Here is a 72,089-nt window from a genome sequence, read left to right as displayed (position 1 = left end):
GAGTGTAGAAATTACCTAGCTCTGCCAGGAAAAAGTGAAATCTGAAAGGTTTTCCGTTTGTGTTGGAAATGAAAGTGTTGGAAGCCTTCTGAGATCCGTGGAGATGATGCTGAAACTCATGGACTCAGTCAAAAGCCATTAGGGCTTCTCATCTTTAATTTCTCCTGTTTGGTTAAGGGATTAGAAATGAGGCCCAGGTGGTTACTTCTCAGCTTAGGTTTTGGGACATTGGTAGTTGGAGGTGTTGGGAGAACATTAGAAATAATTTCCTGAACGATGGCAGTTGAAGACAGAATAGACAGTCCAATGCCAGGTCACAATATTCCGGCAGCCAGACGTGAAATGGCTGAGCCCAAATTGGATGAACGTTTAGCAACCAGCTATCGACAAGACGGAGTTGGGCAGACAAACGGGGCCAGGGAAGGAATAGCTGACTCGGGGATTCTGAAGCAAAGGGAAAATGCACTTTTATGTGTTTCCTGTACACCTTGTAGGTGCACATCAGGTGCCTATAAATTGACTTAAACCGAATAAACATATCTTGACTAGCAGAAAGTAAAATTAATGTCATGCTCCCTGGAATGACAGCCAACACAGACATGTTTCTTGCCACCTTCCCTGGAAAAGCTCCGGGATATTATATTTTAACAGAACCCAAACCTTTTCTTATTCATCATCTCCCTATTTCCTTCTGCTGTGGAATATAAAGTTTCCACTAATAGGCTTGTGAATTCAGACATGTGAGAAAAGAGAGCCTTGCTCTCTTACATCACAGTTATGTATCTGGTATTAGCAATTTTTAGACTAAATGCCAAGAAATCTGCTAATGGGATGTTCCCAAGATGATTTAGGCAATAGGCACCTTAACAGAACCTAAGGAATCTTTGCAAAAAATTAGACTTTTGTGCATAATGCTGTACTTATAGAAAGGCCCTACTAGTTGCTTTTCAGTGGACATTAGGCAAACCAACCTAGAAGTAGCATACGCTGACAGCGGGGCACCACTGGACCCCAGAGAGCATAAAACAGGACTTCCTGAGGAAGCTGGATCATTCTTCATTGGATGATTGAGATCTGTGGTTTTATATGCGGTTCCACCAGTATCTCGTTTTAGGTTACTGACACACAGGATAGGAGAGTTGATACAGTAGTCAAATTCACATTCCTAATGCCTGCAGTATTGTCTTTGCTCTTAGTACTAAGCACCATGCTTCGCAAATGTGTCTACAGACAAGGGATGACTATAGGTTTCTTCTTTAATGCCGGATCAAATGATTTGCAGTCTGAGAGCGCTTAAGCTCGGCACCTTGTGCTGTGATGGATTAGCAATGTTTGCCAAGGGTGTGGGTGGGAAAGTGAGTTTTCAGTAGGCCCTAAAACTAATATCTACAGTTAAAGGACAGTGGCGCCTGGGTGGCTCAGTCGGTTAAGCGTCTGACTTCGGCTCAGGTCATGATCTCGCAGTTCATGAGCTTGAGCCCCACGTCAGGCTCTGTGATGACAGGTCAGAGCCTGAAACCTGCTATGGATTCTGTGTCTCCCTCTCTCTTTGCCCCATCCCCCATTCATGTTCTGTCTTTCTCTCTCTCAGAGATAAATAAACTTTAAAAACTGAAAAAAGAAAAAATGAAAAAAGAAAGTTAAAGCACAGAGCTCACAGGGCCACTCCCACGTCACAGGCTTTATGTTCTACTCCACTCCACTCTGCCACGGCAAAAACATCCAGCCATAAAGAGACGGGTGCATTGAGTCTCTGCTGTTTTTCAGAAGTATGCTAGAGAGAATGATAACAAGTACAAACTCTTCAAGAGCAAATTCTTAACCTTCATGAATCAGAACTGGTTGCATTCACAAAGAGCCAGAAGGATACCAGAAAGTAGACCTTAACTCTGATGGGCAGAAATTAAGAATTTTTTAATCTTATTGGTGGCATGGTCATAGCTTACCATGACTCATTTATGGTATCTATCCATTTCCAGAAGTAAATCTGAGGGGTTCCTGAGCTTGGCCTCCAGGCCTACCCTCTTTCCTTCCAGGCTTATAGTCATCATCTTCCCCTCATGGTCCACACTCACCCTGAGCCTAGCACCCCACTACTCCCAAGCAGGACACTCCTGTTGGTAGCTTAAAGCAGTAGCATTGTTGAAAGTGCATGCACACACACAGATCAAGTAACTATTTTAAGATAATAAAGGGCAGTTGCACAGCACACCCCCTGAACCTTGAACATAACCTTTTTAGGGCCTCTCTTTAATTAAGTTGCAGAACATTTCTTAGAAAAAAAGAAAATGCAAAATTAGAAATTTCTTAGCTATACTTGAACAAAATCTCAGTCATTAATCTTTGGTATGGTTAGTCTATTCAGTATGTAAACTGAATTTTTTTTTTTTAATTTTTTTTTCCAACGTTTTTATTTTATTTTTGGGACAGAGAGAGACAGAGCATGAACGGGGGAGGGGCAGAGAGAGAGGGAGACACAGAATCGGAAACAGGCTCCAGGCTCCGAGCCATCAGCCCAGCGTCTGACGCGGGGCTCGAACTCACAGGCCGCGAGATCGTGACCTGGCTGAAGTCGGACGCTTAACCGACTGCGCCACCCAGGCACCCCTAAAGTGGCTTTTTAAAAAACTCTTGGGAGCCTGGGTGGCTTGGTCGGTTAAGCGTCCTACTTCGGCTCAGGTCATGATCTCACGGTCCGTGAGTTTGAGCCCCGCATCGGGCTTTGTGCTGACAGCTCAGAGCCTGGAGCCTGTTTCAGATTCTGTGTCTCCCTCTCTCTCTGCCCCTCCCCTGTTCATGCTCTGTCTCTCTCTGTCTCAAAAATAAATAAACGTTAAAAAAAATTGTTTTTAAAAAACGTTCTTACTACCTTATGTTGCAGAGTGTCCTGTAAGTTTATTCCCTATTTTAGAAGAAGACTTTTCCTTTGTTGAGTGGAAACTTACTTCCTTAGAGTATCAAAGAGGCACATGCTCATTACTAATGCAATAATACATGGTAACTAAATCCATGTTATCCTTACCCTTTCTCTTCAGAATCATAGAACTATGTCATGTTGCCTCTTGGCCTCACCAGACCAAAGCCTTGGCAGGGGCTAGGACTACAGTGACAAATAGATTTGCTGTACCTACAGGAAAAATATAAAAGTGGCTCCTGGATCCTGTTCCAGAATGCTATCTCTTAGGTCTCAGACCCTCATTCTGTACATTTTAGATTGCTCACCCAAATCATAGATCAGCAAACTGTAGCCTATGAATGAAATCCTGACCATTGCCTTTTTTTGTATGGCCAAGACCTAACAATGACTTCTGCCCTTTAATGTAGGGAATACTAAATTTGGATACAAATGAAGTTATATTGCTTGTTGGTGCATAGAGCTTCAAATATTTACCATCTGGCCCTTTACAAAAAAATAAGTAAACTCATCATTTAAATGCACACGTCATTAAATAGTAATACATTTAAGTAACTTTGAGGCCCACCTGATTACTGGGTTTATTCCCACATATGCTGGCTCCTGAGATTTTCTGAATGTAAAAGTTTTGTTTTGTTTGTGTAAATTAAGTCAAAGGAACTTAAAATCAAAATCAGCCTGGGTAATTAATTGGCAGAGTGGTTCTAAGAACTGAATACACAAAGTCATTTGGTATCGGATTACGTATGTGAGATTAATCCATCAACACAGCTGACATAGTTAAAACGACTTAAGATTCGGGTTGGGAGGGGCTGTTCTCAGAGTCCACCTGAATGGCTTTAAACTGCTGGAACGTATTGCATACTAGAAGGCAATCTTTCTAGCTGACTTTTCAAACACTAAAGTACACCCCAAATCCCAGGAAGTTGCTGAAGTGTTGATTCTGATGTGGCAGGTATGGAGCCCAGCCTGAGATTCTGCATTTCTAGCAGGGGGTCTGAGGCTGCTGCTCTATGATTCATGAGAAGAAAGACTCTGGTACTTCCCATTGGACTCACCAGTTTTCCCTTGAGCTGTGTGGAAGCCTGACTACAAAGGTAGCGCTTTGACCTTGAAAGTCAAAATCATAAAAAATCACAAACACCTGGACCGAGTTTTTGTTTTACTAACAAGATTTTATAGCTCTGGCATTCCATCCATCAGAGGCTGGTATGGAAATTATAAAGAACAATTGCCTCAAACTGCATATGTTTACCTAGAGGCAAAAGTGACAGCCTGATGGCTGTGCCTGTGAAATACAAATGCCATATATTAATCGGTCCCTGTAAACCGCAGACAAATGCTGATGAAGACAAAAAGGCAATCCATGAGAACCATAGATAACTCATATATCCTACGAGAAGCTAATTGTTGGGGTTATACTAAGGTTCAGCCCATCTGTGCCTTGTCAATGCTGCAGTGCACCAACTTCCCATGGTGGCAAATTGTGCAAAATCATAAGATTTGAGCTTTAATATTATCCTGGTTTCTGAATCATGCATTATTGATAATAAAAGTGGTTTGTAAATAAGCTAATAGGTTGAATTAACAACTTTTTCTTGAGAATTGAGTCTTTTGGTATACTTGTTTCTGTAACTTCTTTTTATGTTTAGATTTATTCATATAAAGGGTATTGCTCCCTCTCTCCCCACCTCCATTCCTCCTTTCTTCCCTCCATCCTTTCTTCCTTGTTTCCTGGCTTCAACTTTTTCTCCTTTGCTTTCTTGGAATCAGATTTTTGGAAGAGATTTACTGGTATTTAAGGCAGAAAGACTTTCTATATCTTATATTTATGTAATTCACAGTGACAGAGGAAAAGAATTCAGTCTTCTTCAGTCTTTTCTTTTTAGATCCATAGTCACAAAGAAATGATTTGTGAAACTGAGAAGGATATGTCTATAAAGCAAACCAAAAAAAAAAAAGAATTTGATGTTATTATTAATGAAAAAGGTGGCACATCTTTTCAAAATCCCATTTTAGCTGGGCAGTGATTTGCAATGAAAGCTGACGTGTTCATTTCTGTCAGGCTAAGAAACCCAAGGCCTATTGAAAGTCAGGGCGAAAAAAAAAAATAAAGAGAAAATCCTTTTTAATAGGTCTGAGTTTTTGTTGCAGAATTGTTGTTGCTTTCCCTTTAGAAAGTTAATTCTTAACTCTATTTGTTACCACAGGCTTGCTAGCATGATAAGATCAACCAAACAGAAGCTGTGCAGTTATTTGTAAGAATCATCCCAGAAACCGATGGCAAATGATTATTAATTCAGGAGTGGAAAAGTTTGAGGCACTCTTCTTTCTATGGTTATTATGTAAGAATTTTTTTAGAGCAAAAATGTAATAGGTTGGAGTAATCTGTACTTAAGATTTCTGGGTTAAGCTCTAAAATATTTAGATGTCATAAAATGATGGGCATGTTTAGTCTATTAATTATAAGAGACCCATCTCATGGTCCCTCTCCTTTGATTAAATCATGTGGCAAATCAAGGCGAAACAGGAGATAACTGACCTTTAAAAGTAGTTTCACATTAAATATATCAGGGCTATAATTCTTTCTCTTTTTAACAGAACAGATTTTAGTACTTATGAATATTTTAGAGTTCTACTTAGATTTTTCTCCCTTTACTGAAAGAAAAAGCTATCCTGAAATTAATTTTTTTCTTTCTTTTTTTTTTTTTTTTTTGGTTATAAGCATGGTCTAGGTACCTAGCTAGAGGCGATTTACACAGTAACTAATCCTAATATCCTCATGCACCTAGAGATGGGAACTGTTGATAGCATTAGATTCTTCAAAAGTGAGTAATAAGGATTGTATCTGATTTGGGGCCGAGATGCTAAGACCCTTTGTCTAGTAGGACAGTTGCCTCAAATGGCCCTTGAGGGCAAGGCTGACAGTAGAGCACCCTTCTGATTTCTAGAAGAAATATGTAATTCTGTGGGGAAACTTGATTCATATCCATGTTTTAGAAAAATCAACACTCCAGGCCCTTATTATGTTCTTTTATACTGCAGTTTTAAAAATGAAATGCTGCAAAGTAACAAACACAGGAGTGTTAGCTTCAGCTTACCTTGCAGAATGTGGCTGAATCAAATAAACGTGTGCTACCAAAATGAGCCAGTAAGGTAGTTTTAAGAGATTTCTTCTTGGGGGACAGTTATCATGGGTTGTTCAGGTAGGTCAGCACGTTTGCTTCCAGTTATTTATGTTATTTATCTTTGTGGCTTCGAAGAAGGAAGAACAGAAAACTGAGAATGGCAAGTGGATCTTTGTCCTGTGATAAGTTCCAGTTCGATCTGGAGTGCAGGAGAGAAGTCTACAACAGAGCAGAGGTGGAGGGTTTTCCATTCTTGGCTGTTGGGGAGCTTTGAAGACACGGTCAAGTCCCAGATGGCAAAATGAGGAGATTGGGATGAGTACAAGGTGGTACTGTGGTCAAGCCAGGCAGAACCAGTGTTGGGTTAGGTTAAAATGGAGATAGGCAGCAGGCTACTCAGAAGGGTCCAGGTATACTTAGTTGCCTTTCCCCCAAATACCTATTTAAACAGACACCAAACTATAGTAGTTGGTACAGTCCGACTTCAAAAGGAAAAGTGTAATTAACAATTCATGTGTTAGGATATTTGAGGCCTAATACCCGAGTGGTGCCTGTTTTTTCGGACTGGACTGACAGTCGTTTGCATGAATTGCGAGGTACCTAATTTCACCGCCTGCCAGAGCCCAAACTATAAAGTGAAAGCCAATTTATGAGTTGCATAGTTTCATCCTATGAATCCTGTTAGATGAATTGGCATTTCAAATTAAAGATCTCCTGCATCTGTGAATTTTACTTGATAATAAATGTTACTCTTCATTAATATTTAATGACATTTCTAGGAATTAATGTTGCTGTTCTCTATGGCTTCTCAGAAACAAATATCCTTTGAAAGGCCAGTTATGTTGCTGCTAGAAAATGTGTACATGAGATTCTCATTTAGGACCATTGGATAGTTCTAGAACCTAATTGTTGATTCACAGTGTTCAGGAATATGTGCACATGGACTTCGGCTTGCAGAGCTGTTGTTTCCTGTGAAGCTATAGAGCAAAGTCAAGGCAGGCAGCTCCTAGTGTAGCAAAGATCCCTGCCTTTTCATTCTCTCATCACCTGTTCTCTGTAAGGAGAGATACTATGTTAATGGCCGAAAATAGTAGCCCTTTGCAAAGGTTGTTACTTATGCTCTATAGCTATTTCTAGAAGTTAGCCTTGTCTTTAATAAAATCCTGTATTCCCCAAGGGTCTGACTTGCCTCACGCTCCTCTGTTTTCCTTTTGTTGCCCTGTACTGTTTGTTGGATAATGTTGCATTATATTTTTGTGCACCTTGCCTCCCGCATCACTCTGACTTCTGAATACACTGGCTCCTAAATTAGTTCACAGAATGACAGAAATTCTTTACAGCAGATATAATTGGCTCAAGCTGATTTTTACTGCTCCTTGTCATTTACTCCCTTCTGTGGAGTGAGTTTTCTCACTTTTTTAAATTTCTGGCTTATGATCTGCGAGAGATTTTACCTTCTGAAGATGAGTTCTTGTAGACTTCTAGAGTTTTGGCAGGTGAGTTTCAAGGTAGATGTTGTGAACTGAATTCAATGTTTTGAGAGTTCACCTGATGCTGGAATTGCAGAGAAGGCAAAGTGGTGCCCTCCTGGGTCCTCAGTGGCCTGTTAGTGATCACAGCAAAGTTTTAACTGAAATCTACTCTTTATTAAGACAGTAACACTGATGTAATAGAATTATAATGCCTACGGAAAATTAATTCGCCTGTAGGAGACAGAATTGACCCCTCAGGTCTTTCAGTTATTTAAATTGGGGTGATTGTCAGAGAAATGAAGTAGACAAAACATCCGCTTCTCTGAAGAGCAATATTTTACCATCTTTTATAGCATATTATAATTTCTAATACTGTGTTCAGTATTGTTGATCTAAGAACACTTCGTTTTTGAATTTAAAGATGGCATACTATTTACTATTGAATATCTATACAAATAGCAACAAGAATAGGCGGCCCAACACCCAGATTTTCTCTTTTTTTTTTGGCATTTCATGTGAAATATGATGCTTATGATTAGCTATTCATACTGTGACATGTCGCATTATTTTCTCCCAAAGACGTTTTTTTCCTTCCGCCCTTGGGCGCAGTGTTGCTAGGTGATGAAACAATGTTTACAGCAGTCCATTTTAAGTCTATTACTTCTGTAGTTTTGTACTTATAGAGCTCATAAGTGAAGTTTTCTACTAGTTTATTCTTCTTTAGGTCGACCTCCACACACCTGAAGGAGAAGCCCTCAATCCTGTGGCTCTCTGAGCAAGTTTCTTCCCGACTCGCCTGATGCTCAGAATTATAACAATAACTCCATTAGAATAGCATCGCCAGTATTTAAGATGACAGGCACTTTGTCCGTTGCATCTCAAGATAGCTTCTAACTACAGAACTAACAGTGGAGTGTATAAACAGTATTAACCAAACCCTGGCATGTCAGAAAGAAATAGTTGTTTGAAAAACAAAGTAGTTCGCACACACAAAATGCTTGATACAATGCGAACCATTTTTTAAAAAATAGGCTCTAAACTAGTTAAAATATAAGCCATGATACAGATGCGTATGAAATGTGTCTCTGGACCATTCTCAAAGAAGAAAGGTGAAAGAATAATTTTAAACAGGTAATGAAGTGGATAGGTTGTATTCAATGAACTTGTTTATCCTGTTGAGAAAATACAATTTTCATCTTCATGTTTGGGTAGGAAAACTTTTTTCCCCCAATGAAGCATCTAATGTCTTTCATTTGCATTAGGATTTATGGCAAATTTAATTGCCCACAAGCTGTTCTGAAAATAATGGGTAGTATTTTAGTGGGCTGGTTTTGAGAATGTGTTTTGTTTTTGTTTTTTGTTTTTTTGGCTCCCCATGCAAGGTGGGGCTTGAACTCACAACCCTGAGATTGAAAGTTGCATGCTCTACTGACTGAGCCAGCCAGGCATAGTATGCTGAATATCTCCAGTTTTTGCTACATCAGGAATCACTGTAATGGTGCTTACCAGCTGTGTCTTTCTTTTGACCTGGTGTTCCCTTTTAGATAAATGATTATTTTGTATGTAACCTTGCAGTGCCAGATGTAGCTGTCAGATGAATTCTGGTAAAAGCTCAATATTGCAATGACTTTTTTTTTTTTGACCAGTATCTTAAATCTTTTCCTGTATTTGGAGAAACTACAGTTAAATTAATTATGGTGGGAGGCAGAATTCTACCTCCCATTCCTACCAGAGATACAAAAAGGCCAGATGCCTGCTCTTTCTGACCTCTGGCATCCACACCTCAGCCAAACAGGTGCTCTTGCCTGGAATTTATTGAGGAATGAGAACATAAAAAATAGGGATGGTCTAGAGGAGCAGTTCTTAGAGCGTTGTCCTGGAACCCTATCGGGGGTGTTCACAATGTCAAAACTAATTTCACACTAACAGTAGCATGTTATTTGCCTGTTTCACACTGATTTTATCATGAGCATAGAGTGGAATCTTCTAGAGGCCATATGACATGTGATATTGCAACAGACTGCTGCAGAAGCTAGGAGAATCCAGCTGTCTTTAATGAAGTCAGACATGGAAGAGATATTTCAAAAATGTGTAAGAGTATCATTTCATACTCAGTTTGTTTTGTTTAGAAAATATACTTATTAAAAACATTTAGGGGCACCCGGGGGCTCAGTCCGTTAAGCATCCGACTTCTGCTCAAGTCATGGTCTCACGGTTTGTGAGTTCGAGCCCGGCATCAGGCTCTGTGCTGACAACTCAGAGCCTGCTTCGGATTCTGTGGCTCCCTCTCTTTCTGCCCCTCCCCTACTTGCGCTCTGTGCCTCTCTCTCTTTCTCTCTCTCTCTCTCTCTCTCTCTCAAAAATGAATAAACATAAAAAAAGAAATTTAAAAAAAAACATTGGTGCTACCATGTAATGTGTTTAATTTTAAAAGAAACAATACATAACTATTTTTAAATAGTTTTACTTTCTAATGCGTTGAATATTAATAGATATAAATCATATAAACAAAAACTCTTTGGAGTCCTGAGAAAAAATTAAGAATAGAAGGGGTTCTGTGACAGAATTTTGAGTACCGCTTTTGTGGAATCCCCAGGTCTATTACGTCAGTCAGCATTGTCTGGACATTTGTTAGAAATGCCAAGACTGGGGGCTCCCTCCCAGATGTGTGAATCAGAAGCTCCGGGGGTGTGGCCTAGCAGTCTGTTTCAACAAGTCTTAGGGGTGATATTGGTGCATGCTCACATCTGAGAACTAGCGGTCTCGAGCAATAATTTTCATCTTCAACTTGCTCCAAATTGCGTGGAGAAAACGGCACATACCTGCTGACCACCCTCATCCCCTTCTCCCTTTTGTGATTCAGCAGTCTGGGATGGAGAGATCAAGGATTTGCATATCTCACAAGGCTTAAGGTGGTAACACCACTAGTGTGGAGGACGCTTTTTTGCGTGGCTCTGTCCTAAAAGTCTTGTTGGTGGTGGCAGTGGTGATACTGACCATTGTCCCAGCTATCCAGTGTCTAGTCGATATCCTAATCTCTTCCTCTAGCATGAGTTTGCCTATAAATTTGCCAGCATAAGTTCTCTCGGCTGTTACTTGTTTTGTTTTTCAATACAGTTTTCTATTTTCAGCAGTTATAGATACACAGTTTTTTTTTATTTAAAAAATTTTTTAATGTTTTTTTTTTTTTTTTTTTTTTTTTTTTTCTTGAGAGAGAGAGCACAAGCAGGGGAGGGACAGAGGGAGACAGGGACACAAAATCTGAAGCAGTTCCAGGTTCTGAGCTGTCAGCACAGAGCCCGACACGGGGCTTAAACTCACAAGCCATGAGATCATTACCTGAACCAAAGTCGAGCGCTTTACTGACTGAGCCACTCAGGAACCCCTATATATACACACAGTTTTTAACAAGTCAGAATCAACAAAACTCAAGGGAAACTGGTCTCTTCTTTCTCCATTCACATTTCCTACTTTTTCAGAAACAACCATTGGGAATTCTTTTAGCTTTTTGGTGTTTATCTTCACATCTCTCCAATAAAATACCTATTTTCTAGTTCTTTATTTATGAATTTTAGGTGTATCACCCTCACATTCTGGCAGATGAAAGCTTCACTCTTTTTCACTGCCCTGGCCTGTACCTCAAATGAGTATACTTTGCCCCCAATTTCCAACTATAGTTATAATTGTGTTTAGATTAATAATCTTTATGTTTTTGTAACTAAGTAAATGTTATTCAACTGAGCTGTGCTGTTTGCATTGACTACTCTTCCTTCTGGCTCAACTTTTCCCCTTTGTGAGTAATAATTGCCTAATTTTGTGCTTTGTTTACTTTTGTGAGTACTTAGTCCTTGACTCTTTCTCCTTCGGGTAAAATGTATTTCAGTATTTCAGGTACTTTCATAATTTCATTTTCTTAGTCATCTTTTATTGGAATATTATTGGAATATATTTTATTGGAATATTGGAGTATTGAACCCAGAATGATTGCTTTCTGTAGGAATGCACAGTGTCATCTTGAGGAAGGGAGGCCATCTTCCTGTCTTCATTTCTCTTTTGTGTTAGAGACTTTCTGTTTCCTATTTCTCTCTCTTTTTGGGGTTATCTTTGATCTTGCTGGAATACCTCCAGTTATTTCCTAATAAGGCATGTATGGAATGGACATTTCTTGAAGTTTTGATTTTCTGAAAATTTTAATAGAAGACCTGCACATGTGTGATAGTTTGGTTCAGGTGGAAATTTTTTTTTATTTTTTTTAAAGCGTGTTTATTTTGAGGGAGAGAGAAAGCACAAGCCATGGGTTGTGGGGGGACAGAGAGAAGGGAGAGAGAGAGAGAATCCCAAGTAGGCTCTGCTCGTCAGCACAGCACATCCCAATGTGGAGCTCAGTGCCATCAACTATGAGATCATGACCTGAGCCAAAATTAAGAGTCAGAGGCTCACCTGATTGAGCCACTCAGGTACCCCTGGAAATAACTCTTATTAGAATTTTTAGGTTATTTATCCATTCTTTTTCAGGTTGTAGTGTTGAGCCAATTCTGATTCCCAATTTTCCTATGCAACCTTTTCTTTGTTTTGAGGTTTCTTCATTATTTCTTTGATGCTATCTCTCTCTTAGATTTTCTCTCATCTCTCATTCTAGAACTGCTATCAATTGTGGCGTCTCTTGGTGTATTTCTCTAATTGTGTTTTTTCTCTGTTTTTCAACTCTGTTTTTTCCTATGTTCTGGGAGATTACCTCAAGTATAATATCTTCCACCTTCTCAGTTGAATGTTTAATTTCTTTTGAGTTTTAAATTTCTAAGATCGTATTTTTGCTGGAAGTTTTTTTTTTTTTTTGTCTGTCTTTTCCTTCCCTCCTTCCTTCCTTCCTTCCTTCCTTCCTTCCTTCCTTCCTTCCTTCCTTCCTTCCTTCCTTCCTTCCTTCTTTTTTTCAGGGTTGTCTCAAATGTGTTTTCAACTTACCTGTCTATTTATATTTAAGAGTGGCTGATATGTTACCCGTGATGCAAAACAAACCTTTGGGCTTCCGCTGCTATGAACCAAATCACTTGGCTACATGGAGTGACAGGGGAGCTTAGGTTCAAACTCTTAACCTTTTCATCGTTACCCCCTCTTCTGTGGATAGTGGTTTCGTCAACTTCTTAACCTTTTGGAGACTGTAATGTGAGCTGTGCTGCTTCCTGCTCTCCCATTCTGCTGGTTTAGTAGTCATTTTTGTCAAGTCTTCTAAGTCCATTACCCACTTACTTATCTGAAATGAGGCTGTCCAAGTATGGTTGCATTCATTTATTCCCATCATTTTCTTAGGCCTTGTAGGTTTTTGGTGTGTGTATGTGTGTGTGTGTGTGTGTGTGTGTGTGTGTGTGTGTGTGTGTGTGTGTACTTTCCTGTAATTCTGGAAATGCTTCAGGTGGGATTATAGTTAAATGAATGTGTGCATATATACATACCAATCTATGATCTTTAACTGTAAGACTTGTCTATTTTGAGTCTGATTATAAGTACTTTCCTCATTCTGTGAACCAACCGATTCCCAACTAGTCAATTTTTTTTTCTGTTGAAGGCAACCAGAGCTGGTTTCTATCACTGGTAAACAAGAACCTTGACTGATAGACAAATCCTTGCATTTTTACACCTACCAAAGAGGTCATATTATTTTATGATAAGTATAATTTCACTTACTATTGCCAGAGTTTAAATTCCTAAACTATAATACCTAGAGTTTATACGTCACTTAGTAAAGTGTGTGTGTGTGTGTATACATAATTATATTTCTCTGTTTATTGAGATTTAAATGTAAGAGTTCTTCCAGCTTAGAGGAATATTATCACATTTCTTTTTTGTTTTGCTATCACTACGATGTTGGTCAAATTAATGATAGAAAAATTTGATATCTGTAATCAAGATTAAAATTTTTAAACTGACAATGATCATAGCCATGAAAATAATAAAACAGCAAACTACTCGATACTAACTATTGACCTTATTTAATAATTTACTTATTAGCACAGGAAAAAAACTACTAAGGACATTTTGAAAATTGTTTAATAATGTTAAATTTGTAACAAGTGTTTTTAAATAAATGGCAGTTGTGAAACTGCTATCCTTTATGAGCTCAAAAATTATGGTACCCAGTGGGTCAGGCTAGGAGAGATGCTTCTTACATAGTAGAATATGAATTTTAAAAGTCACTGAGTTTAGCCCCACATCATTGAAATAATGTTAGAAAGTTCCTATCAAATATCTAGGTATCAAGAGATTTTAATAATGGTAACCATAGCTCTGTCTTGGGAGATGATTAGACGTTTTTCAGTTTATTGTACTTAATTTCAGAATAAATGCTTTTAGTACTTGCAACCTCCGTTAACAGGTACAGACTTCCAGTTATAAAATAAATAAGTCATGAGAATGAAAAGTACAACACAGGGAATACCATCAGTAAGACTGCAATAACTTTGTAGAGTGACAGATGGTAAAGACACTTGCTGTGGTAAGCATTTTGTAACGTATGTAGTTGTCAAATCATTATTTAGTACACCTGAAACTAATATTATGTCAGCTATAGTTAAACATTTTTTAAAAATGGGAATTAAAAAAAGAGAGACAATTGGAGATTGCAATATGCCTGGGATTGAAGGTGGGGAGTATTAGCTTCTCTATGTCTATCAGCCCACTTCCCACACAGCTCCCCACGAAAGTGCAAGCACAGCTTCCATATAAGTCTTCTAGCCCCAGACTCCTTCAAACAGCTTGTCATCACTAATTTAGAGAAACTCTGAAGTTACCTGTCTTTTGTACAAGGTCCTAACATGTGACTTTGTTTCCTGTTTTCCCATGCTTGCATCCAGCTTATACATTTTTGATAGAAATAGCACAGGAGTGATTATGTGTCCTCATCAGCTCATTGTTGTATCAGGAGGCACATGATATTGCGTTCTCTCATTAATAGGGTGAAGGAAGTGTGAATTTTGATCATTAGTAAAGACGGGATCTCCTGGGTGTCTCCATTGTAAAGTTATTTTTTTCCCTTTGTAATCATTAACTATTTGGAGGATGTAATTTGAGACTAGGTAAATATTCTGTTTTTCAAACTTTTATTCAGTAGTTTAAGAATCCATTGATAATTCTCAGTTAAATAAATTTTTCGTAACAAAAATCATATGATTTCACTCCTATGAGGACTTCAAGAGACAAAACAGATGAACATAAGGGAAGGGAAACAAAAATAATATAAAAACAGGGAGGGGGACAAAACAGAAGAGACTCATAAATATGGGGAACAAACTGAGGGTTTCTGGAAGGGTTGTGGGAGGGGGGATGGGCTAAATGGGTAATGGACACTAAGGAATCTACTCCTGAAATCATTGTTGCACTATATGCTAACTAATTTGGATATAAATTTTAAAAAATAAAAAATAAAATTAAAAAAATAAAAAAATAAAAAATAAGTGAAATTAACTGCTTTTGTGCTAAAAAATAAAAATGTGTTTTAGAAAATAATAATAAAAAACAATAATAAATAAATAAATAAATAAATAAATAAATAAATAAATAAATTTTTACCATGGTGTTTGCAAAATAATGGTTTTCTAACTCTGTATTTCCTTCTAGATTTTTAGCTGACATTCCAACTATGTGAACAAGTATTTTCTTCTTACATATCTATCATTAGTCTTGATGTCCGAAGGGAATCCTACATGAGAACTTACCAACATATAAATGTTTTATTTTTGTATGTCTTGTGTGATGCAAAAGCTTTCAAGTCTTCACTAGTATATGCCTGTTGTGTGGCCACAAAAACTCTGAAACCTCAAATTCCCTGTTTTTGCTTCTGTCTTCTAACACAGGTCCTCCAGCCACCCACACCGCTCAAATTCCCCTCAAGTATTTCTGGAAGTCGTGGGGGTAAGGGATTAGAATTTAATGACATGCTTATACACCCATCTACCAGTGATAGTCACTGTGTGTTGCCCACCAACCTTGTTACCATTTTTCAGTCCCAGCAACCTTCTGAAATTGTCCTCTCTTCACAAAATCATGTGTGGGAACTGGGTATGTTGATGATTACCAAGTTTAAACTAATGCGTGGGCCCAAAACATTCTTAAAATGCTAGCTCCGTGTCAGGATCCATGCAGAAGGGGGAGAAATAGCCCCTTCCCCACCCCAGTCTTTGGTTGCAAAGAGCAGTGCTGTGGCTGACAGACTCATATTTCTCCAAATAAATAAATAAGTAAATATTTATTTATTTATTTATTTATTTATTTATTTATTTATTTATTTCAGCTTAAATATAATATTTCAGCTTCTGGCCCCAAATCCTTTCTATGCAGGAACTGGAAACTTATCTGAGAGACTGGAGAGAGGACAGACACCATTCTTTTCCTTTCATTAGTTTCCAAACTTTCCTCTGAGGGTCCTGTGCCTATACAGGCAAAGAAACAAGTAATTCCCTGACATAAGAGTTCTCAACAGTGATACCATTGACATTTGAGGCTGGATAATTCGTTGTTTTGAGGGGCTGTCCAGTGCATTGTAAGATGTTCAGCATCCCTGGCCTCTATGCACAAATGCCAGGAGCACCCCTCCCCGAGTCTCAATAACCAAAAATGTCTCCTGACATATGGTAGAGGTGGGGTTGGGGATGGGGACAAAATCCCCCCAAGTTGAGAACCAATGTTTGTAAGTCATTCTCTACCATGTGTACCAATGTGCAAAGATACTTAAGAATCTGGGCTCACTTATGCCATGGACAGGCACCCTCTCCTCCCATTGGGTAGCCATGGGAGTCAGCACTTTCTCATTCTGTTCCTTGTTGGTCTTAAGTTTTCTTCCCCTTTTTCTTTAATCATGTTAAATTCTTTAATCATGCTAAATTCTCAATCCCTCTCTTTACATCTAGACTTATCTCAGATTCTTTTATATAAGTGGCAAAGAAAAGGAAAAGAAAGACCCCAACATCTGCTGCTTTCCGTCTTGATTCTCTTTGTCTCCCCACCCCCATCCCAGTGCAGTTACCCTATTTCAGCTTCATCTCACAGGCAAATCCCCAGGCTGACTCACCTGATTTATATTCCCAGTGGTCATACATCCAAAGATACACCATTAGTATCTATGAGTGCCCACTTTTTGTGAGTGTTCACTTTTATCATTCTCTATAGCACCTTGAAGAGGGAGGCAAAGGGCCAGGTGCTTGTTGCCATACCTGTTGCTTGTTCCTCTTTTTATTTCTTTGATAGGAATAAAAATATCAAAGGAAGTTAGTGTATGCATGGCAAAGAGTCTTTACAGCCCTGGGTGGGAATCCCAGCTAAAATTACCAGCTATGTTACCTTAAGCAAGTTACCTTACTTTTCTGTGCTGTCTCACCTGTAGAAATGATAAACCCTGCCTCATAGGGTTGTTGTGAGTGTTCAACTCTTTATTAAATGTAATATTGAGCACTTATGTGTCTATCAATAATTATATCTCTGTCTACATATATCTATATATACATCTCTATCATATTCTTATTTCTGTATCTCTCTCAATGATAAATTCTCAATTAATAGTTTTATAATAACAATAATAGTGGATAACCAGCATTTGCTGTAACTGTACAAGCACTATTCCTTTTCTCATGCTTTTTATTTTTTGTAGAAAACTTCACTGAATTAGCTTCTAAAAAGGGAAATAGGAATCTGAGTTTTATTTCAGAAGACCTAGGGTTATTCTCCTTGGGATTTCTCAAAGTATTAGGCATGTTTCTGTTACATTAGTACAAGTACATAATAGAGATGCAAACACTTGGTTATAGCCATTTCTTTCATACTAGCAAAGTGTTTGAATCAGTGCTTCTAGAAACTTGAGCTTAAAAGTTGAGTAGATATAATTATTGATAGATATGTATTTATTGCCATTTTAGTACTTGTTTTATCATTGTTTCTGAAGATTTTCTCTGATCCTTTCTTGCCTTCATCACTTTTGTCTTTCCTTTGCACTCATAGAGTCCCCTTTAATATTATGTGGTATATAAATGCAATGAAATGTTACCCAGCTATAAAAAAAAAAATGAAACCCTGCCATTTGCAATGACATGGATGGAGCTACAGAGTATTATGCTAAGCAGAATAAGTCAGAGAAAGACAAATACCATATGATTTTATTCATGTGGAATTTACAAAATGAGCAAAGGGCAAGAAAAAGAGAGGCAAACCAAGAAACAGACTCTTAACTATAGAGAACAAACTGATGGTTACCAGAGGGGAGGTAGGTGGGGCGATGGGTGAAATAGGTGATGGGGATTAAGGAAGGCACTTGTTGTGTTGAGCACCAGCTGATATATAGAAGTGGTGAATCACTAAATCCTACAACTGAAACTCATATCACACTGTATGTTAACTAACTTTAATTTAAATTTAAAAACTTTAAAAAATTTTTAAAAATCTGTTCATGTGAAATCATGTGTCACTTGGTGGGAACACAAGATTTCTTCTATTGCTGTGTTAAGTTCTCTGTGAATCACTTTGGAGTCTGCTTTTGGCAGTGTTCTCTGAATGCCTGCAAACTGTTTTGGGTATTAGTTAAGTATAATGAATGGTTTATGAGTACCAGTATTGGAACCTAATTGCCTGGGTTGGAATCCTGATTCTCCAGTCACTTGACATGACCTTGAACATTTCACTTAACTTTCTGTTCATCAGTTTCCTCATCTGTAAAGCAGAGTTAGTAATCATATCTGTCTCATAAGGTGTTTGTAAAAAGTTAATGAGGAGCCCTTAGAATATAGAAAATGCTCATTAATTATACTATTTTATTTATTTAGAGAAATATTGCTATGACAGAAATCAAACTTTATACATATTGTACATGCAGCTTGCATGTATTTTGTAATATATACATTATTTATAATAAATTTATATCTCACAAAAATAAAACTTAAACTTGTTTTCTACCTTTCTGAATGGGATACAGTAGCACTATGAATAAGAAAGATAAATACATTTCCCTAGATGTCTGTGGATAAGCAATATCTAAGAAAAACTTGTGTGATGTCTTTGACTAACCTACTTTTAATTATTCTAACTGGAAGACTAATAGATTTCTCTGCTCTATAATTCAACATGCATTTGATTAATCAACAAAAGCCTCCAGTATAAAATGTCTGTAAACATCATCAAGTGCTAGATAAACACCCAATGTGACAGACATCTCATATTATTGCTAAATACAATAAAAATTAGTGGGACTTAATGTCAAAAGAGAAGGCAAAATATGACACAATTAGTGTTTGTTATCAGTGTTGTGTAAAACTTATTGACACAGCATGCAAAATAAATAGCTTTTCCTCCCTTCTTCTTAAAGTATCTGCTACTCACTTTATATTCAGGGCATGAATTTTTGCATCTCAAAAAATCTACAGCACCATAGTTGAATTTTTGAGAATAGTACTATTTACCTGAGATGAGAATTTGGATCAGGAATACTTTTATTATGTTGTACAGGTTATTTTTTTTTCCGTTTTGATACTCTTACATGTTCTGTTACCTTGCTTTCTTAACATCTGTGAATAAATGTCAGCAGATAACCATGGAACATAGGGACATTATTTTTGCTATATACTGTAGGAAGGTTCTGTCCCACTGCCTGGAAATGATAGAAGTTAGATAACTCTCTAGCAAGTGATCATTTCAACAATATTCTTTTCAAATATTAACTACCTATAGTCAAAACATGAGCAAAAAGGAAATCATTATTTTAAAATTTTTTTAACGTTTATTTATTTTTGGGACAGAGAGAGACAGAGCATGAACGGGGGAGGGGTAGAGAGAGGGGGAGACACAGAATCGGAAACAGGCTCCAGGCTCCGAGCCATCAGCCCAGAGCCTGACGCGAGGCTCGAACTCACGGACCGCGAGATCGTGACCTGGCTGAAGTCGGATGCTTAACCGACTGCGCCACCCAGGCGCCCCAGGAAATCATTATTTTAAATGTTATTGAAAGTAAATAATACACTGATATACTTAGTGGGTGGAATTATATGGAAAGTGGGATATTTTCTATGTGTTTTTAAATTAATAGATTTTTTAGACAAGTTTTAAGTTTACAGGAAAATAAGTGGTGAGTAGAGAGTAAGTATACTCCCCCCATTTCCCCTTATTAGCATTTTGCATTAGTATGGTCCATTGGTTATAATCGATGAACCAAAACTGATATATTATTAACTAAGGTCCATGTATTTGGGCTCACTCTTTTTGTGGTGCATTTTATTAATTTTAACAAGTATACACAGGTGTATATCCATCATTATCATATCCTATGGAATGGTTTTACTGCCATAAAAATCCCTTGTGGTCCACCTGTTCACCCCCCGCCCCTTTCCTTCCTCCTCCTAAATTCCTAAAACCACAGTTTTACTGTCTATAGTTTTGTCTTTTCCAGGATGTCATGTCTTAGAGTACATAGCCTTTTCAGATTGGCTTCTTTCACTTATATGTATTTAGGTTTCTTCCATGTCTTCTCATGGTTTGATATCTTAACTCTTTTTAGTGTCGATTAACATTACAATATATGAATTTCATAATTTGTACATTCATCTGTACATCTTAGTTGCTTTCCAAGTTTGTAAAATTATGAATAAAGCTGCTTGTGTAGACATAAGTTTTCAACATTTTAGAGTGGATATCAAGGAGTGTGATTACTGGATCATATGGCATAAGTATGTTTGGTTTTGTAAGAAACCATCAAACTGTCTTCCAAAGTGGTTGTACTGTTTTACATTTCCAGCAGTAATGAACGAGTGTTCCTAATGCTCCATATCCTCACCAATATTTGGTGCTTTCTGTGTTCTGGATTTTGACCATCCTAATAGGTATATGGTGGTATCTCATTGTGTTAATTATCTTTTGTATTCTTATTTTTTCTATAAATTACTTTTATGAAAAAAACAGTGTTTTCATTTAGTAGCAGTAGAGTTACATAAAAGTCATGCATAGAGATGCACCAGCCACACATACAGATACTACTTCTTTGTAGGACAGTGCTAAGTGGAGGAAATTCATAAAAACACACGGCCTTCTAAATCTTGATTCAATAAGTATATACAGCTAGGAAAATAGATAATTTGACTTCAAAGAGGCTAAGTCTGAGATAAGAAGGATTTTTTAAGTTGTTATTTTCTTTGAAAGTCACGTTTAGTATCAAAGTTGGAATACCTTGGGTGTTAAGACCTGATTCAGTTTAAATTTCTCATGGTCCTAAAGTCATTATCTTTTAATCACAGTGTGTCACTGGAATTCAGATTAAATTTGAACATACAAATAGGAGAGAATAGCCAAATCATTAAACTGAGTAAATAAACCAAAGCATCCAGTAAGACTGTTTAGAATTTTAATACCCAACAAATAGAATACTGAATGTAAGGACAATTCAGACCCTGCTTTCAATTGACAACGGCCTGGCTCTGGATAGTTAAAATGAATTGTCTCATGCAGGGCTAGGAATTCAGGCTTGTCTTAACCTGTGGTTCACTAATGGGTAAACAAACTGAAGGTAAGCCCCACTCACAGAATTTCTTTAGGGTAGGAATTGAGAAATGATAATACCAGTAAGTTGAATTTGACTATCCTAGTAGCATTTCCCAAGCATCTTCACATTAGTGTTCAAAAATTTTTTCTTCTTAGCTCATTCTGTATATATTTGCTGGACAGTATTGCTCACTGGGACTTCAAGAATCAGGCACCACATGTATGCTGATGGTCCTTTCTACTGAGCTCCCAGACACACACCTTTCATTCATTCATTGATCTGTTGATTGACCAGTGGAGAAACTCATTCAATCACATGTCAATTAATGGTCAGGTAGATCAACATATCAACTATGAGGTTTTGCACAATTTATTAAGTCTCTCTGAATCTATTTTCTTACCTACTTTGTAGGTATAATAGTACATGCCACTGAGCATCACAGAGTTATTGTTTTTATTTATTTATTGCTAAATAAAACAGTATTTGTAACTTTTGTGTCTCAATTACTACCACTTCCTTAGTACAGAATATCTCCATTTCTTTCCTGGACTATTATAATAGTTTAGGAACTATTATAGGAACTATCATAGGAACTAAAGATTAGTTTCTTTGCCTTTGTATATTTCCCCATTTATATAAATTCTCTGCCTGTTGATATATAGTCTCCACACTTCCACCAGTGGTGGTTGGGGCTAGGGAAGCAGAGGCCAAGAGAGAAATGCAAAGTTCACCTGTGGAGGGAGACTGGAGGCACTACAAAAGACCTGCATGAAAACTGTGCAGAGCTAAGACCCTACTCATGCTTCAGAAATGTGTTAATAAGCCCTCCCCACCCCCAACCTACTCCTGTACTTACAGGTGCCATTAAGGATGGGAAAATTGAATGAGGGACCCTTTGAAAACTTACAGCATTTTCCTGAAAGGAACCTTTTAAGCCAGAAGGACACAATTTAACTAGAATGGAGTGGAAATATCAGTAGTTGAAAACTTCCTCTTTCTCTAATACTTAATAAAGTATCCAGAAGAAGATAAATTAGTTGAGGAAATGTGAAGAAGTAGACTTCATTTTCACATTGTATATGATGTTTGTAAATTTGTACCCCTGCAATAGAGACATAGAGTGGTATCTCATGGAATTATGGTCCTGCTATTTTCTAGGCAGCGGAACTTTGCCAAACTCTTCTGACGATTGTTTCTTAGAAATATTAATATTTTACATACTGTCCTATTAAAAATAGGTTATCTATAAATGTAGAGTACGCTAGCATGATAAGAGTTTCCCTTGACATTCGATAGAGAATTTGATAAGACAACCATGTTAGACAACACAAATCTGTCTGGCTTTCAGCTTTCCACACAAGAAGATAGTGATAAATTTCCTTCAAAATCTTTAGGGAAATGAAACATGACATATTCTAGAGTTTATAATTAACCAAATGGACATTCAAGTATAAAGGCAACTAAGAGTTTTGATTATGCAAAGCTTTCTCAAAGAAACGAGATGTTAGATTTCACCCAAAGATGAATGAAGAGACTGTGGCCAGAGGACTTGGGATGGCCAGCGAATCCATTCAACTGTAGGTCAAAGGTTAATAATGTGGGAATCACGGTAAAAGAAAAGAATTGTAGGATATAAAAAGTTAGTTCCAGCCTCAGCTCTTTTTCTTTTTCTTTCTCTACTTCTTTATTATAATCAAGCCCTTTCCATACCAACATTCTTTTTTTTTTTTTTTAATTTTTTTTCAACGTTTATTTATTTTTGGGACAGAGAGAGACAGAGCATGAACGGGGGAGGGGCAGAGAGAGAGGGAGACACAGAATCGGAAACAGGCTCCAGGCTCTGAGCCATCGGCCCAGAGCCTGACGCGGGGCTCGAACTCACGGACCGCAAGATCATGACCTGGCTGAAGTCGGATGCTTAACCGACTGCGCCACCCAGGCGCCCCCCATACCAACATTCTTGAAATCAGTGATGGTTTTACCATGGAGCTTTTACATAAACTCTTCACTCTGCCTGGGACAAGCTCACCTAAGTTCCTTCACATATCCAACCCTACCCAGCCACTTACTGTTTTCTTGTTCCACATCTGTTCGTCCTAAGGATTCAGTTTCATCATCACTGTCTTCACGAATTTCCCCCATCACCTTCCTCTTTTGTGCTCTTGTGCTGTGTCACTCTCCATACCCATCAAACTGAATGAGAAATTTCCTGTTTCTAACCATTCTCTCCAGTCGCTGCACGTCTAAAAGACTTAGTTTTATGCTTGTAGAAACAGGATCTGTCTGCTCATTTGTTTTTAAATTCTTAGCATCTCTCACGGTGCCTCATGCATGGTAAGCAATAAACAAATTGATGTACATCAGGATGTGAATATGGTTTTAAGTCCTTCTTTTTGCTTCCCCTTGTCCTGTAATTATACACACTTAAACTCTATTAAAATATTATGCAAAATATTTTGATAAATATGTTAGGTAATATTAGGTAACACAATTCACACTCTGTTTTGATTTGCCCAGATCAAGATTTTAGGTAAAAACAATGAATACTTTTTTGGTCATTAAACGATGCCGTTTCAAGTGATGGTTTTATGCCATCAAAGATTAATTTTAACATGTGTATTTGCATAGCATACCATTAACTTGATTTATTATGAAATAACAAACTTACTTGCTTTGACCAGACACCATGCTGTCAGTAATGTGACAATAATGATACTCGTTTCCCCCCAGTGACTGAGATTAACAATACCAATTTGCTAAGTTAATGCTTGTGTGGATATTGTCAATAAATGAGTGAATCACTTGGATAAATAAAAGGCAGATTTTGATATTAGGACTACTGAATTGAAGAGTTCAAGTTTGGCCAAATAAGCTACATTTCCAAACTATATATGTGTGAAATACAATTATTTACTCTTTTATTAAACAAGTATATTTTTTTTTTAATTTTTTTTTCAACGTTTATTTATTTTTGGGACAGAGAGAGACAGAGCATGAACGGGGGAGGGGCAGAGAGAGAGGGAGACACAGAATCGGAAACAGGCTCCAGGCTCTGAGCCATCAGCCCAGAGCCTGACGCGAGGCTCGAACTCACAGACCGCAAGATCGTGACCTGGCTGATGTCGGACGCTTAACCGACTGCGCCACCCAGGCGCCCCTAAACAAGTATATTTTTATTGCATATTGAAAACATTGCACATAAAATATCAAAATATCAGAATAAAAGATGGAATCAAATTACAGAATATTGTTACCCAAATGGCTCTTTTAGGAAGGAGTAATCATCTTTCCACAACTGTTATTACAAAGGTTTTCACCTGAAGAGCTCCTAGTACTATTATATCTTGAATTACTAAATTCACTTTAATGAATTATTTCTCGAACAATATAATGATACAGTTAAACATATTTTATCTTTTGAAGCCTAGAAACATGATGCAAATGAAGGGAGAATAACATGTCAGGGACATTTAATTGTCATTTTACTTCCTTTAAAATTAGAGGTAAACCTAAAGATAGAACTTATTTTTTCTACCTCTCTTCTCCAATTTTTTATTTCACAATTAAAAATAAACTGGCTTCAGGGTGCCCAGGTGGTTTACTCAGTTGAGTATCCAACTTTGGCTCAGGTCATGACCTCGCAGTTCATAAGTTTGAGCCCTGTGTTGGGCTCTGTGCTGACAGCTGAGAGCCTGGAGCCTGCTTCAGATTCTGTGTCTCCCTCTCTCTGACACTCCCACACTTGTGCTCACACGCTCTCTCTCTGTCTTTCTCAAAAATAGACATTAAAAATTAAAAAAAAAAAACCTAATTTCAATGACTGTATGTTAAAACTAAATAAGGAAAAATTTGCTCTTATATATGCTAACTGCATTCAAATTTTGGATAAAATCTTGTCCTTTTCTTTGGGATTCATTGTTGTATTTAGAAAAGGATATTAAACAGTCCAGTATATTAGTCACTTAATCACTATTTTTTTTTATTTTTTTTTTAACGTTTATTTATTTTTGAGACAGAGACAGAGCATGAACGGGGGAGGGGCAGAGAGAGAGGGAGGCACAGAATCGGAAGCAGGCTCCAGGCTCTGAGTCATCAGCCCAGAGCCCAACGCGGGGCTCGAACTCGCCGACCGTGAGATCGTGATCTGAGCTGAAGTCGGACGCTTAACCAACTGAGCCACCCAGGTGCCCCACTGAATCACTATTTAAACCCAATATATAGTTAGTTTAACTTCATTTTTGAGAAAAATACACAGATTTTGAAGAAATATTTTAAACATGGAAATGTATGAGTGTTTTACATTAGAGATACCCAAACTTTCTCTCTTCTTTTGTAATTGGAACTGATAATCAGGAGTTTCATCCATATTGTGAGTTACTCTAATCAAGAGCCAAGAAACATTCAGCCTGGAGCATAGCTCTCCCATAGGGAGTATGTGTGGTGTGAAATAAATGGATAATCTTGCAATGCCCAGGATGTGATGTAAAGGGACTATGATTGAAACTAGGATATTTCTAGGATTTATATGGTCAAGATTCCACTGTTTACAAAGTTTATCTAAAGTATGCATAGAGGCACCTTAATGTCTAGGGTTTCTGAATGAATCTAACAGAATCAGTAGTGCCCCCACACGGCCCCCAAATACATAGCAGGGCAACTATTTAGCTGTGAATATCTATAAGCATTGATGCTTGCCTGTCTTTGTCAATGGGCATTTACATAAATAACACATGGGACTATTTATTTACATTGAGTATAATGACATAGAGGTGCTGTAGATTTTCCTTTTTTTTTTTTTTTAGTAGAATGCTGTGAAGGAGACACTTGCTTATGGTTGGAAGAAATTTTTTGTTAACTTGGAATAAGAGGTGAAACTCCCACAGAGCATACTCACTTAACAATAGGCTGTCCTTTAAGGAAGAAGAGGTATTCCATTAATTACAGCACATTTGTTTTTCTAGACAGTGATATGAATGTGATATGTAAATATGGGACCAAGAAAATTAGTACTTGGGGTAGCAGGGTATGTGACAAAGGAAGTTGAGATACCTGCCTTATCAGATGATGACTACTGAGGTGGGTTTTGTATGGGGTTTGCTCTGTCTTGGTAACCTCTTTTCTATGTCACCCTGTGAAATCTTCGATCTCTTTTACGTTATTCCATAATGATTTTTGTGAGGAGATGACGTGGAAGATTTGTGAAGAACTGCTTCTTAGGCTAGTGATAAATGATAATAGAATACGAGTGGAGGTTGTTGGGTATCTGGCTCATAGGTACACAGGTTCTCACTCAAGAATAAAATTGTTATCCCTACAATTTATCTTAGAGATGATGTTCTTGGGAAGTATTTTTTTTTTTACCGGGAAGTTTATTTTGGGTGCATATGCTATTTCTACCTGTTCTTGGTACATGTGTGTATATGTGTATACATTTCTCTAAAACACATATGTATAATGCACCTTGATTCTCTTACTCTTGACTAAGACACACCATGCACCATGCTCTGTGCAAGAAACACACACACACACACACACACACACACACACACACACACATTCTTTAAGTCCTTCAGATATCTGAAGGTTCTTTTGAGTAAAAAGAACCAGAAACATTTGGTGTCTGAAAAATATGTACTATGTGGAACCAGAGTTTATGCTTAACCATTCCTGACTTCACATACATAGTTTTAGGTTTTATATTTTATTTAAGTTTATTTATTTATTTTGAGAAAGAGTGGGTGTGTGAGTGGGGGAGGGGCAGGGGCAGAGAGAGAGAGAGGGAGAGAGAATCCCAAGCAGGATCCACACTGTCAGCACCGAGCCCACTGTGGGCTCAGTATCACAAACCATGAGATCAAAGTCAAACCTGAGCCAAAACCAGGAGTTAGATGCTTAACTGACTGAGCCACCAAGGTGCCCCTAGGTTTTATATTTTAAAAGTATACTTCAATTTTGATTGGGATTGCATTGAATCTATAGATCAATTCAAGGAGAATGAATATCTTAATACCGGTCTTCTAACCCATGGACAGCATATAACTCTTCTTTTATTTAGATATTTAAAAATTCTTTCAATAGTGTTTTAGTTGTCAGTACTTAGAGCTTTCACGTATATTATAATATTTATCCTTAATATTTTTTTTTTAATTTTTTTTTCAACGTTTATTTATTTTTGGGACAGAGAGAGACAGAGCATGAACGGGGGAGGGGCAGAGAGAGAGGGAGACACAGAATCGGAAACAGGCTCCAGGCTCCAAACTGTCAGCAAAAAGTCCAACGTGGGGCTCGAACTCGAACTCACAAACCATGAGATCATGACCTGAGCCGAGGTTGGAAGCCCAACTGAATGAGCCACCCAGGCACTCCTCTAATTGGAATTTCTTATTGTTTGTTGCAGTACATAAAAATATAGTTGATCTTTGGTTGAATTCATTACATTTTCTGTATAGATGATCATGTTGTCTGTGAACAAAGCCTGTTTTATGTCCTTTTTTTTTCTCATTTTGCTTTATTTTATTTTATTTTATTTTGTATGTTATTGCACTGGCTAGAACCTCTAGTGCAATGTTGAATGGCAGTAGAGTAGAAATTCTTTTCTTGTGCCTGATCTTAGGGGAAACCATAGAATTTTATAGAATTCCTTTCCAGATAGAGACCATTCCCTTGTATTCCTAATTTGCTGGGCTTTTTCTTTTTCTAAATCGGAATGGATTTGAGATGTTGTCAAATACTTTTTGTATGCTTGTAGAGATGGTCATATGTTTTGTTTGGATTCCTTTCTCTTTTTTTGGTTTTCTTTCTTTTTTTTTTTTTTTTTTTAGTTAATATAGTAAATTACATTCATTGATTTCCCAAAGTTAAATTTAATGTGTGTTCTCAAGATAAATACCACTTGGTTATGATATCTTTTCGTATAGTGTTACATCAAATTGCTAAAATTTTATTTAGGATTTTTATGTCTATATTCAGGAGGGATATTGGTCTCTCATCTTACTTGTTATGTCTTTGGGTTTGGTATTAGAGCAATGTTGATCTGATAAAATGTACTAGGAATTACTCTCTTCTGTTTAATTTTCTGGAAAAAAATTGTATAGACTTGGTAATATTTCCTCCTTTTATAAATAAAGACATATTAGCATGGAGTTCTCTGTTTGGGAAGGTTTTAACACTACAACTTGAATTTCTTCAGTAGATACAAGACTATTTAGCAGTTTCTTTTGAGAGAATATCGATAACTTGCGTCTTTCAAAGAATGTGTCCATTTCATTCAAGTTGTTAATACTTATTATCCTTCTAATAATGTCTTTAGAATCAGAGAGCTGTCACCTCTCTCATTTCTGGTATTGGTAATTGGTATCTTACTTTTCCCTTATCCTCTGATTAGTGTCTCTGGAGATTTACCAATGTTACTGATCTTAAAGACAGCTTTTAATTTCATTGATTTTCTCTGTTATTTTTCTATTTTTATTTCATTGATTTCCACTATCGTTATTACTTTCTTCTCATTCTGGCCGTCATTTGCTCTTATTTTTTTTTTATTAAAAATTTTTTTTTAACGTTTATTTATTTTTGAGACAGAGCATGAACAGGGGAGGGGCAGAGAGAGAGGGAGACACAGAATCCGAAACAGGCTCCAGGCTCTGAGCTGTCAGCACAGAGCCCGAGGCGGGGCTCGAACTCACGGACCGTGAGATCATGACCTGAGCCGAAGTCGGACGCTTAACCGACCGAGCCACCCAGGCGCCCCGCTCTTATTTTTATTATATCTTAAGGTATAAAATGAGGTCACTCATGTGAGATCTTTCTTCTTTCTGAATATGAGGGTTTGTTGCTGTAAGGTTTCCTCTAAGCACAGCTTTCGTGGCATTCCACAAATTGTGACATATTGTGTATTATTTTTATTCACTTGAAAGTATTTTCTAATTGCCTTTTGAATATCTTTCTGACCTGTTGGTTATTTAGAGTGTGTCATTTAATTTCCAAATACTTGGATATCTTCCTGGCATCTTTTGGTTACTGATCCCTAATTTGTTCCATTTTAGTCAAAGAACATGCTTACTGTTACTTGAGTCTTTTAAAACGTATTATGATTTGCGGTATGAATCAGAATACGCTAGTAAATGTTCCATATTTATCTGGAAAGAATGTATTTTGCTGTTTTGACGGAGAAAGTTGACTAAAAGTCAGTTAGGTTGAGTTGTTTGATAATGTTGCTCAAGTATATCTTTGCTGAACTTTTCCTACTTTTTCCATCAGTTATTGAGTGATGGTTTTGAAATTTCTGGCTATAACTGTAGATTTGTCTATTTTGCAGTCCATTTTTGCTTCATGTATTTTGAAGCTTGGTTATTAATACATAAATATTCAGGATTGCCACGACCTTTTTGATGAATTGAACTTCTAGTATCCCCAATAACATTCTTTGCTGCAAAATCTACTTTCTTTGCTTATTACCATAGCCACTACAACTTTCTTTTGACAGGTGTTAGCATGATGTGATAGCTTCTTTTCTTTCTTTTAGTGCTTTAAAGTTGCCTCACCGCTGTCCTCTTGCTTGTGTTGTTCCTGATGATAAATCTGCGGCCATCTTAGTCTTTCCTTCTCTGTACACAACATTGTTTTATTCTGGTTGCTTTTCTCTTTCTCACTGGTCTTACATAATAGGATTATGAAGAGCTTTTACTATGTTTATTTTTCTTGGGATTTGTCAAGCCCATTAGAACTTCATTTATTTATTTTTTTTTTTACCAATTTTGGAAAATTTTCAGCTATTGTTACCTCAAAACTTTCTTCTGTTCTTTTTTCCCTTGAGGATTCCCAAGTACACATAAATTAACCTGCTTGCAGTTGTCCCACAGTTTGCTAAAGTTGTGTATTTTTTTCATTTTTCTTTTCTCTGTTTCAATCTAGATAGTTCTATTACTTTATTTCCATGTTCACTGTTGTTCCCTTTAGGAATGTTTAGTCTGCTCTTAATCCCATCCAATATATATTTTACCTCAAATATTGCAGCTTGCACCTCTAAGAAGTTCAATTTGTTTCTTAAAAAATATTTTTCCGTTTCTTTATTTAATGTTTTTAACATAGGGAATACAATTATAATATTGAAATCTTCTTGTCTGTCAGTTACAATACCTGTGACAATACTGAATCATTTCTGTTTTCTTCCCTCACAATGAGCTATGTTTCCCAGTTTCTTTGCATGCCTAGTGGTCTGATTAGATGGCAGATATTATGAGTTTTAACTTGCTGAGTATGGGATATTTTTATATTCTTATTAATATTGGACTCTTTGAGGGGTAAGTTAAATTACTTGGAAACACTGTTATCCTGCCAGGTTTGCTTTATGATTTGTTAAATGTGTCTGAATTAATGCTCATCTAGTACTAGGTATCTCCCACTGTTGATGCAAGACTTTCCTTAGTATACTCCCAATGCATGATGAATTTTTCCAATCTGTTTGGTGGGAGTGGTGGAAGCAAGTGCAAGCATTGTTTCTATCCCCATGTGAGTGCCAGAGACTGTTCCGTTGAATCCCTTAAGATTAATTCTTTTCCAGGTTTTGGGTAATTTCCTTACATAATTTTGTTGATGCATACTCAGCTAAACAGTCAAGACTTTCTGCAGTTCTCTAGTGTTCTCTTTGTGTGCAGTGCTTTTCTCTCTGGAACTCTAAATTGTCTTGGTTTTTACAGACTCTAACTCCCATCTCCTTGATTCATTGAGAGCACCAGGTTCTGCCTCATTCCCTCTTTCTTTGCTATAGCCTTGGAATTCTGTCAAGCTGGGGCAGTTAGAGGACTCATCCTGTTTCTTATTTCCCAGGGACCTCCATCTTTCATTACCTCACATCCCTTGTCTTGAAAATCGTTGTTTTAAACCTTTTCTCTTTTGTTGGGGTGGGGGTGTTTCTAATGGGAACATAAGTCTACTTCTGATTTGTTTTTATTGGAAACAGAAGCCCATATTTGGATTTTATATTTCAGACCTTGCATAGGGGTGGGGATAGTCTACAAAAGAGACCCGAGGGCCAAGGGACCTGAGAGTTTCTACCTTATGCGAATCAAGACTATGATGGGCTGGTTTATCAAACCTTGAAAATATACACTCTTCCTCTGAAATCATTATTAGATTGGATTATATATACAAACCCACCTGAGATTGCAAATGACATAGTTTACTGGTATCACCAAAGGTATTAGAAAGGAAAGGAATTTTCTTTGTTAGTCTGTGGCCTTGGAAAGGTAGTTCAACGCCCTTTATTCCTCCTGGGTAAATTGTCAGATATATTCCATTTGAACAGTCCTTCAGAATATATAATGAGGAATGTTGTATAGGTCAAGTACATGTAAGGCTGGCTGGCTTCTCCTCTCAGTTCTATTTATTTTATTTTTTGAGTTGCTTTGCTTCTTGTAGAAACCCCTCGCCTCTAGGGGAACAAATAGACTTTTGATCTTTCCTCTTTGGATACCTACGATGGTCCTAGTCTAAGTATCTAGCCTTCAGTCATTAATGACATAATGAACAGGAATTTATTGAACTCTCTCTCTAAACAGGCAATGCCCTGATCTTTTCTCTTCAGTTTTTGTTCTTTTCAATGAGCTAACAACAAAACAACAACAACAAAAAAAACAGCATTGTGGACTGTTTTGTTTTTGTTTTTAACTTATACCTATATTCCCTTGCAGAAAGTTTCCAGCCATGGCGTTTTCCTCATTATTTTTATTTCAACAATTTGTTCACTCCAACTGAATGCATGCATGTACATTCATAGGGAGAAAGACCATGTCCTGTACCTCCTGTCACCTGGCTTTCTATTGTCCCATTAAACCAATTTTAGAGAACTTTCTGCTTCCACAATATAAAAGCCTTCCAATTATCCTATAATCTAAATGTTCTTAACCAAATTTTCATATTTTAAGTTTCATGGTTTCCTATTAGTAATTCAGAGTACAGAAGATTTTATTCCTGTGTTTGAACTTTTGGGTTCATACCTTATCTGGGCAAAGAAAGTTGTTTGCACAGGTTTAAATTACATTTTCTTTTCAGTATATCTAATAGAGAAACCCCATCTTATGTCACATTCAGCATACCACGTGTTAGCTGTACTCTTAAAATGTATTTTCATTGCTTTTTTAATGGATGTCCTATTTGCTTATCAATTGTATTATGAAAGAATATGGACAGTATTTCTCTGCAGATGTTATTAAATTTTAAAAAATGGGCTTATCTTTGAGGTTTTAAAATGTACATTACAAATATTTTATCGATAGTAGGTATCTAAAAACATTTATTTCATCAAAATGATCTCTCCTTTAGAGGTTTTTATTTTACTCCATGAGATCAAGATCCCAGGAAGACTACTGAAGGCTTTTTAATGACAGGCAAGATTCACATATACTCAGGGGGGGATGTAAAACAGTTTTAGCTATTAAAAGATAATATCAAAGAGTGCACAAGTGCATAACCTGAAAAATGGATCAATTAGGAACCTATTGTATCCTTGGGAGAAGGAGCGCTTCAATTAAAAAATTGAGACCATGGCTATTAATATTATTAAATGAAGACAACAAAAGCTGTGATACATTTTCATTTAGTATTGTAATACCCAAGGGCCAACTGCAGCTAGCATATAGGTCATTTCTTCACAACCACATGAATTCTCTAAAAGTAGGGGATTGGTCACAAAAGAACTTCACCCTTTTGAAGAGTTTTCTTGATATGTTTAAAGCTTCAACCTCCCTCCTGCATGATAGATTTATTGACAGTTTGCTGGAGAAGAATAGAGTCTCTTCTAAATGTTAGAATTAGGATGTGATATGAGTATATCTATCAAAAATATATGTATATATATATATATATATATTTCCAAGAGTTTAATGGGTTACAGTGAGACATTGTTAATACTGGACATCAGAAAATTATGTTAGCTCTATCTTCCAAGTACATGGATAACCTGATCACTTTTCATCACATCTTCTGTTACCACAGCAGTCCCAGCCATCACCGTCCATCCCTGGATTATGCCAATGGCATATGAGCTGGGTGGTCTGCTTTATCCCTGCCCCTTCACAGTCTGTTTTCTACCAAGAAGCCTGAGTGATTCTTTTAAAGTCATGTCCAGTAATGTTCTCTCTACTTAAACTTGCAGTAGCTTTCCATTTCAGCATAAGTTGCTTACAATGACTTTCAAGGCTTTACGTGGTTGTCCATGTTGTTACCCCTCTGGCTGCTTCTAAAACCTCTTCCTCACACTCAGTTGGCACCAGCCACACCAGTTTCCTTGCTCTTCTTTTTTTTTTAATTTTTTTTCAACGTTTTTTTTATTTATTTTTGGGACAGAGAGAGACAGAGCATGAATGGGGGAGGGGCAGAGAGAGAGGGAGACACAGAATCGGAAACAGGCTCCAGGCTCTGAGCCATCAGCCCAGAGCCTGACGCGGGGCTCGAACTCCCGGACCGCGAGAATCGTGACCTGGCTGAAGTCGGACGCTTAACCGACTGCGCCACCCAGGCGCCCCTCCTTGCTCTTCTTTAACATACTAGGCATCACACCATCTTTGAAGCTTTTGTACTGGCTTTTCCTTCTTCTAGGATGTTCTTCCCACAAAATATTTCCACTACTGCTGCACTCACTGATGATATTTGAATCTTTGCTGAAATGTCTACCTTCCAAAGAAGATCTGCCTTGGCTACCCTATTTAAAATTGCTGACCTCAGGGCGCCTGTGTGGCTCGCTTGGTTAAGTGTCCAACTCTTGGTTTAAGCCCCAAGTCAGGCTCATGCTGACAGTGCAGAGCCTGCTTGGGATTCTTTCTTTCTCTTTCTTTCTCTGCCCCTCCCCTGCTCAGTCTCTGTCTTTCTGTCTGTCTGTCTCTGTCTCAAAATGAATACATAAACATTAAAAAAAAATTGCTGATCTCATCTACCCCCAGCATTTTAAATTCTGTCTCCTGAACTGTGTTGTGGTTTTTGGGGTTTTTTTGTTGTTGTTGTTGTTTTTTTGCCATAGCAAATAATAGGTACTTAATTCATATTTTTAAATGAAGTAGATGGATTAATTCATTTCAGTGACACTGCAATCAGTGCTTTGTATATGGGAGAAGAGAAGCCAGGACACAGCTTTACTTTACATTTATAGGACAGATAGTCCTTTATGTAAATCTAATTTCCACATAGAGAAACTCCTTTATGTTGCTTCATTAGCATCATTTTAACCAAATGCATTTATGAATAATGAATGCTTTGTTGTACATCTTAGATTAGATCATGCATACACAGGATTTGTATTGTGTAAGTAAATTTATTGAATTCATTGGGGTGGGTATGGAGGACCTGATAAAAAATATAGTTCCACACTTTGCATCTAGTTTTAATTATTTATCTGTCCTTGGGTCAGAATGTGGACTCCATTTCTGTATACATAAATGAGATGTCCTTCTGCTAGTTTGGATGAGCCATAGAAATTCTTAATATCTTAAAACTTCAATAGCCACTGCTTTTGTATAGAAATGTGGGATGCAGTCATTCCAAAGGAAAGGAAAACGGAATATATATATATATATATATATATATATATATATATATATATATATATCTTTTTTAGCTTATACCTCCATGTTCTAATTAGACCAGACATCAGTTTTAGGAACACATCTAAACCTTTGCTTGAATATTATTTATTTGAATTGATTTGTTGCTTAAAAGGAATTTTTCCTAAAATGCCCTTTGACATGTAATGAAGCCAATGAATACACTTCCATGAAGCAATTTTAAAGTTTGACAATACTTTCCTTGTGGAAAGTGGTTTTAAAACACAACGTTGTTTGCTAACCTAGAACACTGATGATATTTATCTAATTTGAAAGTTAGAGACATTTCACACCTGTAAAAATATTTACTGACATTGAAGGTAAGTGAATTCTAAAACTTTGTCTTGCCAGCATTATTAATACATGTTTATTTTTCACTCACCCTATTTTAGGAATAAGGGTTGGAGGAACTGAAAGCTATTGCCAAGTTGCTCTTGAAGTCTGTTTTGGAATTTGTTTTATTTTTTCCATTCCAAAACATAATGGTGATTGTAGTAGGTAGTCATACACAATAAAAAAAAGTTATATATACAAACCGTTTCTTAAAAACACCCAAGTGTAATGGCATCTAATTCTAGCTACGGAAATGCAACTGTGTGTGCACAAATAGTTTTACTCTGTCATTATCATTATTACTAGAGCATCTCCGGTTCATTACAGATCTAGTTGGAGTACTCCAGGTTTGTACTTTAAAGATCACCTCAGTATTATTTCAATGCCTCGCAGTTCTATTATCATTTGTTTGAATAGTGGGAATTCTAGTATTTTTAATGGTTTTTTCTTTGATTTATTCAATAATTACTTAGCACAAAGTCAAATCTAGGTATCCTTTAAAATTCCTACATGCTTAACTCAAGTCTCCTCTAGATAGTAGTTTCTTCTTCTTCTTTTTTTTTTTTTTTTTTTTTTTGCATGTTTTATTGACAGACAGAGAGAATGAATGAGCGAACAAGCAGGGGAGGGGTAGAGAGAGAAAGAAAGAGAGAGAAAGACACAGAATCCAAAGCAGGCTCCAGGCTCTGAGCTGTGAGCAGAGAGCCTGACACAGGGCTTGAACTCATGAACCGTGAAATCATGACCTGAGCCAAAGTCAGACGCTCAACCAACTGAGCCACCCAGGTGCCCCTAGGTAGTGGTTTCTTGCTCATAGGTAAGGTCAATTCCAGATCAGAGCTTGTCAATAGAATTTTTTGTGATGAAGACACTGTTCCATATCTGTACTATTCCGTATGGTAGCCACTTGCCACATGAGATTATTGAGCAATTGATATGTGGTTAGTGTGACTGAGGAATTGAACTTTTAATTTTATTTAAATTTAAACAATTTAGATTTAAATTTAGAGAGCCTTATGAGGCTAGTGGCTACCATATTGGCCTTCTTAGGCCAGGGTATTATTTCTTCTTTTTTTTTTTTATTCAAAAATTAAGCTTTTTTTAATTTTTATTTTTTTCTTTTTTTCCAATATATGAAATTTATTGTCAAATTGGTTTCCATACAACACCCAGTGCTCATCCCAAAAGGTGCCCTCCTCAATACCCATCACCCACCCACCCTCTCCCCCCCACCCCCCATCAACCCTCAGTTCTCAGTTTTTAAGAGTCTCTTATGCTTTGGCTCTCTTCCACTCTAACCTCTTTTTTTTTTTCCTTCCCCTCTCCCATGGGTTTCTGTTAAGTTTCTCAGGATCCACATAAGAGTGAAACCATATGGTATCTGTCTTTCCTTGTATGGCTTATTTACTTAGCATAACACTCTCCAGTTCCATCCATGTTGCTACAAAGGGCCATATTTCATTCTTTCTCATTGTCACATAGTACTCGATTGTGTATATAAACCACAATTTCTTTATCCATTCATCAGTTGATGGACATTTAGGCTCTTTCCACAATTTGGCTATTGTTGAGAGTGCTGCTATAAACATTGGGGTACAAGTGCCCCTATGCATCAGTACTCCTGTATCCCTTGGGTAAATTCCTAGCAGTGCTATTGCTGGCTCATAGGGTAGGTCTATTTTTAATTTTTTGAGGAACCTCCACACTGTTTTCCAGAGTGGCTGTACCAATTTGCATTCCCACCAACAGTGCAAGAGGGTTCTGGTTTCTCCACATCCTCGCCAGCGTCTAGAGTCTCCTGATTTGTTCATTTTGGCCACTCTGGCATGAGATGATATCTGAGTGTGGTTTTGACTTGTATTTACCTGATGAGGAGCGACGTTGAGCATCTTCTCATGTGCCTGTTGGCCATCTGGATGTCTTCTTTAGAGAAGTGTCTATTCATGTTTTCTACCCACTTCTTCACTGGATTATTTGTTTTTCGGGTGTGGAGTTTGGTGAGCTCTTTATAGATTTTGGATACTAGCCCTTTATCTGATATGTCATTTGCAAATATCTTTTCCCATTCTGTCGGTTGCCTTTTAGTTTTGTTGATTGTTTCCTTTGCTGTGCAGAAGCTTTTTATCTTCATGAGGTCCCAGTAGTTCATTTTTGCTTTTAATTCCCTTGCCTTTGGGCATGTGTCAAGTAAGAAATTACTGCAGCTGAGGTCAGAGAGGTCTTTTCCTGCTTTCTCTTCTAGGGTTTTGATGGTTTCCTGTCTCACATTCAGGTCCTTTATCCACTTTGAGTTTATTTTTGTGAATGGTGTAAGAAAGTGGTCTAGTTTCAATCTTCTGCATGTTGCTGTCCAGTTCTCCCAGCACCATTTGTTAAAGAGACTTTTTTCCATTGGATGTTCTTTCCTGCTTTGTCAAAGATTAGTTGGCCATACGTTTGTGGGTCTAGTTCTGGGGTTTCTATTCTATTCCATTGGTCTATGTGTCTGTTTCTGTGCCAATACCATGCTGTCTTGATGATGACAGCTTTGTAGTAGAGGCTAAAGTCTGGGATTGTGATGCCTCCCGCTTTGGTCTTCTTCTTCAAAATTACTTTGGCTATTCAGGGCCTTTTGTGGTTCCATATGAATTTTAGGATTGCTTGTTCTAGCTTTGAGAAGAATGCTGGTGCAATTTTGATTGGGATTGCATTGAATGTGTAGATAGCTTTTGGTAGTATTGACATTTTGACAATATTTATTCTTCCAATCCATGAGCATGGAATGTTTTTCCATTTCTTTATATCTTCTTCAATTTCCTTCATAAGCTTTCTATAGTTTTCAGCATACAGATCTTGTACATCTTTGGTTAGATTTATTCCTAGGTATTTTATGCTTCTTGGTGCAATTGTGAATGGGATCACTTTCTTTATTTGTCTTTCTGTTGCTTCATCGTTAGTGTATAAGAATGCAACTGATTTCTGATCATTGATTTTTGTATCCTGCAACTTTGCTGAATTCATGTATCAGTTCTAGCAGACTTTTGGTGGAGTCTATCGGATTTTCCATGTATAATATCATGTCATCTGCAAAACCTGAAAACTTGACTTCATCTTTGCCAATTTTGATGCCTTTGATTTCCTTTTGTTGTCTGATTGCTGATGCTAGAACTTCCAACACTATGTTAAACAACAGCGGTGAGGGTGGACATCCTTGTCGTGTTCCTGATCTCAGGGAAAAAGCTCTCAGTTTTTCCTCATTGAGGATGATGTTAGCTGTGGGCTTTTCCTAAAGGGCTTTGATGATGTTTAAGTATGTTCCTTCTATCCTGACTTTCTCGTGGGTTTTTATTAAGGAAGGTTGCTGAATTTTGTCAAATGCCTTTTCTGCATCGATTGACAGGATCATATGGTTCTTATCTTTTCTTTTATTAATGTGATGTATCACATTGATTTGTGAATGTTGAACCAGCCCTGCATCCCAGGAATGAATCCCACTTGATCATGGTGAATAATTCTTTTTGTATGCTGTTGAATTCGATTTACTAGTATCTTACTGAGAATTGTTGCATCCGTATTCATCAGGGATATTGGCCTGTAGTTCTCTTTTTTTAATGGGTCTTTGTCTGGTTTAGGAATCAAAGTAATACTGGCTGCACAGAATGAGTCTGGAAGTTTTCCTTCCCTTTCTATTTTTTGGAATAGCTTGAGAAGGATAGGTATTATTTCTGCTTTAAACGTCTCGTAGAACTCCCCTGGGAAGCCATCTGGTCCTGGACTCTTATTTGTTAGGAGATTTTTGATAACTGATTTAATTTATTCGCTGGTTATGGGTCTATTCAAGCTTTCTTTTCCTCCTGATTGAGTTTTGGAAGTGTGTGGGTGTTTAGGAATTTGTCCATTTCTTCCAGGCTGTCCAGTTTGTTGGCATATAATTTTTCACAGTATTCCCTGATAATTGTTTGTATCTCTGAGGGATTGGTTGTAATAATTCCATTTTCATTCATGATTTTATCTATTTGGGTCATCTCCCTTTTCTTTTTGAGAAGCATGACTAGAGGTTTATCAATTTTGTTTTTTTTTTTTTTTTCAAAAAACCAACTCTTGGTTTCGTTGATCTGCTCTACAGTTTTTTTACATTCTATTGTTTATTTCTGCTCTGATCTTTATTATTTCTCTTCTTCTGCTGGGTTTAGGGTGTCTTTGCTGTTCTGCTTCTATTTCCTTTAGGTGTGCTGTTAGATTTTGCATTTGGGATTTTTCTTGTTTCTTGAGATAGGCCTGGATTGCAATGTATTTTCCTCTCAGGACTGCCTTCGCTGCATCCCATAGCATTTGGATTGTTGTATTTTCATTTTTGCTTGTTTCCATATGTTTTTTAATTTCTTCTCTAATTGCCTGGTTGACCCATTCATCCTTTAGTAGGGTGTTCTTTAACCTCCATGCTTTTGGAGGTTTTGTAGACTTTTTCCTGTGGTTGATTTCAAGCTTCATAGCATTGTGGTCTGATAGTATGCATGGTATGATTTCAATTCTTGTATACTTATGAAGGGCTGTTTTTTGACCCAGTATGTGATCTATCTTGGAGAATGTTCCATGTGCACTCGAGAAGAAAGTATATTCTGTTGCTTTGGGATACAGAGTTCTAAATATATCTGTCAAGTCCATCTGATCCAATGTATCATTCAGGGCCCTTGTTTCTTTATTGACCATGTGTCTAGATGATCTATCCATTTCTGTAAGTGAAATGTTAACGTCCCATGCAATTACCACATTCTTATCAATAAGTTTGCTTATGTTTGTGAGTAATTGTTTTATATATTTGGGGTCTCCCCAATATTATTTCTGTATTTCTGTGTTCCCCAATATTTTACCCTGTATTATTTCTACAGGGTTAATAGGCCCTATAAGGAATATGGACAGAAATGACTGTGTTCTCTTTCAACTCTCGATCTTTGCTGGATTGGGGCCATTACAGGTCCCTTTGAAGCTTTTCTTTACCACTCATTGTTGGGCTAACTGTGGATTGCTGCTTACCCCTTGCCAGTCAGCTCCTTCATCTCCAGTTCTCTACCCAACTGTTGCTTGTGTCCCTTTGACCCGTGGGGTGACCTTGGAGAATTCGGAGTCTGAACTTCCCCTTGTTACTCCTTAGTATTTATTCTACCTCTTGTCTTCTGAAAGCTGTGGGTCACATTTTGTCCACCTGGAGAGCTCAGTCTCTTAGCATGAGGCAGATTCTGTGGAAATTTTTTAAAGGCATCTGCTATTCTACCACCATGTTCATAAAACCAAGTAGGAAACCAGTTGGATGAGCTACATACTGGGTTTCATTAAAAAATTCATTACAAAATTTATTGAAAAGATTCACAGGGTGTTGCCCGAAGCCTGGTGACTTCCGCACTATTTTCTGAATGCTGAATCTTATCCCCTTACATTTAACTTGTTATACTAGTCTGTAGGTATCTTATCCAAGATGATGTTGGGTGTGGGTGGGAGGCCCACCCAGAAACTTCTCCTTCACTTCCCCTTTTCCTCTATCAGGCTTATAGGATGACAGATACTTCTAGGAATAGGGCATAAATACGTGGGTTTCGTGAGGGCGTACCCCCTGGATTTTATGCTCTTGTGGGTCTTATCTGAGCTGCTTATGTAAACTTGAGCTGTCACATCAGAGCTTCATAGGAGAGAATCTGTCCATGAAACATAGGTGCTTACCCCTTTTCCTAGCCAGCAAGAAAAAAAAACAATAAAAAATCTTTACTTGTGTCAAGTTCCATGAGAGGGTAGTCCCTTAGCACCACTGCTTGCACTCCTGGGGATACAGCTTTTCATTTCTCCCATTGTTTCTACTTTCCCAGGGAGCATAGGGATTTGGTAGCAAAAGCTGTTCTCAGGCCTGGTTGCATGTACCCTTGCACTGTTCTTGGAATCAGTCCCCTCAGAAGCCCAACTCACTGTAATCTGTTCTGTCAGATTTCTTCTAGACCCACAGAGATTTTCTTTTTCAAGACCCCTTTGCTCCTCTCAGTGGTTGCCTTTGGTAGTTAAAACTCCCAAAGCCCCAGTCAATCTGTTTGTATAGGTCTGAATCTAAATTGTGGGCAAAGTTCAGGATCTTTCCCATAGGACTTGTGGGCCCCACATAAATCATTGTGTATTGATGGAGGTTTAAATATTCCTGAATTGGTTACGGAGCCCTGTCTAATGTATCCATACACCTCTGGCTGTCATTGTCCTTAACTCCACATAGTTGGATGACAGGCTCTTCTGAGCCTCACATTTGACTGAGTCAAGATGTTCTACTCTTGAAAATATTTTTCAAAATGTAAAAAATATTTATTTGTTTTTGAGAGAGAACACAAACTGGACAGGGACAGGTAGTAGTTTCTTTTTTTTTAACATTTTATTTTGAGAGAGAGATAGAGGGAGAATTCAAATAGGATAGGGGCAAAGAGAGAGGAAGACACAGAATCTGAAGCAAGCTCCAGGCTCTGAGCTGTCACCACTCAAACCCATGGACAGTGAGATCATCACCTGAGCCCAAGTCAGATTCTTAATCGACTGAGCCACCCAGGGGCCCCTACTCTTAAAAACTTTTTGAAAAAAATGCAAGTTACACCAAAATCTTGAAACCAGAAAAGCCAAAGATGGCATTGTCACATCATAAATACTCTATTAAGGAAGAATATGATGGGCCTGGATCATATGACTATATACCCAGTACATTTGCACTCTTGTCTTGGGGGTGCAGTTAGAGTGAATGGTTAGGCAAGGTCATTTATAAAATGCTTTCACATATCTTGACTTACTTAATTCTGATGGAAATTCACTGAAGTTCAAAGGAATGCAGAAACTGGGATCCAGAGAGGTCAGGTGCCTTACTCAGTCAAATTACGTTAAAAATAAGTTTTCCTCAAGGAAACTGTACAAAATCATTCTTTATCATTTTGGGCCCTTAATAGCTTTTTATCACAAACCTAACCCTCCTAATTCTTTGCCAGGTTGTTTAATGAGTTGCTTCATTTGTTTCTAGGACCTCGTCAGGAAAGTTCTGATAAATTAGCTGGAAGTCTTTTTTTTTTTAATGTATTTTTTCCTTCAATTTTTATTGACAATTTAAAACAAAAGCAACACAAAAAGAGAATCTGATTCAGTGATGTCACAAGTCCACTTGTTAGGCAGAGCGGCTGCTTGACGGTCCCTACCCCTATGGCCTTTGAATGTAATTGTCACATTTGTTTTGACACTTATTCTTCATTTTATTGGAAGGTGTTGGTCTGGCAGGATTGCAAGAGGCAAATTCAAAAGAAGGTCTGCTGAACTGCCTCTGTTCATTTCTCTTTACAGTCGTTGTGAACGCAAAGAGAATATGAGCCTGGATCGAGGCAGGACTTTGCTTCACTATCCTTATCTGCCTAACTTTTCACCCTGACAGTTCTGGAGGACAATGACTGCTTCCCTCTTTTGCTCATTTACAAACATGCTGGCTGATTTGTTTTCTCAAGCCCTAAGGTGTATGTAATGGAGTGGAGAAAAGAGGTAATGAAGGGTGTCCTTAAAACTGACAGAAGAGTTCCTCTCTCTCCATCACCCTGTTCAGTTGGGCATCATTAAGTGCATATTTACCTTGGGAAAGTTGCTGCTGAAGTAGGAGAAATGTGTACAGTAGAGGCAGGTGTTTTTTTTCTTACGATAAAAAGAGAGTTTTAAAATAATGGCATTCCATTAGCCTATAACTAAACTGTGTATGGGTGTGCACGCTCATGTGGAGTATATACAATTTTTGAAAAATGATGGAAAAAGCATAGTGGGATATTAGAAAGGGTTTTGGAACAGGTGCCAGTGCTACTTCTGATTAGTGATGCGACCTTAGAAAAATCCCTCTAAGCCACCATATTTTTACACTTTCAGTTAAGGAGAAAATTCTGGGTCTGGTTGCCTCACAGAACTTGTATGTAGAGCAAGTGCGGAAGTATTTAAAAAACTATAAAACACTGTAGAAAAAGATGAAGCTAATTACAATCACATTTGAGGTTTCTCATCTGGAGAATGAAGAGATATTGAGTATGCAACATCCTTTATTTTAAAATAATCTTTTAATTTGAAGGAAGATAAATTTAATAAAATAGATTATTCCCGGGAATAAATTACATCTTGAGAATTAATTGAGCATTTTGGAAGCTACATAAATTTGAACAGTAATTTTCTAGATGAGGTTCTGGTATTCTACTCAACTTGATGCAGCTTATGAATTGGTCAACTTTACAATCAAATAATTTATGGATGAGGAAATCTGGTACAGTAGTTCAAACTCTTACAGTCAATTAGTCAGCAAAATCAATGTAGTGCTCTTTAGGTGTTGAGGACTGGATTAGGCAGTAATGGGCCACAAAAAGATAGAGATTACATCTAATGAAAAAGACATTCTCTCAAGGAAAAGGCTCACATCATTTAATCTTTTTAAATTAAATGACAGGAGAAAAAGTTGACAGGAGAAAAAGTCAACTAACTTAATGGTGAAGACATAGAGAAATAAAGTAAAAATCAAGGTGAATTGCAGCTTGTCTAGGAAAGCTTTTGAAGGGTGGTTCTTTAAAAAAAATGGCATTCTTCGATCTGCACTATTACCACAAATCAAGTTAACCTGTACATGAGAACTTTGTATAATTTATGTGATTTTGGACATCTATCCATTTTATAAATACCAAAATTATTTTATATATATATATATATATATATATATATATATATATATATATATATGTCAAACTGTATTAACTATGATTTCTTTAGTGAAGTATTTGAGTCCAATTTTTCTTTCCTTCCAGCAAAGGAGGATGTGTATGGGTAACTTGCACAAAATCCTGGGACGCCCGGGTGGTTCAGTCGATTAAGTGTCCAACTTCAGCTCAGGTCATGATCTCCCTGTTCCTGAGTTTGAGCCCTGCATTGGGCTGTGTGCTGACAGCTCAGAGCCTGGAGCCTGCTTCAGATTCTGTTTCCCTCCCTCTCTGCCACATCCCCACTCACACTCTGTGTCTGTCTGTCTGTCTGTCTCTCTCTCTCAAAAATAAATATTTAAAAAAATTAAAGACAAAGTTGCGCAAAATCTTTCCACAATAAAGTCTGAGGTTAATATACATGACACAAGGAGTGAGGAAGAAAACAACATTCTTAGAGAAGGTTATTTCCTAAAAGTCAGTTATTTGCTTTTAGCTCTAGTATACTTTTGTAAGCATAAGTATGTATACTCCCAGGCAGCTTTTGTCTGAACTGAAATGTTGCTATGTGGGAACTACCACTAGCCGTAAGGCAGTCTGTCTATCTTATCGGTGATGGGGTATGTCTACTCTTCAGAGGATAAAGCAGTGAGCGTTAGGCTGGTAGCCAAGGTAGCAGGTCCCATGGTTGTCCATAATGGGTAATTCTCTTGGTGTCTTGGGCCCAATGTTAGCTGAGACTAAGTGCATAGCCTCACTCTCCCTTTTTGTTTCTCCACTTTGTAAAAGGACATTCAATGACACTGACATTTATGAAGCTTACATTTTGCTATATCCTGCGTGTGTATTTTAAATAGTGTTGTAGAGATCCAAAATAACCTTACTTGTATTTCTGAGCTACAGAAGCTGAGATAATAGTGTTGTTTTAAGCCACTAAGTTTGTGGTTATTTGTTATGCAGCAGTAGTTAACTAATACAGATATTTAGCATCTTGGAATATGTCATTTTTGTTTTCAATACGGAGAAAAGGATGAACCTTTGACTGTTATTTTAGATGACTTCCATCAATTATGGCAAAAACACACCTGTGTACTACTCCTTGCTATTCTTTTCAATGTCTGAATCGGGTATAACTTGAAGGGAATAATTTCATTTAACAATTTCTAAATGTGCTCCATACAGTATGGCTAAGGCAGTATGAAAAATGTTCCCTTAAAAAACAGCCAATTTCTTCTGTCATTTTTGGACAGATACCTTATATTGGTTTTATAAATAGCCTTCATTCTTCAAGTACTCTGCCATTTGCTTCTGCACAGTGTATCTTTTATTTCCTCGGACCATGCTACAAGCCCTATTATCATGCTTCCTTAGTCATAGAAAATGAGTTCCAGAGACTTAAATCTCTTATCAAACACATACAGCTAGTAAGTGTTAACAGAGTAAGGATCTGAACCCAGATATGACTAGTTCTAAGGCTGTTAAACTATTTGTGCTGCTCAAGGACATTATTCTTCTGTGGCTTTCATAAAGCCTACCTTACAAAGCATTGAAAGATCCTGCATTCAAGGCGGAGAGAGTTCTTGGGACATGTGCTAGTGAATTTCCATATGTAACTGATTCCAGGGTACCTTCTTAGAATAGAGGCTCAAAGTAGTCCCTAGTTTTTTTGTTTGTTTGTTGTTGTTGTTTTTCTTTCAAGCATCACAGATGCCATTAGAGTTCAAGTAATTAGTTTAAGGGCTGGATCCAGATGGAATTGTGCTGGGTATCGTGTCTAACTGAAGTTGTCAATTCTTTTGAGAGTAATTTAAGAAATCTATTGACATTTTCCTTCAGTTGAGCTGTTCTAATGGTAAAATGCTTTGTACTCTGATTTTTTTTTCCTGGCGTGAAATATTTGTTCCCTCTCTATTTATACTCCCCCTTGCTGTGATAAGTGAAATTTTTCTAGTGAAAAAGTTCTGCCTATATTCACTTGAGAACCCCCAGCTACAAAAATCATTTTGATTGCGGACACATTTGAGAATGCACAATGTGTTCAGTCACTTTGGTAAAGATCCTTTTTGAGAAAACAGGAAGTTGTGTTAAACACAACATGGAGCAATATCCAATTTACATATTTGGTCTTAAGTATTCTAGAATCTTACGCTTTCAGAATTTATAAAAATCCTTTGTTTGACATGTAAATAATCATACCATACAGTGTAGTGTAAAACTGTGACTTTTTTTTTAAGTTTATTTATTTATTTTGAGAGAGAGAGTGTGCACAAGTGGAGGAGGGACAGAGAGAGACAGGGAGGGAGGGAGAGAATCCCAAGCAGGCTCCACGCTGGGCTCCATCCCACAAACTGTGAGATCGTGACCTGAGCCGAAATCAACAGTCAGATGCTTAAATGACTGAGCCACCCAGGCTTCCCAAAACTGCTGTTTTCTAATAATTTTGAATGAAGTTTGAAAGTTTTAGTATCTGAAATTATCCATTCTTTGTGCAGAGTTATACATATATCTTGCCTTTTAGAAATCGTACGGGAGGCAGGGTGCTGGTGTATCCAGCAGATACTACAGAGGGCACATTTCCAGTATTCTCATCTTCACTTTCCTTCCTTTAAATATAAAGCACATTTTAGATGATCTGTTTGCAAGTTTGCTTATTGCATGAGTGCAGTATAAGCTACTTTTAAAATCTGTCTGGCATATAAAGACACAGCCTTACGGCCTGGTGCTTTTCATGGAACATTATAAATGTCGTATATATTTCGGTCAGGATGTGTAACTGCTGCATCGGAAATTCCACATGCAAGAGGAGCCTGCAGTTTATCATTTATGAACCCCTTAAATTTCAGGGTTTATACATATGGTATGACTAAATATTAGTTAAGATGAGAATTATGGGTACAGAGCCCTCATATTAATCATAAGAAGATCTTTATATTCGTACACAGGTGGAAAACTGGAATGAACTCAGAGAGCCCAAAGGCTTGAAAATACCATTTTTCGCTCACTCTTTGATATTTTCTAAAGCTAAAAGGCCCCTTTCTGTAACATGAACTTTCTAGATTTACTTTTGACTCCAGATAATTTAGAATGTATTCTTTTAGTTTTTAATTTTAGAGAGAGAAAGAGAGCACAAGCAGGGGAGAGGGGCAGAGGGAGAGAGAGAGAGAGAGAGAGAGAGAGAGAGAGAGAGAGAGAGAGAGAGAGAGGGAGAGGGAGAGAGAGAGAGTCTCAGCAGGCTCCATGCTCAGTGTGGAGCCTGATGTAGAGCTTGATCCCATAACCCTGGGATCGTGATCTGAGCTAAAATCAAGAGTTGGATGCTCAATGTACTGAGCCACCCAGATGCCCCTAGAAGGTGTTATTAAATGGACTGCTCACTGATGTCTCATGGGACAGATAGGGTTCTAAAAGATGAGAGGACTCTATGTACAATTTGGGTGAGGAGTTTTAAAACAAAAAACTAGGTAAGCATGTTGTAAATATTTTTATTTTGGTATGAAGTTTTTGAAGGGATTTAGCTTTTTTCAGAGTTGTATCAGAAATATCAATATGAATTTATCACCTTTAAAAACACTTCCTAGCTCTATTACCAAATGGACTTACAGAACTGTCACCTTTCCAGAAACTGTCATTAATCATGTGGAACAACCTATTTGTGCTCAGATTTTAGTCTCCAATACCGTCCTTTACCCAAAAGGAACCAGAGTTCCTTGTGACTTTAGCGACTTTAGGATGATCCAGGACCTTTCTGTTATTACCAGAGAGAAACAATATTAAAAAAATAATACTAAATTAAATTTAAAAAAAAAGAGGCGATGGAGGTGGTGGGTATTATCAAAACGATGAAGGAGTCAGTTAAATTGGCTTCCATAGGTGAATCTTAAGCATCATAAAGAAAACAGTAATTCCTCAAAGCTATGAGTCCCTAAAATTACTCAAAATAGGCCAGTAATATGAAGGGTTTTTTTTAAGAGAAGGCAGCCATAAATTTTCAATTAAGTTATCATGAAAAGGGTTTATATTAAGCAACTTGAACTGTATGCCTACTACCTTCAAATTTTGTTAAATATCTAAAGTTAAAATCTGCAGAATTTTCTAAATTTCCATTGCACTTAAAATTTTTTTTTAAAATGTCATCTCACGTAAAAGACCATCGAGAGGTAGGGTATTCTCCACTACGCAGGGTGCTGAGGACCCCTGGACGTTCCATGTCATTTGGTCATGAACAAAGGCTGGTTGTCTCATGATTCTAAGTGATTGGAAGAAGACTCCCATCCATAGTGTAGGAGAAGGAGAAACTCTCTGTGATTGCCTCTCCTCAGTCTGCTCTGGACAACTTTAGCCCTGAACTTGCTTCTAGGTGACCAACAAGAGTCTCCAGGTGTTTACTTTTGTTCTGATTGACTTAGATTCACTAGGAAACACATTTGAATAAAGGATGGGGGTGGATTCTTCTGATTATCTGGAATGAATTCCTGAACAAAATCAGATTCTGTTAGGAAAAAAGGATGGTTTAATGGGTGGTTGATAGGCAGCTAAGCGTGGCCACTACCAGCTATAAAGTGCTGTAACCCAGATTTGGAGCATAAAAGCCTCAGAAGTCAAAGTTGTGATAAGGTTAAAAGGAGAAAGTTGTAAAAATTATCATCAAAGGCATAGTAATAATTATGTAAGATGAAAACCTAAGAACATCCAGGGGATATATGATGTGCATTTTGGAGGGAAAAATCGGGACTTGCAAAAACCAATTATAATACAGGCCCGTATATACCAGTTCTAGTCAAATTATTCTGGGAAGTACCCATGTTTCTGTGTCCCATTTACAGCCCTCCAATTTATAGCCCAAATTTGTAATTGTATCCTACTCTTTTTTTAAAAAAAATGTCTTTCTAATGTTTATTTATTTTTGAGAGAGACAGAGACCGGGCACGAACAGGGGCGGGGCAGAGAGAGAGAGGGAGACAAAGAATCCGAAGCAGGCTCCAGGCTCTGAGCTGTCAGCACAGAGCCTGATGTGGGGCTTGAACTCATGAACTGCTAGATCATGACCTGAGCCAAAGTCAGAGCTTAACTGACTGAGCCACTCAGGTTCCCCTAACTGTATCCAAGTGTTAAATTATCTACTGATAGGGGCGCCTGGGTGGCGCAGTCGGTTAAGCGTCCGACTTCAGCCAGGTCAGGATCTCGCGGTCCCTGAGTTCGAGCCCTGCGTCAGGCTCTGGGCTGACGGCTGGGAGCCTGGAGCCTGTTTCCAATTCTGTGTCTCCCTCTCTCTCTGCCCCTCCCCCGTTCATGCTCTGTCTCTCTCTGTCCCAAAAATAAATAAACGTTGAAAAAAAAATTAAAAAAAAAATTATCTACTGATAAGCATTGGCTGAAATTGATATGTTAATTCCACTCTTGATAAGTATTAAATGACTGTACAATCACTGGGAAAGTATGAAAGTGAGGATAGAGATGATGAATAAATGAGCCACAGTAATTCAATTTGATTATAATTGTATTAACCATTTTTGTAAACATTTTATAATTTATGTAGATGTTTTTTCTGCTTCCTAAGGCGTTTTTAATTTCTTAGAAAACCATGATTTAAATTGTGTTTTAATTGCTTAGGAAAATTATGATTAATATTTAAATTATTTAAAGGAATTTAACCAATTAAATATGATAATGTTTAGAGAACAAAACTGTCAGATTTATAAGCTAATCAAGAAAAAAAGTGAAAGTATTTTTAATTTTAATTCCCAAATCACGAGGTTCATAAATAAAATAGCAAGATTTGTAAGCTAAGCTTAAGGGATTTAAGACAAAAAATTATATTTATGTTTTTAATAGAGATTGAGTGTAATGATTATAAAGGCTATTTTCCACATACATTGTTTCCTTTTGGAGGTATCTGTGATCAGGTTTGGCATGCTGTAAACAAGGGTGTGATTTGGGGAAGGTGAAGAATGTATACCTCCCCTAACAGATATATATAATATCATCTGTATAACTTAGGACTTTGGATTTATCGACTAAGGTGGTGAGGATTATGGCTATGACTCTTTGGTGGTATAAATTAGGGAAATCAAAGACAAGAAAAGTCCCCTGAGTAAGATAAATATCCAAAACATCACTTCTTCCATCTTTATTATGTATGTGGTGATAAGGTCAGACAGAAGGAATTGGGAGGGGCTGAAGAATATCTTGCAAAAATGGGGCTTGTAAAATCTTCAGTGTCCTCTTTCGTTCCGCCTTGGACCAGGGTTGTATTTGAGTTTCATTGTGTTGATAGATAAGGTATTGTTGAGAAATGAATCAAGCGTCTGTAACTCACCTGGCCTCTCCGTTTTTAAAATTGCCCCTAAATCCCAAAGGGCTCCAACTTTGATCGATGAGGACAGGGTGGGGTACTTTGTTGAGTCCTAGTACCATACCAGTTCTTGATAGTTTGAATCTCTGCTATAAACACCTAAACCTATGGTTTTTCCTTCTGGCATTTAAAACGTATAGAAGACGACGTTAGTGGAAAGGTTATCTAGTATTCCACAATTCTATCAGATAGCTTGTTTCTAAGAGAAAGATGTATGGCAAGTGTATTATGATGCCAATACAATGGACACACATTTGAAAGTTCTGCTTTAATAAAAGATAACCTTCTAAGCAACCCATGTGAACTTAGGTTGGATCAATGGCTTTGAAACCATACTTAGAGTGGTTCTATTATAGAAAGCCTTCTCAAACTTTACACCATCTTTACTTCCTTTTAGTTTTAATAGAATCCTTCTTCATTTGCTGTAGATATGGATCGTGTTGCTAACCACATTAACACAGGTTGTTCAAGTTTTTCTAAAAAAGAAAAAAAGTGGTTTTTGTTTTGTTTTGTTTTGTTTTGTTTTGTTTTGGCTATAGCAACATAGTAGAACTCATTCCTTCCCCTACCCCCACCCACCGCCGCTAACCATGGCAACAGACAGTTTTCCTTAATAAAATGAAAACAGATTATTATCCACAGAAATGCCAAAACTCCTAAAGGTTCAGTAAGAGTCGCTCTAATACTTGCACAAATCTGCCTGTGGGAAGAATTAGGATGATGAAAACAAGTAAAAGTGGAATTTGAGAAGTGGACTAGTAGAGCAGTGCTTCTCAAACTTGAATGTGCATACACAGCATCTGAGGAACCCTCTGAAAGTTCAGGTACTGACTCAGGTCTGGGACTTTGCATTTCTAACTTGCTCTCGAGTGATGTTAGTACCATGTATCCAAAGGGTGCAGTAAATTAGAACTTGGCTGAAGCCAAAAAACATGCATTAGGTATCATCTGGTCAGTGGGTCACTTTAGTAGGAAACTCCAGGTGTTGATCTCTAATGGCAAAAATGGGGTGACAACTGTTTCAGGACATGGAATCTGGTCCCCCAATGGAGTGGGTGGGAATGGGTTCGATAACACACTAGGAATCACTTTTGGACTGGGCCAAAGGAGAGCAAGATAAACATAATATACATTATTTTAAAGTGTATATATTTATTTTGGGAAGGTGGTCGGAGAGAGAGAGGGCATGAGAGAATCCCAAGCAGGCTCCATGCTGTCAGCTCAGAGCCCAATGAGAGGCTTAATCTCATGAACCGTGAGATTGTGACCTGAGCCAAAATCAAGAGTCAGACGTTTAAGGGACTGAGCCACCCTGGTGCCCCAAGTTAATGTACCTTATTTTAGACTTAACCTGGGGATTAGGTAGGAGCCTAAAGCCATCCTCTATAGGTCTGACTTTGTTTATACAGTTTTCAAAGCCCTTCTCCAAATACTTAATCAGTCATTGGTGACTCATTGCTGATAAACACAGAGAATATTTCTTTATTATTTAGATGTCTACCTATGTATCCATCTGTCATCTATCAGCAACTTTGCATATGCTCCTTTCTTTAGTTAGAATGTTCTTTTTTTCCCATTTTTAAAGTAACAGCTATTTTTGTTATTTAGTTCAGAGTCTAAATGAAAAATACACTAATAGTTTTTTTCTCATCCCCTATCTTTAGGTGTCTGTGTTTTGTTTCTCCTAATGTCCTGTTAGTGTCCTCAGTTTTCTTTTTTTTTTCTGCTTTCTGCGCTTCATACATTCGATCAATAAATGTAGCCCTCCTGCTGTATGACAGGACCAGCCACATTGCTAGAAATATAACAATGAACCTAGCTAAAAAGATGTTTTGTTTTCGCTTCTAGTAACTTGTTTTCTTTATAGCTTTATTAAAGGTTTCAATCATTTATTTTGATTAATTGTCAACATATTAGATTGTAAACTCTGTGAGTCTGAAAGCAACAAATTTCTTATGTACCCATGTATCTACAATATTTGTTGAATAATTTAATTATGCAAGTGAAACAGTAATGAAGTTAAAATTTTTCCATGAAAAACAGACAATAACAATAAGAAAAATTAGAAGGAATAAGATCTTGAGTAGGAGATTTATGATGTGACAGAAACTAGATTTCCCGTTCAAGACTAACTGAGGGTTAACAGAAACCATATTTGTCAGAGCCTTGGAAAATAAAAAAGGATATAGCAGGTGAAGAAGAAGAAGAAAAAATAGTGCTCTGCATAGAAGAAGCAACATGTTGCAAGCCCTGGAGGAAAAAGAAAACATGGTGGGTTTTGGGGTTTTTTGTTTGTTTGTTTGTTTGCTTTTTACTCACAACAATAGGAGGTTGTGCTTCTCTTGTTCAGAGTAGGGTATGCTTATTTTCTCATATGGTGAAGGATGAAGGGAAGAGAAGGAAAGCCACAGTTATTGAAATGCAGCGCCGTGCCTACAACTGTGTTAGATACTTTCAGGCGGGACCTCATTTGCTTCTCTAGCAACGCGAGAAAATGGCAATTCGCGTTCTGCATACCATTGAGGAAACCGCCATTCAGAGAAGAAACATAGTTCTTCTATATTGTGTACATCATAAGTGGCCAAACAAATTCACACAGCTGTCTGCTGGATTCAGCCATACTGAAATAAAATCAGTATGGCTGGTATATAGAGTGCAAGAAATGCAATGGCAAGATATAAGCCTGCAAAGTAGAAATTAGTATCTGATAACTATGTTCAGGAGCCATACCTTGTAAATCATATTGGAAAATGTTTAGACTTTATCCTCAGTTCAATAGAGAGTGACTAAAGACTTCTGAGTGGGGGCACTAAAGGTTCAGACACATATTTTTATAGGATTACTGGATGTGCTCCAAACAATGGATTGGACAGAAGCAAAACTATAGACAAAATTAAACGCTATTGCAACAATCTGGGCCAAATCTAAAAAAAACTTGTAGAACTAATAAATGAGTTTTGCAATGTTATGGGATAAAAGATCATTTTACAAAAATTAAGTGTATTTCTTTGAACAACTCAATGAACAACTCCAAAATAAACTTTAAAAAACAATGTTATTTACAACAGCATCAAAAAAAGATAAACTACTTATGAATAATAAAAAGTATTAAATTAATACCATGAAAACTATAAAATATCTTGAAAGAAATTAAAGAAGGCCTAAATAAATGGAAAGACATTGCATATTTATGTATTGGGAGATGTGATACCATTAGGATCACAGTACCCTTCAAATTCGTTTACAGTTTCAACATCGTTCTTATTAAGATCTGAGCTTTTTTTTTTTTTTTTTTTTTTTTTGCAGAAATTGACAAGCTTATACTAAGATTTACATAGAAATTCAAGGGACTCAGAATAACCCAATCTTTTTTTTAAAGAAAACATTTGGAATTCATACTATCTGATTTCAAAATTTACACAAAGTTAGAGCAAGCAAAATTGTGTAAGACTGACATAAAGACGGACATGTAGATTATTAGTGCAGAAACAGGCTATCATATTTACGGCTTACTGATGCTCAACAAGGATGCTAAGACAATTCGGTAAGTGAAAGAAGAGTCTTCAACAAATGGTGCCAAGTTTACTGGATATTCACACACAAAAGGATGAAGCTGGATTCCTTCCTGACACCACATATAAAAATTAAAGTAAGGACTAAATGTAAGAGCTAAAATTCTAAAATTCTTAGAAGAAAACATCGGCTTAAATTTTGTGTCCTTGGATTAGCAAAAATTTCTTTATATGGCACTGAAAGCACAAGCAACAAAGAAACAAAAGGCAAATGGGACTTTTTCAAAATGTAAAACTTTTGCATCTCAAAGGACCCCACCACGAAAATAACGATATAGCCAGCAGAATGAGAGAAACTATTACAAATCATGTATGTCATAAGTAAGGTGTATCTAGCACATGTAAAGAACTCTGGCAACTCAATAACGTAAAGGCAAATAAAAATGACAGGGGTGCCCGGGTGCCTGGGTGCCTCAGGCGGTTAAGCGTCATACTTAACGCTCAGGTCATGATTTTGTGGTCTGTGAGTTCTAGCCTTGTGTTGGGCTCTCTGCTGACAGCACGGAGCCCAGAGCCTGCTTCAGATTCTGTGTTTCCCTCTCTCTCTCTCTGTCCTTCCCCTATTTGCATTCTCTCTCTCTCTCTCTCTCTCTCTCTCTCTCTCTCTCAAAAATAAACATTTAAAAAATTTTAAAAAATAAGTGAGAAAAGCATCTTTTAAAAAAATGTTTATTTTTATTTATTTTGAGAGAGAGAGAGAGAATGTGAGCAAGGGAAGTTCAAAGAGAGAGGGGGAGGGAGAGAATCCCAAGCAGGATCCATGCTGTCAGCACAGAGCCCAATGTGGGCCTTAAACTCACCACCATGAGATCATGACCTGAGCCAAAATCCGGAGTCAGATACTTAATCCACTAAGTGACCCAGGTGCACTAAGAAAAGGGTCTTGTGAATAGACATTTCTCCAAAAAAGATACATAAATAGCCAACAAGTACATCAAAAGATGTTCGGTGCCATTAGCCATCAGAAGAAAATGCAAATCAAAATTATGAGACACCACTTCACATCCACTAGGATAGATGTAATTTAAGAAAATGGTAATCATAACTATTGGTAAGGATATGAAATGGAAATCTTTAAACTATCCGCTGGTACAAATGTGATATTGTACAGGCATTATAGAAAAACAGTTCCTCAAAAGGTTAAACATAGAATTACTTTATAACATAGCAATCCCACTTCTAGATTTATGTCCAAGGGAAATGAAAAGATATGTCCCCACAAAAACTTGTACATGAATATTCAGAGCAGCATTACTCAAATAGCCCCTGAGTGGAAACAACCCATTTAGTTCTGTTGATGAACAAAGGAAATGTGGTATATCCATACATGAAAGATTATTCAGCAGTAAAAAGAAATAAAATATTGATACATGCTACAAGATATGTGGAGTTTGAAAACATGCAAAGTAAAAGTGGTCAGTCACAAAAGACCACAAATCATCTGATTCCATTTATATGGAATGTACAGAATAAGCATATCTGTAGAGATAGAAAGTAGGTTAGTGGTTGCCCTTGGGCTGACAGTATTCGGAGGAAATAGGGAGTGACTGCTGTGTATGAGGTTTCTTTTTGGGGGTGAAGAAAATGTTCTAAAATTGGTTGTGCTGATAGATTGACAGTTCTGGTAATGTACTACAAATCACTGGTTTGTACGCTTTAAATGAGTGAAGAGTGTGGTATATTCACTTTTTCTCAATAAAGCTGCTATATTAAAAAAAAAACTAGACAAAAGCTGCTGCTGGCCTGGTCTACCATATTAATGGCAATGAGAATAAATTTAGGACATATTTAGTAAAAAGGATCAACTGTACTTGGATACGAGGGAGAAGATAGTGTATTAGTCCAAATACTCCAAGAAGCAGCATTCAAGCATGGGATTGAACATGAAAAAATTTTATTAGTGGAAGGACCTTTGTAAGAGAAAAGAGATAAAATTGGGAGAGGCATCAGATCATGAGGCCAGTCTAACCCCCAAGTGAAGGAGAGAGGGAGAAAGTTATGTGAAAGTGTTCTAGATTACCACAGAGTCTAATGGAATTGCTACAAAGTTATTAGGGAGTCCTCAAGCTAAAGTTGGCCATCTCAAGAGCCACTTGTCTCCAGCAGTGGTTCTATCATAGTATTCCTGATATACTCCATTACTGGTCTTGGGAATTATGGGCTCGGTGTAAATATGGGGATAGATTTAAAAGTGTAGCCCCAGTTGGGGATCTGTGAGCACTTGTCTTCTGGTCACCCGTAGATGGTGTCAAGGATAACCCCCGGGTTTCTTACTTGAGATCTGAAACATTTATTAAAATAGGGAGAGGCTTGAGGACATGAGGAGTTCAGGCTCTTACATGGCTGAGGCACATCCAAGTAGACAAATTGGAACTATGAACATAGAAGTTACAAATAAGGATATAGAACATAAATGGTATAAAAGGAGCGCTTTGGGTTGGAAGTAAAGATTTGTGGAAAATTATCATATAGCTGATAATTGCAGATGAGACGAATGTTACCACTTACAAAAGTACAAAACTAAAGTAATGGAAGGAATCCTTGGGGAAGTGGTTCCTGACCTCAAAGGATGTGAAGGAGTCAGGTAAAGGGTGTAGAACAAAGGTGTGCAGGTTACAAGAGCATTGTGCTCTCAAGGCTCTGTAAGTAATTTCTTTTGGTGGAGGTGCACATGAGAAAGTAGACAGAAGCCAGGCCATAAAAAGCTTGCTAGAGTTTGACTTTTGAATTATTTAAGGTATAAGGGTGTTAAAAAATATATGTATATATATATGCATTTTTTAGAAGATCACCTTGGCATTGATGGTGACTTAGGAATAGTGTGTCCTCTAGTAACCTGAAGAGGCCTACTCTGTCTACAGGGCCCAGGGTTGTCAAAGATTATGGTTTAAATAAAGAAAACACTGTAATTTTTATGAGAGATCCCTAATTATAAAGTTATTAAAAGCAATTCAAAGAAAACCCAGATATTCATGCATTTCGTGTGGGCCAGTTTTCTATGCCTTTCCCAGTATTTCTTCTGATGGGATATAACCCACACCTTCGACTTTGCAGGCTCAGAACCATAGACCTGGGTATTGCCATAGCTCTTGTTTTTAAAGAGCTTCATACCTACTGACTTGGATTTTAACTGTCTTTATGTGACATGAGTTAACTGTTACCCTCTGCTCCCTCCCTCTCCTCTTCCTATCTCCCAACAATTCACATGTCTCTTCCATCCCTACCCTGCCATGCATTACTTCACTCCAGAAATAGGTACCTTTTTCTCACTTTTCATTCACCATTTTTCTTGCTACAGGGTCTAATGCTCATGGCCCTGATGCTTCTAATCTCACCTCCATGCTCCGTCTCTTTGCAACTTGCTTTTTTACCACAACCTTTGCTACTTGAAGCCCTGCCACTATTTCAGTCTGCCTAACTCCTTTCATCCTATGTCTGCATTTCTTTCTTTCTTTTTTTTTTTTTAATTTAAATTTCTCAATCTTCCAAGTATCTGAGTTTCCACGTTGATTACATTGTGATAGCCAGTGACAATGCTTCTGAACTGTTCATGATTTTTAGTTGGTGAACTAATCATTCATGATATGTAATGGGATGATCTTCATGTGTTAACCATCTGTTTTTGTTTTCCAAGGATTAGAGAATAATGATTAAGACTATACTCTCTGCAGTCAAATGGCTTCAGTTTAAATCCTGTGTCTACTGCCTTCTAATTACTTGTACTATTTTATTTCCAATCTTCAAAGTCTCAATTTTACTCATTTGCAAAAATGGGGATATTGATAATAATGTCCTCATAAGGTTATGGTGGGAACAACTGTTTAGGATACATACGATTTTCCTACGTGTGTGTTTGTTGTTGTTTTTATTGTTCTTTCTGAGGAGGATGTTGATGGGATTGGTTTTTAACTTTACATAATATCTGGATTTATTTAACAGCAAGCTGTGTTATAAATGGGTGTCCAGGTAAAACCGGAAGTAGAAATCATATTTCCTGAATTATAGCCACAAATACTGACCTGGTGGGGCAAAGGGTGGACTGGAAGACCGAGAAATAGACTGGGAGTTAACAAATAGAATATTTGATGGGGTGCCTGGGTGGCTCAGTTGGTTAAGTGGCTGACTTTGGCTCAGGTCATGATCTCGCAGTCTGTGAGTTCGAGCCCCGCGTTGGGCTCTGTGCTGACAGCTCAGAGCCTGGAGCCTGTTTCAGATTCTGTGTCTCCCTGTCTCTGACCCTTCCCCATTCATGCTTTGTCTCTCTCTGTCTCAAAAATAAACGTTAAAGGGGCGCCTGGGTGGCTCAGTCGGTTAAGTGTCCGACTTCGGCTCAGGTCATTATCTCACAGTCGGTGAGTTCAAGCCCCGCGTCGGGCTCTGTGCTGACCGCTCAGAGCCTGGAGCCTGTTTTGGATTCTGTGTCTCCCTCTCTTTCTGATCCTCCCCTGTTCATGCTCTGTCTCTCTCTGTCTCAAAAATAAGTAAACATTAAAAAAAAAATTAAAAAAAAAATTAAAAAAATAAAAATAAAAATAAACGTTAAAAAAAATTTAAAAGAATCCTTGTTGTAGCTTTATGATTGCGTAACTGCTGGCCTTGGTCAAGTTCAACTTAATCTTGTGGGTCTGGGTGGAGATTGGACCAAATCTATGCTTTTTATTCAGGGATACCCATACACCAGGACTGTGGGGTTCTGTGACTACAAGGGTTTAAACAAATCCATGGTATTAATATAGGCATAACTTCTGGAGCACAGTTTTACTTAAAGGTTTGGAGAAAGACGCATTATCTGAATAATAATAGATAAATATATTACCACATTTTAAAATAAATTGTGTGTCTTAAAAGAAATTGGAATTAATGCCTTGGCTCATTTGGATTAGTTCCTCAAATATGCTGGAGTACATGTCATACTTTCAGATATATTTTGGAAGAAATTTGAAAAGTCTCAAACCTCTAGGGCTAAAATTCATTAATTTTACAATGTATGTTTTTATTAGTCTCTTTACACACCCATAATAATGTCTTTCATTTAAGACATTTGGTTATCATGGCTCTTGGGTGCCTCAGTCGGTTAAGTGTCTTACCTTTGATTTTGGCTCAGGTCATGATCTCATGGTTTGTGGATTTGAGACCCACGTTGGGCTCTGCACTAACAGCACAAAGCCTGCTTGGGATTCTCTGTCTCCCTCCGTTTCTGTCCCCTTCTCCTCCCCCACCCCCAAAAATAAACATTAAAAACAAATGAGTGTAATATTAGTTGTCATTCATAAAATATACTCATTTAAAATAGCTTAGTATCAATTACATTTACAAAGTTTTAAAAGTAAGTATTTAGGATATATTATTTACATGCTTTTTGCCTTGCAAGGCATTAAACATATGTTAAATAGATGTGTTGAGTCATGTCTTGAGAACCCTAGATTTTTAAAAAGGCATTTAAATAAAATTTACTCATAAAAGTATTATCTTGACCATACCCTTGCTCATTTTCATGATGAACTAGTGCTCATTTCTCAGTAATACTGTGGGCAAATACTAATGTTCTCATTTTTTAATATATATAATTGCTGCTTGAATTGTTGGGTTTTGCTTTAAGCTATTAATAAGCCAAGATAGGTGAACAATTATAATTTCCTTTTCAAAGAATATTTGAATATTTGTAGTCAATTCTCATGAAAACTCATGCAGTTAGAATTCCAGACTCTGACCTTATCATCCCCATTATTTTAATTACTTTGGGGATCAAATAAAAAGTTCCAACAGCCTCCCATACAGTGAGTAACACTTCATGTTATTTGTAAATTGTCATACTGACTTGAATCTGTAGGTACACTCACAAGAGATTTAATTTCTACAGCAATATTCACCATGAAAATTTGCTTTCTTTTCAAGTAGAAAATATCAGGATAATGATGCCAGCATTAAAAAAATGAAAACAGCTGTGAAAAACATAAAAAAGGTGACTTTTTGTTTTTAAAAAGATAGGGTTTTTTTTTTAGCCTGATTTACTTTTTTTTTTTTTAATAAAAAGAGAGCAAAAACTTGAGTCCTTTCCCAGTAGCCATTTATATAACAGTAGTTAGCATTAATTCAGGAAAGATTATTTCCTTACCACAAAATTTACTTGACAAAATTTGTTAAACAGTCACACAGTAATTTTCTTGGGCAGTAATTTTCTTGAAATGTTACACTATCATTTTGTACATCTTCTGAATGTGCCACATGATACTTGAGTCTTCAAATACAAGGTATGAGTATGGATATTGTCACATATTTAGTTCTAAAAAATGCCTTCTGAAACATGTGGATTATCACTGAAAATTTTTAAACAAATATTTGTCTTATCAATGACTACCTACCAGAGTATATACAATATCTACCACTTAACATGTGGAGATGAAGTGAGCAAACATGTGTTAAAGAATTTGTAACCTATTGAGTAAGCGTACAGTTACCATTGCCCTAACTCTGCCCTAGGTATGTGTGTGCTTCAAGTTCTTAGAAATATTGCCCCTGAAGCACACCTGTTCCATCCTCATAAAATATATGCTTAATTGCCAAAGACATGGTGTATATCACAGAGGGTTTTCAGAAGAGTGCCTTTCTTTTCTGATGAATAATTCAATATTTTAGAATAAGATAATACTTTTTTCTTTCCCCAGTGGCAAATTTTTCTTGGACCTGCACCCTTGAAAATTGGTTTTATACACTGATATTTGAAGGATCTGCCCATTTGTCTGATAAATGTACCGGAGCATTTTAGGGTGTACATGCTGTTTTTGCAAATATGCTAGTGTTTTATGTCTCCAGCTGGGGGGGTTTGATTATTAAAAATACCGAAAAGTTTATTTCCTAAACAGGAAGTCACACATCCCTGTGTGTCAAGCTTTGTAATAATTATGTTGATTAGTGATAGGCTCTTGAATCAGCTGTTCCAATCTGAAAAATATTGGAAGGTAAGAAGATTAATTTTTACAAATAAGATAATACGCAGGCAGGCAGAATGTGATTGGAGATAAAGGTCAGCAGCCATCTGTTCCTCAGTCTTATTTAGAAGAGCAGAAGGTGTGGTATGTCATGCCCAAGCTGTTTTCAGATGCGTGATAACAAAAAATGTGAAACCATTTGGAGGGTGAATGTTTTGAAATTTCACCTTGAAACAAATTCCTTCCTAAGACAAACAAAATAACACGTTTAATTTCTGCTAAGAATTTTTCCTACAGATTTTGAAAATTTCTGTGGCTCCTAACCTAAACGAATGGACCCTGGGAGTAGTCTTGTGAAACAAATTACAGCAAACAGAAATAGCAGAGGATAGAATTATGAGCCCTGTACAGTAAACATTCTTCAGATTTGCCAATGATTGGCTAATTCCTCACAGAAAAATTTTATCTACCTGTTCTTTACATGGATTAATCTATTATTATTATTATTATCATTATTATTATTATTATTATTTACTCTGGGAATACATGCATTTTTCTAGAATTTTTGTGAGGACCTGTGTTGGCAATACTTTTGAGCTCTGATGTCAGCAGACAGGCAACCTTACTCAAGGTTCTAGGTGGGTATGGGCCCTAAGGCAATAAAATATGTAAACATGACAATTCTTTTTAGCTGCATCAACTCTTTTTGGTATTCCCACAGCTGATCTCAATTTTCTCTTTTTATAACAACTCAGTAAGGGGTTTTACCAGAGCAGACAAGCATGAAATTAATTTTCCATAGAAGTTTACTGATGCTGGGAAACTTGCTGGTCAGTAATATTGATATAAGTCCTATGCTGGCTTGGCTGTTTCATTTCCTTCTTTTTAATTGCAATGAATTTTATCAACATCAATTCTACAAAGAATATAATATGCAAAAGCTATAAGTGAAGGAATATGGGTTCTTTTCATATTTAATCTCCTAACTTTAGCAAGATTTATAGTAGGACAACACGCTGAGTTGGTGTCGGTTTTTTTCGTTTTTGTTTTTGTTTTGTTTGTTTGTTTGTTTGTTTTGCCAACAGCAAGGTAATGATTTATTTTGGCACTTGCTGTACCTGACCTATAGAACATTAGAAGAAAGAAGATGTTCCGGTACTCCAAGGTATACCTAAAGAGCTGAGACTCCTCTTAGGCATTTTTTTAGAACTAGCAAAATCTGACTATATTAGCCCTAACTTGGATAATTTCTTTCCCTATGTTGTTAAGTCTAAAACACCTCTAGTGTCTTGCCAGTCTAATAGATGCCTGGTAGATACAATTGTTGCTTCAAATTCTTGAGGAATTATATACTACCTATTTTAAGGATATAAATTTTTGATTAATGGAAGAGGTCATCCCTAATTTTATGGATCTAAGAATTCTCAGTTATTAGCTCCCCCTCACTTCCAATTGTAAGAAACACTCGTAAAGTATTTATACAATCTGGGTTATTGTGCTGAGAGGTTTGCTATTCAGTAGATCCGGTCTGGGTAGTGGCTTTTAGAGACTGGTCATCTGGATTGCCCTTGAAGTGCCTTGCTCTTCAGGTGACCTTTCTTATATAACCTCTGCCAAATGCATCCCTTTCTTGTCCTAAAAGCCTCAGCTTGGTTCTCCCCTTTGCACCGGGTGTATCACCAGGGATGTGAGCTCCTGCTGAGTTTCTCACTCCCTGCTGATAACATTTGAAAGGAAAAAAAGATCCTCCCTTAGTTTCTGAGGCTAGCATGTGTTTGTAAATGATGTTCCTGTGTATCTTTAGGAGAGTGAAGATTTCACAGACCGATAATAGCGAATCTCATGCTTGTTACTACTTCGGAAAGGTAAATGGGTATATTGTTAGATTTTGTTTTTTACTGTTTAAATGTATTTGAGAGCTGAGAGACTGGATGTGTAAGAAGGGAGAGATGAACTCTCTGAAAAGATTGTGACAAGTGGGAGATACACGTGGTGAGAGGAGAATGCTTCTTGCCCTCTAGCCTCCCTGCCCTACCCAGTTGGAACAGACTTGCACTGTTCAACAAATATTTATAGAACATTCATTAGGTGAAAGGCAAAGCACCAAGTTAAAGGGCTGCTAAGCAAAAGAGCAAGAAAACAAAAGACTGTGGTCCCTATTCTCAAGGAGCGCATGGATATACTCATAAAAATGTGCAGGGGCATTTAAACCAAAAATACAAGACAATGTACAAATAGGTAGCCATTTGTTTAATGCCTGAATGTGTTAGCTCATTAAATGCTGATAGCAATTCATAAAGTATGTACTGTTATTTTCAGCATTTTCCGAAATACCAAGGTGAAGTTCACAGAGGTCAAGTAACTACCTGGAGACAGTATAGCTCTTAACAGAGGAGCTGGGATTTGAACCAGTGAAAACCTGGATCAAGCGTCAATGTGCTTAACTGTTATGCTATAACTCCTCCTCCTCCCTGTATAATTCAGAACAGCACTTATGTGTTCTTATAGAAGAAGAATTGATTACTTCTCTTTGATTGACGTCTAGAGATGGATTTACAATGGCATGAGCAGAGCTTTGAAGAGTGAGCAGTTTTCCCAAGATGAGAAAAGGTGGGATAGTGGTGGTGGTGGTAGAGGTGGCATCTTCCAGGCAGAGCAGCCAAGGAATTATTTAAAACCAAAAAACCAGACGAAGTTTGGCTTTTCTGTATCACAAACTGTAAGGGCAGAAGATAAAGTGGGAGAGGGAAACAAGGCTGAGTTCTGAAGGGTCTTAGAAGAAATGTGAGAAGATTAGAATGTGGATTATGAGGACAGCATCACTTGGTGTCCAAACCCAGAACACATTTCAAGTATTTCCATCCGGAGGCGCTCAATCTCCAGTGGGAATGGAGGAGTTGAAAGCCTAACAAGGGATAGTAAGATAGATACGCGTCATAGCAGGAAGCCATGCGTCCCCTCGGTTGAAGGCACAAAGGAAAGCAGTGATGTTGCTGGGTCCCAGTGACCCAGACTTGGCTGGGAGGGAATGCAGCTGTTGCCTGAGTTGCTAAGTCATTAGGGCAGGGTTAGGGGGAAAAAGAGTCCTCCGCTCTCTGGCCACTGTTTCCCAACGGAAAACCAGCAGAAGCCTGGAGAATGCTCTTAAGGAGTCAGCTGTCACCTCACCTACCATTCAGATCTAGGAGGGAAGGGAAGGTGTGAATCTGAGGGGGCAAAAGACCTAGGACCAGCCAGGTAGGAAGGGTTCCTTTCTGGGTTGTATCGTGTGAGACATACAGCTAGCTACAGTTTGGAATATAGATTTAGGAACAGAGATTGGTGGAGTCATAGGTTATTTGGAATGCTGTTGCATTTGGCAGGGCTTAATAAGAACTGGAATTAGGGCCACCTGGGTGGCCCAGTCGGTTAAGCGTCCGACTTCGGCTCAGGTCATGATCTCGAGGTCTGTGAGTTCAAGCCCCATGTCAGGCTCTGTGCTGACAGCTCAGAGCCTGGAAACTGCTTTGGATTCTGTGTCTCCCTCTCTCTCTGACCCTCCCCTGTTCATGCTCTTTTTCTGTCTCAAAAACAAATAAATGTTAAAAAAAATAAAAAAAAAGAACTAGAATTAAATAGGGTCTGAGGAATGGGTCACTTTTCTCATGACTTCATCTTAGGGAAAGATTTCATAAACAAGACACAAAAATCACTAACCATAAGTGAAAAGATGATAAATATAATTACATTAAAATTGAACATTCCATTTATCAAAAGACAATGTAGAAAACTGTAAAGGCAAGTTATAATCTGGGAGAAGGTATTTACAGCACATATAGTCAATGAATCATTAATTTTGAGAATAACGTTGCTACAAATCAATAAAATAAATGAAAAACAACCAAATAGAAAAATGGGTGAAAGGCATGAACTTGCATTTCATAGAAGAGAAAACCTGAATGGCTAATAAGCATATAAAAAGATGCTCAATATCAATAAACTGGGAAATGCAAATTAAAACCACGCCATGATACAATTCACACTAACTAGGTAGACAAAATTTAAAAACTCAGTTGCTACAGAGAACCGAAGGATACTGAGACATAGGAACTCTTACTCACTGATTATGGGAATATATGGGCATAACCATTTAGGAAAACATTATCATATTACATTGCACACCCCCAAAAGGTATTCCTGTATATGTGCAACAGTCTATCTCTAAAATAGTGACCATTGTTTGTAAAAGTAAAATTAAAAAAAGGAAAACACTGAAACAGAGCCTACTTAAAAGCCCATTCGAAGATGAACATATGCCGTGTCATATTCAAACAACATAATTACACACAACAGGGAAATAAGTGAGCTGTATAGTTCACTGGCAGACATGGTTGAATCTTGAAAACATAAAGTTGAATAAATATACTAATCATAGAAGTATATAAATAAAGCATTACCATTTGTAAAGTCCAAAATATATAAAACTTAACCATATACTGTGTACATATATGTATATATAATGATGACAAAAAGTTATATACAAAACCTCTGGGAAGGATCATAGGAAGAATATCATAAGAAACTTCTGAATCTTGAGATGCATGGCAGAAAAAGATATTTGTTATAAGATTGATTATTCCTTATTCTTTTGTATTATAACATTTTACAACAAAAGTATGTTTAAAAAATAAAGAAGGATTAAAGCAGCAGATACAATAGAATCAGTGTCATTGAAAGCTAGGAGGGAGAGGAGACTTGAGATCTTAGGGTGTTCCGTATTGTTAAAGACTGTAGCCTTCTAATCTCTAAGAAAGCAATATTTTCCCTCCATGGAATCATCAGTTCCCGAATTAAAATATAAGCTTCTTGAGGAGAGATATTACACCTTTTACCTTTTTATGTTCCTCTTTGTACTAGCAACGCTCTATTGCATTGTGGATTAGAATGATGGTGATGTTGAAGGGAAATTAATTAGCCCTTCCCCTACCCGCCTCCTGTTCCCATTCTGTGATTGGGGGAAAAAGTCTCCCTCATGGGTAAGAGAAACATTGGCAAATTGGACTGTATCTCATTCTAGATTTGTCATCAATCAGATGGCTAACCTTAAATAATTCACTTGGCTTCTTTGGCTAACCAGTTTCCTTAATGTCTGAAAGTTGAGGTTGTACCAGAAGTTTGCTAACGGCTTGAAAATTCTAAGGTTGAGGATGTCACTGTAGAGATGGATTCATAATCTACAGACCTTTCCATTTTATGCACATAAATAGTTGTTTCTTTGCTTGAATCCCTAGTTACAACCTGTTGTTTTTGCATAACTGATAGCAGACAGTTTTTATTCTATGTGAAACACCTTATTTCTGATGGCTGTACATTGAAATGATGGGTTCGCCATAATTTCTCAGCTGTCAACCTGAATGTTTTTAGGATCCTAGGTGTCCTTGAAGTGCTTCATCTACTTTGTTGGTATTGCACCCAGAAACTAGAGAACATGTGAGCCTGTCTTAAGTGTCAAGGGCACTTGATTTTGGTTGGCATTTAAGCACTGACTTTTAAACCACATCATCAGTTGGCAAATTTATTTTTTAAATTTTATTGCAATCTTGCAGAAATAAACTACATGTTCAGTTCATTTTGTGTTCCTTTCTGATGCCAAAAAGCAGAATGATCCAACAACTATATTTTTATGCATTCACATTGGTATTCATTTCTAAATAACACTATCCATAATTTTTCCTGTACTTATTTTAAGGATATGAGTTTGACATCTATAATCGTTGCTGTAAGTCATAAGGATAAGCTTCCTCTTGCAAGAATGCATTTCTCTTTCAGTATACTTATTTTCAGAAATATTCAAATGTAATAGCGAAATATATGGACATATTGGGGATGTCAGTGGTATCAGTGTTAGAAGAGGGGCATTGTTACCATCAAATACTGTTGAATTCAAGAGATGTGGCTGCGTTATGGTTGCTTTCCATCTTGTTGTGAGGCATTTGGTCGAACTCTTTTATATTTTGGGAATGCCAGCCTTTTGTTCTTACTGATCTCTTGTTAAACTTAGGGAATCTGTTTGCCATTGTCTTCATTTTAATCTTTACCTTTTATTTAGAAATTAATAAAACTATGTTTACTTCTTAGTTTCTGAACATGGAGTTCTTCTAATGTTCGTGCATGTTGTTGTGGAAGATTGAGTCCAGCTTTCACGAGTTTTCAGGTGGGCATCCTACATTATCTGTTTTGCTTACATGATCCCAGCATGGTAGTTCTTGGTGTAGAATTATTCTCTAGTGATACTATAGAATTAACCCTATTGTAGGAAAACAAATAGTTTTGTTTTTACCAAAGGTGTGCAGAATAGTCTATTATTTCTACGCTAGTGTATAGTCAAGAAAAAATGATTAGAAGGTTTATATGTGTGAGGCTATGGGTTCAAAAAAAAGCTGTGGCAATTAATGTCTATGAATTCATTCCTCATTTTCCAGTGTTTCAGTCAGTATCTACCTTGTTTCAGCCATGGTGAGCATTTGAAATTGGGAGAGGGAACAGCCAGGTTTTTGAACCTATTCCCAGACTACTCTGGGAGCTGCATTCTTCTCTGAAAATATTTTCATTGGTCAAGATCTTTACTCCAAAGTAATTACACAGAAACAGTGAGGGACAGTCATTCCCACAGGACAATTTTCCAAGAGGAAAACATTGAGGAGAAGTCAAGTTAACCCACCAGGACAGAATCTCTAATTGTTTGACTGGGTTCTAGAAGAACGATGATCTAAGTGGAGCTATGAAAATGAAGATAGGGATGTTAGTTAGTATGCCAGAATGGAGTATTCAAAGACTTGGCTTTATTATTATAGGTAACCAGAAGTGAGTGAGGTACAAATCTGCCATTTAGCTAAATGAGGGATTTGTATTTTATTTCTTAATTTCTCAAAATTGTGGGATTGGCTTTAAATCCAAGAGATTGTTGTCAGAAGGAGTATGACTTCTGAAATCATATTACTTGGGCTCCCACCTCAACTTTGTCACCTTGAGCAAAGTATATTACTCATTTATGTCTTAGTTTCTTCACATGGGAGAAATGATAGTGCTTATCTCATAGAGTTGTTGTGGTAGAAAATGAGATTATGCATGTAAAGCATAAAATGCAGTGTCAAAGATAGAGTAAACATACATCAAGCAATTATTTTATCTATTGTGTACTTTAATTGTAGTCAATTAAAACCTATAATCTTAAGCTTGGAAGAGATCCATTAGAGGAATTTCTTGAATATATTTTTGAGAAATGGTTGTGAAGTAAGAGGGTGCTCTCTACTTTATAAAAATCCCATTTCCTCTTGAATAGTTCTAATCATTAGAAAATTCTTGCATATTGAGCCAACATCTGTGATGTCTAACTTCCCCCTATTGTTTCTGCTTCAGGGAGCTTCATACAACATTTGAGCTTTCTTCCACATGGCAGCCTTTCAAATATAGCATTTAAAGACAGATATCTCATTTTCCATATGTTTTCTCATTTCTGTCCTAAATCTTCTAAACTGTTGGTTTTATGTTAACATCTTCCATTTATTTGACTACAATGTTGGCTAGCTAATTAAATAGCCCACCTGAACTCTTTTCTCCCTTACCTGTTCTCCAGGGTAAAGTTTGAAAAGCAACTAAGGGTAGCTAGGCGACTCCATTCTGGCCAATGAGATGTAAGGGGAACTCAGCTGGAGACTTTCTGGAAAAAACCTTTAGTTGCCTAGTAAAAGTGATCGTCCCATCTGGCATTGTCCTTTCTCCTTTTATCTCTTTCTTCCTGTCGAGAGCGAGAAAATGATTACTAGGGCTACAGCAGCCATATTGCAGCCTTGAGATAATGAGTTTGAAGGCAAAAGTCAGCAAGCTAATTCCACAGGAGTGGCATAATCAAAAAGAGCCCCAAACTTGTTGACCATGTCCGGCAGTGAATCTAAAGAAAGCCAAACTAAACTTAACAAAATCAGATCTAGGAATTTCACTTTCTAAGTCAACCATGTACAAAACATCAGACAAATACTTGTAATTGACATATACCATGTCCCTCTCCTCCCTTCTCAGGACAATATGAAAATAAAATCAGCTTTATTGTTTTATAACACTTGGCCGTCATAAATTGCCTCTTAAGCAGATTGACAACTGGATGTTTGAAAATTGTTCTGAGGACCTCTTTTTACAAGTAATTTTTCAACTAATGAGAGATGTTTATTACTGCTATCTACTGTGGTAAATTTGCACAAAGGTGCCAGGTTAGGTGACAAGTCAAGACTGAGATCCCAGCCATGTGCTCTGGCATGGGGCTACCTCTATCCGGAAGAAGAGAGACATTTTTCATCAACTTTAAGGCAGAGGGAGTCAGAATCCACCAGCTACTCATCTCCCACAGTACCGTGAAAATGTCCCAACAGTCCCGTGGAACCAGACACCAATTCTGAAGGAATTCGGAGCAGGAAGACATTCGGAGAGGAGAATCAACATTAAAGAAAATTTGAACTTTGAGTTGATGGAGTATGTACTCAAACAATATTATTTGACACTAGAAGAGACTGAATTAACTTTGATTTTAAATTTTAGTCTTCAATCCTCTTCTCTTCTGCTACCCCCTACATTCCATCAGCAGGGATGAGGTTCCACCAGGAAGTTGTTGAAGCTTAGAGAAGTAGAAGAGCTACATTTTTTGTATTTGTTTTGTGACATTGTGGGGGCCAAGGGCAAGTCACTCCAAGATGCACTGCTTTGGCATACAGATTATTTCAAGCTAAAAACAACCAAGGCCCAAAAGACTCAGGAAGAAACTTTGATCTCCACACTTAATGCCTGAAAGACTGTAGAGTACTACTCCAGGAAGAAAACTATCACCATAGATGATGACAGCATAATAGGAACTAGGTGTGGTAGATAAGGGAGGAACTTAGCAAAGTCTCTTTGTTAAAATTCCTCTCTATGTCCCCTTGTTTCTGGATGGCCCAGCAAACAGTTGTTGACTAAACATTTAGTCTTTTTCATCTTCCCATGAATTGCTTTCCTTCCTTTTGAAGTCTCCGACCCCTACCCTCTTCTCCTTAGTTCAAGATGACATACATATCTCATTTTGCCTGACTATGTGGATTCCTGGCATGTACTTAATTAAATTTGATCTTCTTCTGTTAATCCATCTCATGCCAGTTTAATTCTTCTAGCGTGTCTAAGGGTAGAGGGATTATTTTCCTCCCCAACAACATCTTAATTGTAGGGTATGAATTTCAACCTCACTACGTGTGTAAAATTTACCACATATTCTAAATGGTAAGAATCAATCCTAAAAGGAATTGATACATGATACCACACAACATGTATAAAGTATAAATTCTTGTCCTGAAATTGCTTACAATCTAAAATGGAGAAAATTAACATTGATATAAACATGTCTGAATATAAGTAAAGCAATTCTAAGTTCATTACACAGTTAGTGAATATTGTTCATTTGCACAATTAAATCGTATGCAATCTTTCCTTAATTATCTTTCTCTATTTTAGACATTTTAAAATTCATGAGATATAACAATAAATACAATAAAAACTTCCCAGTTTTAAAGAATTTTAGTTAGTATACTATAAATAAGTGTGCATTGAGAACCATGTAGAGAAAGAGATGTAAATAGAACAACTGCCTTTTCTCAGTTGTTATTTTGGGAAATTTATCAAAATGTGAACTTAATTTCTGTTCAGGGCTGGAATTCTAATTGAAGTAGGCTATTTCCTATATGGTATAATTTGCATAGTAATATTTTTTTCTTTTTCTGATTATTGAAATTCAACCATTAGTGATTCATTCTCTAGGTGCAAGCATTGTGGTCTTTCTGTAGGCCTTTTAAAATGCAAATGCACATGGAAAAGTGCAACCAAATTAAGTTCTTTATAATTTAGAATGGTTGTAAATATCACATGGATTCTTTTCTCAGCATAGCAACATAAATGTTTCTAGGTGTCTGAAGTGAAATACACAAAGTAAGACATTAAAAGTTGGAGGGAAGGCAAATTCTCAGAAAAGTGAGTGGAAAGACATGTGCTAAAAACCAGTATCCTGTACTTCACAATTGTGGCTATAGCCATTCCTGGTTTTGTATTGTATATGTGTGTAGGTGCTAAGTGCTGTAATGACCACGGCATCTCGTGAACTGAAAAATAAAAGAGGATATTCTGACAGGATATTTGGCACATGGTGATACTGTCTGGCCCTTGGGCCTTTGAGTCTTCCATTGATCCTCTGCTTCCAATCTGTAGAGGACATGGGGAGAAAGAAGGAGTGAACAGGTATTTGCACAAAATCCCAGAAGATTTTTGGAGCCCAGGCTAGAGTGAAGGCCAGTGTTTTCTGTTGACATCCTTTTCATGAGCCTTTTTCTGGATGCCAGGGTACTGGGAATGGTGGTTTTTCCCCTGTCCCCAGGGGTGAAAGTAGATCGTTTGGAAACACACAGTACTTTCCTGCCACTGTTCGTTTTCACAATTATTAACAGGAATAATCATCTTAGAGGCAAAAAAAAGTCTTGAACATCTGATGTAGAACAGAAATTTGTTTGGCACTAGATATGATTTCAAAGTAGGGGCAAGCCACTTAATAGTCACATAGAACATTTCCCATCTGTAGTAAATCAATAAGTACTGACTGAGTTCCTGTTGTAGCAAATATGTAAAATCATCACTTTTTTAATACCTACTTACTGTATACTCTATGTGAGACTGTGTTCCCTACACTAAAAACTATCATTGAGTACAGTAAGAATATTAGAGACTTAGGTGCTTTGTTCAGGATCAGTAGATGGGTTAAGACAGGGCATATGTAAGTCAAACATTTTTATTTTTAAGTGAGTACATATGAATGCATATTCATTTACCAATCTTTTTATGTAGGGCAAAGAGCTTCCTTTCAGTATGAGTGCTCATTGTCATCTCTTTTTTAACCCATGATGCGTATTCTACCTGGTGCACATACTGTGGAATTCCTGTCCAACAGTTACTGTCCTTCTCCGTGCTGCCAGGAGCTTCTTAATTTTTTCCCCCTAGTGTTCTCCCCTTACCCAAATGAATTGGGTGATTTTCTTCCTTATCAGCACATGGTGCTAGGTATTTAACCAGCTCCTGGCCAATGAGACACCAAGAAACCTAGAGAACTTCTTTGAAAGATGTCCTTGTTCGTAAAGGGTTAAGAACCAGGGGCTATCCCAGGGTAGCTTTCCAGCCTTTGGCTATTGATTAATGAGGGTGAGCTGCTTGAGCTGCTTCAGCCACTTTGATTCAATGAAGGAAGTGTTCCAATAATCTGTAAACGGTTGGATAGAAAGGTGGAAAAAGGATGATTTGATTAAGTTGTTGTATTAAACAGCCCTGGAACTTTTCTACTTCAAGACTTCCGGCTAGTTAGAATAATAATTCCATTATTATTTTGCCTTTCAAGTAGAATTTCTGTTATTTCCAGCCAAAACATATTAATTAAACATCACAGTTCTTATTTTGTTTCTTTAACTTTAATGAGATATTAAACACATTTATTAAGATACACCATATGAACAGTCTTTCCAGATTGTTATGATTTTTCCAGTCTTTTACAACTGTCT

The sequence above is a fragment of the Felis catus genome, chromosome C2, assembly GCF_018350175.1.
Source record: "Felis catus isolate Fca126 chromosome C2, F.catus_Fca126_mat1.0, whole genome shotgun sequence".
Lineage (NCBI taxonomy): Eukaryota > Metazoa > Chordata > Mammalia > Carnivora > Felidae > Felis > Felis catus.
This window is presented reverse-complemented; position numbering follows the sequence as displayed.